This window comes from Ambystoma mexicanum, chromosome 5q (assembly GCF_040938575.1).
Source record: "Ambystoma mexicanum isolate Mex_15411 chromosome 5q, UKY_AmexF1_1, whole genome shotgun sequence".
In the NCBI taxonomy this organism is placed as follows: domain Eukaryota; kingdom Metazoa; phylum Chordata; class Amphibia; order Caudata; family Ambystomatidae; genus Ambystoma; species Ambystoma mexicanum.
In genome coordinates, this window is record NC_090933.1 from 501340621 (window position 1) to 501412709 (window position 72089).

The 72089-nt window shown below is 46.1% G+C and overlaps 1 protein-coding gene across 1 annotated transcript; it reads left to right on the top strand.

The window, feature by feature from the left end:
- The first annotated feature begins 27287 nt into the window (after positions 1-27287).
- RNF125 (ring finger protein 125) lies at positions 27288-59489 on the top strand. The gene is made up of 6 exons (XM_069620969.1): positions 27288-27795; positions 38324-38477; positions 40442-40536; positions 44180-44285; positions 53062-53166; positions 58718-59489. Exons 1-6 carry the CDS (start codon positions 27635-27637, stop codon positions 58820-58822), a joined length of 726 nt encoding a protein of 241 aa, XP_069477070.1. The 5' UTR covers positions 27288-27634; the 3' UTR covers positions 58823-59489.
- The last annotated feature ends 12600 nt before the right edge of the window (positions 59490-72089 follow it).

Consider the following 72089-nt stretch of genomic DNA (forward strand, 5'->3'; position numbering starts at 1 on the left):
TTTACAGTTGCCAATCCGTGCGCGAAAACAGTGGTGGCATACTGCTGCCTACGTTCGAATAGGAGGCATTTCTTTTGTATTGAAAGCTAGCGCCACTCACCGTATGTCACGAGCGGCTGCTTGTGTCTGCGGGACGCTGAAGTTGTTGCTCTGTTTTTGCAACCATTGCCCAGCAACGAGGACACTTATAAGCGGTCCGTTGTTGCTGTTGATGATCCTCCTTCATGGCGGCCATTTTGGAGTGACTTTAGACCTATTCAGAGGATATGGGCTTTGCATAAAGTAGTCTTGTTATAGACTGCAAGATTGCTGAGGCGGTAGCCTCATAATCTCTTAAGTTTGTGTAGTTCTAGTGGGAGCTCTTACATACAATACAGTGAACTCGTTATCTTATTCTAAAAACAATGTAAAAATAATGTCCATGGCTGACTTGTGCCACATACATATGTATTCGCCTTCTGCCTTCGTCAGTGATGCTGTGCTGATGGTGGTCCGAAGCCAAAGGAATGGTTATGGTTTTGATTTATTTTCCAAAAATTATTTTTGATTTTAGAATTTTTTGGGGTTATTGTGTTTTTTTGGAAGCACTGGCACCAGATGACTGCGGAGAGTAGGTTCCACATATGTATGGGATATACATTATCATTCTGAAGATGTCACATGAGGCTGTGTCCCTGATAGACAGTGTCACATATGGTGTTTCTTGACATTCTTTTTTACACATTCATCTCATTAGCGCAAATAGTTCCGTGTTGCATGGTCATCTCATTAGAGCCAAATTGTTCCACTGTATTTCTTCGTTTAATCTATTTTTCTCTGTATTGAGTCTAAAGATCCAAAGTTGTTCTCGTTTGAGGAGCATTTTTCCAAAATCCCCGCCTCTTCTAGGTGGTGTTAGTTTTTCCAGGATGGTCCACGTGAAGTCTTCTTGTGTGTGACCTTTTTTGACAAAGTGATTCACAAGGGGGGCTGTCAGTTTTTTTGTTCGAATGCATGATTTATGTTGAATAAGTCTTTTTTTCACTTCCCTCGTTGTCATGCCCACGTATTGATGAGGTAGATTACCCCTTTGGATTTACAGTTGGTGAAGCTCCTTTGTTGCCATGGTGTGTGCCATCCGATCTCGATGGATTTGCTTCTTGAAGTTTGGGCGCACATGGAGCACCCCCCACATGGTGTATGTCCCATTGGTTTATTTGCTCCCCAAATTGTGTTCTCTGCCTCATTATCGCTCGGTTCTTTCATGGTGTGTACCAAGCCATCCCTTAGGTTTCTGCGTCTCTTAATGGCAAAGGATGGTAAAGCCAAGGAGCTGGAGACTGTGTTTAGGATGGGCCAAAGTTTTTTTATTTCTCTCTTGATGCAATTGAACATGGGGGAATAGCTGTAACGCTCACCTGATTCCCGCAGAGGCGCCGGTCTTGACTGGGTGAATGCCGTATCTTCAAAGGTGATGTGTAACACACGGTTGGCTCTTTGGGCTGGACCTCTGTGCACTGTATGTCTGACTCGAAGAGTAAGATGTCTGCAGATAGAAAATATGGGATTAATGAACTGGGGTTATTGGGTGCCTCTCTCCTCTTCCCTTTCTCTTCTCCTGTAGAACCCCAAAGGTTAACGCCCTCACCTTAGGTAGGTGAACGCCGAGCTCTCCATCTGCCTCGGGGCAGGGTGCCGTAACCAGTTCCTTCACTGGATAAGGGTGCAGGCCTCTTGACCTCAGAGGACTGCTGCCCGTCGTTAACTGCACGAACGGTAAGTTCTGGGCGCTTCAAATGTCTTAAAAGTCTTTTGTAATGATATCTCTTGTTTTGCAGAGTTCCGGCGATGGCGGATGGCGGGCTGATGAGAGTTGAGGATCGAACCCGCGTGAGGAATAGAAGCGCCTGGAAGCACGTAGGTAAGCGCTTGTAGCCTGCTTCACAATGCGCACTAACTGTCCCTTTTATCTTGCAGGTACAAGTTTGGAGCTTTAGAGAAGCTGAAGGGTGCTGGAATACCCACTGGATTCGGCGTGGGAAGGAGTAATGGCACGTGAGTAATAAAGTTGCCCAATGTCTTTAAACGCACCTTCTTTTGTCTTTCAGATGCGGGATGCAGCGCCGAAGGCCTCCGGAGCGTGCGAAGAGCTGGTAAGCTTTTGTCTTTCAGATGCCGGAATGCAGTGCGAAGACCTCCGGAACATGCGAAGAGTAGGTAAGCCTTTGTCTTTCAGATGCCGGAATGCAGCGCGAGGCGTTGGTGACAGCCGATGGACCAGGTAAGAGATGCGCTGCCACTGAAGACCGTAGTGCTAACCTGTTCTTTCTTTGTCTTTACAGGTGCTGCTGAAGACTGGATTCCAGGATGGTAAGCCTTTGTTTCCTTAGGCCCAGGATCAGAAGCAGAAGACACGATGAGCGTTCTGCTGCAGAGAATGCAGAATAACACAAAGCAAGATTCATCCATCGGGTGTGGTTTAAATAGCCTCCTGTAGTGCCTAGGTGTCTCCTTCCACAGCCACGCCTAGGTAAGAAAAGAGTTCCTGCTTTCCAGAAGAGTTCCAGTGTTCTGAACCTAGGGAGTGGCTCCTGCCCCACCCAACAGGAAAAGTAGTCCCAAACAGAAGAGGATCCGGGGTTCAACTGGCAGGTAAGTAAGCAGCATGGTCTGCTGCAGGTAAGTCCACCCAAGCATTATGAGCCCGGCGCTTCCAGCGCTGGGACTGGGCTTCTTTATGAGCCTGGTGCCACTGGCGCCAGGACAGGGTCCAAAAGGTCCCAATTGGGACTGGCTGGCACTCGGAACCGGGGTTATGGGTCTGCTTCCAAGGGAGTCGGGCAAGTCCTGATCTTTTGGAAGCAGAGATCATGACAGCACCCCCCCCCCTCAAGGCCCCTCCCAAACCGGGCTTCTCCGGGGGTTTGGGCTTGTTAGGAAATGTTCGATGAAATCTTTTGATTAGACGAGGCGCGTGGACATATTCTGCAGGTTCCCAGGATCTTTCTTGGGGACCGTAGCCTTTCCAGTCAATCAGGTAAAATAGTTTAGATTTGGAGATCTTGGAATCCAGGATGCTTTTGACTTCAAACTCGAGTTCTCCATCAACTAGAATAGGTTTTGGAGATGTAGTTAGTCGGGTTTGAGGTTGCACGGGTTTTAATAGAGAGACATGGAAGACCGGATGTATCTTCATGTGAGGGGGCAAGTCCAACTTGACCGCTACTGGATTTACTATGGTAGTGATGGAATAGGGACCAAGGTATCTTGGGTTGAATGTGCGTGGTCCTTTTAGAGGTAGATATTTGGTGGATAACCAGTCTTGATCTCCTACTTGATATTGGGGGGCTTCCTTTCGATGTTGGTCTGCTCCTTTCTTGTATTGTTCTTTAGCCCTTTGAAGGTGAGGAACGGCTTCCTTAAAGGCTTGGGTGATTGTAGAATGCAGGTGGTCTACTGCTGGTGTTCCAAGATCTTGGAGTGGATCCAACTCCGAGGTTCGAGGGTGACTACCGTATAAAAGAAAAAACGGGGTCTTCCCAGTTCCCGAGTGGACAGAGTTATTGTAGGCATATTCGGCTATCCAAAGGATATCTTTCCAAGTTTTTTCAGTTTGTTGTAGCATGCAGCGCAAATACTGTTCCAGAGTTTGATTGGTCCTCTCGGTTTGTCCGTCGGTTTGAGGGTGGTGGCTGGTCGAAAGTCTCACATCAATTTGAGCCGACCGACAGCAACTTCGCCAAAAATGAGAAATAAATTGACTACCTCGATCCGAAATTAGAACTGAAGGAAAACCGTGCAGTCGGACGATGTTTTCGAGAAATTCTCGGGCCAGAGTTGCTGCTGTTGGTAAGCCTTTGAGTGGAATGAAATGCGCCATCTTGGAGAATAGGTCCACGATTACTAGGATCGTATTGTATCCGGAGCATGGAGGTAGATCGGTGATGAAGTCCATAGAAAGCGTATGCCAAGGGCGAGGCGGGATGTCAATAGGGCGTAAGAGGCCGGCTGGTTTTTCCTTTTGGCTCTTGTTTTGGGCGCATACTCCACAGGACATTATAAAGTCTCTGATATCTTTTTTCCAAGACGGCCACCAGAAGTAGCGCTTGATCTTTTCCGAGGTCTTGGTCATACCGGGATGTCCTTCCATTAAAGAATCGTGATAACAAGAGATTACCTTTTTCTGTAAATCTGTGCTGGGCAGGTATAACCGTTCTTGGAAATATAATAGGTTGTCCTTGACCGTAAAGTCCTTTCCCTGCAGATGCCAATTCTGTATGTCTGCTGGAGTTACCAGTAGCCTGGCTTTATCCTTAACTTCCTCTATGGATTGTGTGGCGATTACACCTAGAATTCTTTGTTCGGGAATGATAGGTACAGGTTTAGGATTGATCAAATGTTCTTCCACTCCCATCCGAGAAAGGGCATCAGCTTTACCGTTTTTTGTACCAGGTCGATAGGTAATTATGAAGTCAAACTCGGCAAAGAATAGTGCCCAACTGAGATGCCTAGAGGATTGAGCTTTTGCGGTTTTCAAATATTGCAAGTTTCGGTGATCTGTAATCACAGTAACGGTGTGTCAGGCCCCCAGAAGATAATGCCGCCAAGCCTTAAAGGCGGACTTGATAGCTAGAAGTTCCTTATCAGTAATAGTGTAATTGATTTCAGGAGGCGAGAATTTGCGGGACCAAAATGCCACGGGATGCAACTGATTGGTTACTGGGTCCTTTTGTGATAGAACTGCCCCCATGGCAAGGCTCGAAGCATCAGTTTCAACGATGTAGGGGAGTTCTGGGCGAGGATGTTTTAAGATCGGTGCAGAGATAAATCTAGTCTTCAAATTCTGGAAAGCTTGTTCCGCCTCGGTAGACCATTCAAAACGTTTGTTTTTCTTTAACAAGGCGGTGATGGGCTGGACTATTCGAGAGAATTCGGGGATAAACCTGCGGTAAAAGTTAGCGAAGCCTAACATGCTTTGAACACCTTTTACCGAGGATGGCGATGGCCATTTGAGAATTGCATCGACCTTCTTTGAATCTATACGCACTCCGCTAGGTGATAATATGAATCCCAAGAATTCAACTTCAGTCACGTTGAAAACACATTTTTCCAACTTAGCGAAAAGTTTGTGTTGACGCAATCTCTCGAGGACCATTTTCACGTGTTTCCGATGTTCAGTTTCCGATGAAGAATAAACGAGGATGTCGTCAATGTAAACAACAACACACACATCTATGAGCTCTCTGAGGACATCGTTCATAAAATATTGAAAGGCGGCCGGGGCATTGCAAAGTCCGAAGGGCATGACCTGATATTCAAATAGCCCATACTTGGTGCGGAAGGCCGTCTTCCATTCATCGCCCTCTTTTACTCGTACCAAGTGGTAGGCTCCTCTAAGATCCAGCTTTGTATATATGCATGCTTTTCTGACTTGGTCCAGGAGTTCAGGGATCAAAGGCAACGGATATCTATTCTTAACGGTGATCTGGTTCAGGGCGCGATAATCTATACAAGTTCTAAGGTCCCCTTCTTTTTTTGGAACGAAGAACAAAGCTGAGGAAGCAGGGGACTTGGAAGGACGAATAAACCCATTCGCTAGGTATTGATCCAGGTATTGTCGGAGGTGAAGATTCTCAGGCTCGGTGAGGGCATAAATTCTACTACAAGGAGGAGTAGATCCAGGTATCAGGTCTATCTGGCAGTCATAAGACCTATGAGGAGGTAGAGAGTTAGCCTGATCCTTCCGGAAAACATCTTGGAATTCTAGGTATTCAGGAGGTAACTGGGGAGCCTCCGAGGAAATTGCTGCCAGTGCAACACCAGGTCGAGGGTGACAAGTAGAGACACATTCTGGAAACTGAACCGTTCTTGCTCGCCAATCGATCTGAGGATTGTGCTTCTCTAACCAAGGAATTCGTAGAATAATCTGGAACTGAGGGGCCTTGATCACATCGAACACGATCTTCTCATGGTGTCCATCTTGACTTACTAGCGTCACTTCTTGGGTGGTATGCGTTACTGGTCCGGAGGCTATCTCCGTACCATCCACCGTAGTAATGACGTCCTTTACAGCCTTTGGACAAAGAGTCAGATTCATCCTCAAAACCATTTCATGATCCACATAATTGCCAATGGCACCACTGTCGACGTAAGCTTCAATCGCATGTAATCGATCCGGATGTTCAGGGCTAATGAGGACCATAGGTATCACGAAATGCGAGGTCACCGAACTGGTTTTAACGCTCGGCAAGAGGACCTCTATTCTTGTCGGGCGAGGTCGTTTCCCTGCTCAGAGTTTGTGACCCTGGTAACTGCAGCTCCTACTGCCTTCTTGGCTGGTTTCACCGGACAGTCTCGAAGAAAGTGCCCCGAGTTTCCGCAATAGAGGCATAATTGCAGCTGTTTTCTCCTTTCCTGCTCCTTTTGTGTTAGTGGTCCTTTCAGGCCCCCTATTTGCATGGGTTCCCCGGAGTCTACTCCTTTGGTAGGAGTTGGTGGTTTGGAAAATACTCGAGCATCAAACTTGGAACGATCGGCCTTCCTGTTCTGCAGTCTGTGGTCAATTTGAACGACTAAGTCAATATAGTCCGAACAGTCTTGCGGGGGATTCACTACTTGGGCTAACACATCTTTGAGCTCTCCACGTAGACCTCTATAAAACAGCATAATCCTTTTGTCCTCAGGCCATCGAGTTTCCACTATCAGTCTGTTGAAAGACGCAATATAAGCCAAAAGGTCTTGATTACCCTGTCGCAATGAAAGGAGCTCATTGTCCAAGGCCTGCCCCTGTGAATGTCTTGCAAACAGTTTTTCCATACTGAGCTGAAAAGCTTGAAAATCATGGAGAACCGGATCATCTTGATTAACTAGAGGGATCGACCAGTCTGCCGCATTGCCACTAAGGTACGAAAGCACGAAAGCTACCTTAGCTTGATCAGTTGGAAAGGCTGCTGGCCGGCATAAGAAGTGCAACCGGCACTGATTAATGAATACTGCAAACCTCTTTGGGTCACCAGAAAATCGTTCGGGCGGAGCCAGAGGTACATTCCCAGGTAGGTTGATCTGCACTGGCTTTCGTAGAGGATGTTGAAGGAAGATTTGCCCCTGATGCGGGTAACGGAGTTTGTCCGTCTTGTGACTGTAGCAATTGTCTAGCGAGATCGTCTGTTCCCTCCTTGGAAATAATCAGTTCCCTTCTTAGAGCATTCGTTTCCTGACGGGCTGTATGCACTTCTGCTCTTAGTTCCCCAAGTAACTGGGCTAGTTGGTCGGTATCCAAGGTTTCCATAGCGCCTGGGTGGAGTTTTGCGGTAGGCTTTGTGTTCTGTAACGCTCACCTGATTCCCGCAGATGCGCCGGTCTTCACTGGGTGAATGCCGTATCTTCAAAGGTGATGTGTAACACACGGTTGGCTCTTTGGGCTGGACCTCTGTGCACTGTATGTCTGACTCGAAGAGTAAGATGTCTGCAGATAGAAAATATGGGATTAATGAACTGGGGTTATTGGGTGCCTCTCTCCTCTTCCCTTTCTCTTCTCCTGTAGAGCCCCAAAGGTTAACGCCCTCACCTTAGGTAAGTGAACGCCGAGCTCTCCATCTGCCTCGGGGCAGGGTGCCGTAACCAGTTCCTTCACTGGATAAGGGTGCAGGCCTCTTGACCTCAGAGGACTGCTGTCCGTCGTTAACTGCACGAACGGTAAGTTCTGGGCGCTTCAAATGTCTTAAAAGTCTTTTGTAATGATATCTCTTGTTTTGCAGAGTTCCGGCGATGGCGGATGGCGGGCTGATGAGAGTTGAGGATCGAACCCGCGTGAGGAATAGAAGCGCCTGGAAGCACGTAGGTAAGCGCTTGTAGCCTGCTTCACAATGCGCACTAACTGTCCCTTTTATCTTGCAGGTACAAGTTCGGAGCTTTAGAGAAGCTGAAGGGTGCTGGAATACCCACTGGATTCGGCGTGGGAAGGAGTAATGGCACGTGAGTAATAAAGTTGCCCAATGTCTTTAAACGCACCTTCTTTTGTCTTCCAGATGCGGGATGCAGCGCCGAAGGCCTCCGGAGCGTGCGAAGAGCTGGTAAGCTTTTGTCTTTCAGATGCCGGAATGCAGTGCGAAGACCTCCGGAACATGCGAAGAGTAGGTAAGCCTTTGTCTTTCAGATGCCGGAATGCAGCGCGAGGTGTTGGTGACAGCCGATGGACCAGGTAAGAGATGCGCTGCCACTGAAGACCGTAGTGCTAACCTGTTCTTTCTTTGTCTTTACAGGTGCTGCTGAAGACTGGATTCCAGGATGGTAAGCCTTTGTTTCCTTAGGCCCAGGATCAGAAGCAGAAGACACGATGAGCGTTCTGCTGCAGAGAATGCAGAATAACACAAAGCAAGATTCATCCATCGAGTGTGGTTTAAATAGCCTCCTGTAGTGCTTAGGTGTCTCCTTCCACAGCCACGCCTAGGTAAGAAAAGAGTTCCTGCTTTCCAGAAGAGTTCCAGTGTTCTGAACCTAGGGAGTGGCTCCTGCCCCACCCAACAGGAAAAGTAGTCCCAAACAGAAGAGGATCCGGGGTTCAACTGGCAGGTAAGTAAGCAGCATGGTCTGCTGCAGGTAAGTCCACCCAAGCATTATGAGCCGGGCGCTTCCAGCGCTGGGACTGGGCATCTTTATGAGCCTGGTACCACTGGCGCCAGGACAGGGTCCAAAAGGTCCCAATTGGGACTGGCTGGCACTCGGAACCGGGGTTATGGGTCTGCTTCCAAGGGAGTCGGGCAAGTCCTGATCTTTTGGAAGCAGAGATCATGACAATAGCTCATTACTGCCGTTATTTCTTCTCTTTTTTTATCTTTTTTGTGTTGTTGGAGGGTGATTTCTCTAGGTATACTCCTTGCCCTTTTGCATGTGTCATTATTTTGGCTAACCTCTTTTTTTCAGTTGTTTTTTGAGAGCTCCAGATTGTTCTTTGAAGTCCTCCAATCTTGTACATGTCCTGCGATATCGGAGAAATTGTCCAAAGGGTAGGTTGTCCCTCAGGGCTCTTGGGTGGTAGCTGTTGTATTGTAGCAGTGAATTTCTATCGGTGTCTTTTTTGTAGACCCGTGCCAGCAGTTAATTTCCTTGGTTGGTGATTTGGAGGTCCAGGAAGTGTGTCTCTGTCCTGTTGGCCTCAATGGTGAATTTCAGATAATCATTGCAGTTATTCAGTCACTGGTGAAATGCTGTTAGTTCTTGTTCCGTTCCTTCAAATATCATGAGGACATCGTCAATGTACCTTTTCCAGACCTTTATTTTATCCCGATAGGGGTTTGTGTCTTCATACACAAATTCCTTTTCAAAATGTTCGACATAGAGATTTGCTAGACTGGGCCCGAAGGTTGCGCCCATTGCTGTCCCGGAGATCTGCTGAAAGAATGTATTTTCAAGAATGAAGACGTTTCTGGTTAGGGCTATTTTTGCAAGTTCAGTGATGAAGCCTCCATGTCCTTGGGCTAAACTCTGGTCATTAATCAGAGTTCTTCTTACCATTTCGACTGTCTCCTGCTGGGGAATACTAGTATACAATACCTCGATGTCCATTGTTACTAGCCATTGGTTGGTTCCGTCAAAGGTAAGAGGGGTAAGCAGATTTAGTATGGCCGTTGAATCTTTTACATAAGATGTCATCTTGGGAATCCTGTCACGTAGAAATCTGTCTAAATATTGGGACAGGGGTTCCAGAATTGAATTGATACCTGATACTATAGGTCTTCCAGGTATGGGTGTTATTCCTTTATGCACCTTTGGTAATGCGTAGAATGCTGGTAACCTTGGATGTGTCGGTGTAAGGAAAGAGGCTTCTTTTTCGTTGATATACTCCTCATTTAGAGCCTCTTCCACAATAGGTGCAATCAGTCTTCGTAAAGATGGGGTAGGGTCACAGGGAAGGATTCTGTAGCTGGTCGGATCTTGTACCAGGGTGTTAACCATCTGCTGGTAGTTGTGCGCTTGACCGCGAGTTGCCACATTGACAGCCGCGTACGCAAATGGAACAAGAGCCATGATTACTATTTACAGATAGTCGGGCGCACACCAGCGTCCTGACTGCCGGCCACCCCCGTTGAAAAAGATTGCGCTAAATACAAAAGGATGTCCTTGCACCACGCGCAATGATCCCATTACGACTAACATGTGAATACAGCACCACTGGGTCGCCTGTGGGCAATTCCTAACAAAACGCCTTGTTGCTGTCTTACAGGACTTGAGATACGCATGGCCACAGCCGCATACATCAAAAGATCCGGCTGACAGCCTGCACGCCAGAACTTTTATATAAGGTAATCACCAGTAGCCAATATATGTCTCTATATAGTCAAAATAGCCACATAACTGTTCAGATACTAGTTCATCAATTAAATTGGTTAAAATCAATAGAAAGCACTTTAGAATAAGACTAAGATTAACCAAAAGGAATTATAGTGACCTCAAGATCTAAAACCCATTTTGGTTTTATTTCTCTTAGGTAGATGGGATGATGGCACCTGCGACCCTCCCCAACCCTTGATCTCATTGAGACAAAGCTAAAATCACGGTCCTGAAGAAGATGATAACTAGCCTTCATCGAAACCCGTCGACCACTTTTTAACCAAGGATATCCCAGAAACCAACCAGGGATACCCCGTGAACTAGACCATACAACTTTGTACTATGGATGAAGTTCCTTGTTTTTAAAATTTCTTCTATGAACATTTCATTTGATTTTCGAGTAACCATCGAGTGATCTATAACTCGGGGACCACACACTTCCTTTGAAGGTCAATAAAAGAAAAAAACAGTTCCTCTCTGAAATGTGGCCCCAAGTTCTTTTGAAACAACACAACGAACTCCCATACACCCCACGCCTAAGGACAGAAGTCCCCATATACTATGAGGAATCTCCTGTCAAAATTGTCCCTTGAGGTCACCCATTAAATGGTACCAGAATAAGGATCAGCCTCCACACTGAAAAGGTGGATCCCAATAAGTGTTCATGTGTGTTAAAAAAATTAATACTGAGGATGCCACCCGCTGGAAGGTGATGGAGCTCTCCCTGCTGGCACTGTACTCACCATCCAAGGTCCTGGCTATCCCGCCAGCCAGACTGTCCACACGGATCAGGGCACACCCTTTAATCAGCCCGACGGTCATACAGTGACATAAGATGAGGGCAGCATTAGGCTCGTCTCACCCAGGTTGCACCGCCCTGGATCAGCATCAGGGCACTTTTGTCATGTGGGCTTGACCACAAACTACACCCCAAACAAGACACGGTATGGCCGCACGTTAGGGTAATGGATCTTTATGAGGGAGATACCCCATTGGCCTTTCCTGAAGCTAGGCAGATGTTGGAGATGAGGGGTGCACACTGGCTTAGATACAGGAGCTTGCTATTTGCGATCAGCACACACACTATTGAACAGTCCCGCCAGGCCAGGCCGACCACAGGTGATTTAGAAATGGAGCAAAACTAGACGACCTTTCCACACATGCTCACATTCTACATTATCTGTACTCACAACAACGTAGGGAGGAATCACACACTGGCGCATATGTGTTCTAGCGACATCAGTTCATGCTTCACTCAGGGGATATAGACCACTTTTTTGCTGGCATTCCTGAGGTTTCCTTTGCCATCAGAAATAGGGAGCTTCAGTACAAAATACCTTTATTTATTTATTGGATATTTGTAGGGCAAATAGTGTTTCAAGGCGCCACAAGACAAAAAAAGAGGGGGCAAGGGAGAAAGATAGCAATATGGTCCTACTAGGCCTTGCGACATTTGAATCATGCAAGTGCAGTAAAAGAAGTACGAAGGAGAGGGGGAGAGTAAGATCATTTTGTGGCATTGAGGATTCTTATGAGGGTCACTGGCTTTGGTGTAGTATGTAACCTGAGTAACAATTGTAACTTTTCTCTGTAAAATAGCGCACTGATGCCTTTGGGCTTCACGCGCGATACAAGCAACAAAAATAAATAAATACATCTATTTTACGTCGACTCGGTAGCTTCCCCGAGCTATATGCTCCCAAGAAGTTGCAGGGGCATGGAGTCCATCAATCTACCAAAGTCAAGGCTCGACTCCAGCATCATCCACCTGCTGATACCTACCACTTACATTGCATGCTCACTACCAGCAACTGTTGCAGTCTCCAGTGCTTGGGGAGACCAATCCTTAAAAAACAGAATTGATTTTGTTTGGTCACAAGCATCTTCTCTCTAATCCTTCTAGACATCCTTCTTTTCAGACCTTCCTTCTGAGAGCTCTGCACCTGTGGAAGGTAGAGACATAGGCTACAAAGGGTTCAGATGAAAGGTGGGAAGGAGTGTCGCCAAACTGTATCCCAGTTGAAAGTGAAAGGACAAAATTGATTAGGTGTGGTAGCAAATAGTGAGATAACACAATCAGGTTGGAATATACTGAACTCGCACCTGACCCCCTGTTGTAACAGGGTAACCGGACCCAAGCGGGATGAGACAGGAGCCAGTGGATAAGGGCCAGGAGACAAGGAAGGAAAGGAGATGGGGCTAACCCAGGCAGCACGAGGCCGAAACTAGGGAGAAGAAAGGAAGGAAAGTGGTGGTGAGAGGCGCTAACCGGGGTAGCATGAGGACGCAACTAGGGAAATCAAGAGTGACCAAATCCCAAGAGGATCAGGTTACAGTCAGTTTTATCCAGCTCCAAGAAAGTTAAATAAAAGCTCCCAGGAGAAAGTTCCAGCAAGGTATCTAAAGGCAATCAATCCGGAGGGCAAGCAATATGTTCCAACCACATATAAAAAGACGTTCAAGGGGCAGGTCAGAGTCTGGTTACCAGGAAGACAAGCTACATCAGAGCAGGCAAGGACAAACACCAGAAATTCAGGAAAACAGACAAAAGTTGAAACACAAAAGGCAGGACTAACAAGGGATGCAAAAACGCTAATCATGGGTGAGTTGAGGAGCAATGGTCCGTCCTTTGAAGGCTTCAAAATGGTACAGGATGCGGCCGACGGAAGCTGTGCTTCCTGGTTTCGTGTAATGGTATGTTGCATTGCTTGCCATGCCAAAGGGACCACTGGGGGGTGTAGCCTAGGGTGGACTCCAGTGCCAAGGCACCACAGTGATTCCCAGTTTCCCAGACCCCTAGCGCAGCCACGTCGTGTCTGGGAACCATGCGGTGTTCAGGGCCTGGCCCTCCTTCCCTATTCTTTGTAACAGAAGCAATGTCTCTGTTCAATCTATAAATATTCTTGTCTTCTGGGAGGCTGATTTAGGCCTCAACAAACAAGTATCTGAGATTGTTAAGACCCTGTTCTTAAGACTTAAGACAGGTTGTTGACTTCGCCTTTTTCTTACTAAAACTGACATGGCTATTGTCACAGGTGCGTTAATCAACTCGAAGTTAGATTACTGTTATGCCCTTTACACTACCATTCCTGATAATCAATTGAAGCTCCTCTAGTAGATTCAAAATTCGGCATTTGTCTCATATACAACTTTCCCAAGTCCCACCCCATGTCTAATTTTAGGGCAGCCCTTCATTGGTTGCCAGTTAGACTGAGAATATGCTCACATTTCTACATGGCCTGGCTCCCCTTATCTTGCCAGTACGTTCTGCCCTACCAACCAACACAAATTACTGGCTGTTCCTAAAACTAGATGTAAAACATGAGGTGACAGGAGCTTCGCAGTCAATTTTTCACGATCAGCGGAACACTCTCGCTCACAATATTTGACAGCTAACTACACTATCGGCCTTTTATAAATCTTTGAAAATGTACTTATTCTGCTAATCTCTTATGCTATTTACTGTCACCACTGGTTATTACAGACTGCACCCAGATACTATTTAGTTTGTTTGGGTTCATGCAATATAAATCCTTTCACATAACTTAAGCTGTTATATTTGCCAATATCCGTTATGTAAAGATGCCCCACATGTAATACTTTCCTGGTGGGATTACATTTTTTAACAAAATGAGAATTCTAATATCCCTTTATTTAGACGATTCTAGACGTTTTTTTGTTTTTCTTTTATTTGTTGATGCCAGGAGCATATGAACAAAGAGATTATTAGGCTTAAAATCCTCACTTCCTGCCTTGACATAAAATCCTGAGCTTTTGAAGGAATTTTCGAGGCAAAACAGTTCCACATTTGAAGTGTTTCTAGCAAGTTATCAATTAGAATCTTGTGTGGTGTGACATAGTGGTGACTGAATACCTTCATTCTAGGTCCCTAAAGCAGTCTTTAAGGACACTAACACCAATTTTAGATGCAGCCTTTTGAGGCTTCCTAAAAAGAACGTGGTGACCGCGAGCACATTAAGAAAACAAAATAAGGCGTCCCTCTTAAGTAACGAGAAGTTTCAAGGTGCTTGGCAGCTTAGGGTTACTGTTAACATAGTGTGTCACAGTGTTTAGTGACAGAGTTTTTCTTACTTTACAGCACCCAGGCGAACTAAGATGTGGGTGGAATTGTTGCAAGTGCCATCATATGATATGATATGATATGAGAAGTCATTTATAACGTGCCTGTACACATGTGTTTCTAGGCACATAGTCAATACCGAAAAGCCGCTGAGAGCCCTAGCGCATAGTGTGTGGGTGTGTCATTCGCGTGAGTATTTGTATATTATACACACTTTAATACGCTATTACAGTAATTTCAACTCAATAGTTTCTGAGAGGGCATTCATGATGCACTCGCTAAAACCAATGTTTGGTTACTCTCACAGGGGGCGTTATATCAGTAGGAGTTGTTTGCAATTTGGAGTAAAACGAACTGAGTAGTCAAATGTTCGCATATGGAGCAGAGCACGTGCAAATAGAAGTGTGAAATCAACCATATGATGTGGAAGATGTTGAGGAGAGTTGTCAACTAATTAGAAATACATACGGTCGTGCAGGGGTCAAGTCCTAAAAATGAAAGTGGGGGGACTATCAACAAACACAATGGGATGTGACATCACCAGAAATTAGCATATCAAGGTCAAATATGCACATTTCAATAAATTGACTTTGCATAACCACCCAAATTAAACAGGACGAATGGTATTTGCCTTTCATAAAATCAACACACACACACACAAAACCAAGACAGGATATTTCTTCTAATAGTGTTTTTGAAAACGTTAAAAGATGTGCATGTTTTAAACTCCAAGAACCAATACAAATGTTTTCCCTGGGACTTGCAGTACCGAAATGGGATATTTCACCTTTAGTTGTTTGCTTTTTTTTCCCCATCATGGTATATAAGAGGACATCCAATGTTTCTTATATTAGCGGTGGGGACTGAGTCCACCGTCTGAATAAATTGGGTGGACTCCGTCCCCGCGTGTACCCTCGACTTGAGCCCTGCGGTCGTGTCAGCAGACTCTCCCTGAAGAATTTCCAATAGAATATTTTTAAGGTCGCACGGAATGAAACATGTAGGAATGGTAAAGTGTGCGTGTGATTAATGGTATAAGAGTATGGTTGTGAGTGAATGTAGAAGAACAAGCCCTGAGGACATTTGTAATAGATTGATTATATCAATGTTTAGGTTGCTGACACAAGTTTTCATTTTATGAAATATACATATATAATATGTTGCGAGTAATTATTCATTTTTATGTGACAGTGTTCAATTGATGAAATAAAATAATCTGTTCTGTAAATGTCCAATTTACGTAACGTAATTTATTTGGATTTACGCCACCTGTGAAGTTATAGGCAAAGGGGTTTTGTGTTGTCGCGTGAGATAGTTCTTGAAAATGTTTGGTTATGAAAGTAGTGTTATGATCTTTGCAGCTGAGACAGTGTGTGCTTACTGCATGAAGGGATAGATGATAGAAGTGGAATCATGCTGAATAATTATGACAATATTGTGTTTAATTGCTTATTCTCAATAAAGGATTAAAAGAGTAATGCTCATTCATAGATAAAGATTACAGAAGAAAGAGCTCCTGTGTGACAAATAATGGAGGGTCATGTCAGCACTTTACATTTATTCTTGGTCAATGTTTCCATTGTTATTAGCATTCGCCCTGCCTGTCCTTTGTTATGTTATTGTGCATTTATATACCATTGGTATGGTCTCCAACGCGCTGTGAATTGAACGGCCTAGGGGACCGTAGTCCAGGTAAGCGGAGAGCATAGGGTAGCATGTAGTGCTTGGGTGCACTCAGTATGTGTGCCGCCAGTGCAGTTTGTGCGCAGAGGGCTGCATTCTAATGGTAGGTGTCGTGCGGTGGTTGTGAGAGATCAGCGGAATGTGTGCAGCAAGGTAGATGCTTCCGAGTCTGCATTCTGGCGGCGTGGAGCTTGTGTATGATATTATGTGTGCAGCTAGGCCGATTTCTTTCTTGGGGTATAGCTGATGTCTAAAGGACTGTGGAGGTGTTATATGCACGAGGTGTTGCATGCATACAACAGAAAAAACAGGTTACAGAGTAAAATCATGAGACATATAAAACATGTCTAAGGCCTGCCTACGTAAAGGAAAATGCCCAAGTGAAATAAGAGGAAATAAAAGATGGACCAATTAAAATTAAAATATGGGTTCAAATAGCAAGAATTAGTATATCCATTCGTGATGTTAGTCGATAAAGTATTTGTAAAGTATGAACATTCAGAGGGCGCTCTATTGGATTTTAAGATGTAGCACAAAGAATGTTACTTCTGTGACTGGAGGGACTTTTGAGTGTAGCTGTGAGCCTGAGTCTGATCATCCACTTCTTTTTTGGCAAGACGCTCTGTGATGATATGATTTTTGGACCCCTGACTAGTGTCCACATCCCTTGGATTGTACGTATGGCATTCGTTGAAGGAGTTGGGGGGACGTCTTTGTTGTGCTGCTTTGTGCTGAATGGTTGAGTAATAATGCTGTTTTCTCCAAGTGATTCCTCTAACCTATGTGACCCAAAGGCAGTTTTCTTGGCTTGTCATATTTGGGGCATCAATGTAGTTGATGCAGCCTGGCATCTTTTTCTGGTTGATGGTAGTCACGGGAGCCTCCTGGTTCTAAACACCTTTTTTTCATGCTTTGCCTTTGGGGTGCACGTTTTGGCCTATTTTATTTTCTTCTCCCAATTCAGGTATGTGATTGGCTCATTCAATAGAGCTTTTGTCAGGGGAAAAGTCTTGTGGCCAGACGAACTTCGGCGGTATGCCTAGCCTGACCTCATCTTTTAGAACACGGCTCATAACTCACTGTTGCTGTTAATTCTCTCCATCATCAATTGAGTCGTTTTTACTCAAAGCTTACTCTAAAATAGACACTTTTTTTTGGTTTTGTGCATTCTGTATTAAAGCACCAACATATATTATGAAGTGTTGTTAATTCACAGTACAACTCTGTATCAGGCAGTATTATATTATATATATATATAATGAGTCTCTGCTGTGTAACATTGGAGCCACAGGCTGAGCATCTGCTCCCTCCTCCTTGGGGCTTCTATGTGCCTCCTCTCGCTCATGCAGCGTACTCTCGCGAGATCTTCCAAGACAGCCCACTCCTCATGCCTCCTTTTCTTGAGACATGTGGGACAGTTCACCCCAGCACAAAATCATTGTATTTAGCTGGTTTCTTCTTTACTCAGCAAGGACGCTTTTGACTCCCTGCTTATGCCTTAAGTGTTAATTCATTTTCTTGCTCTCGACTTTTTGTGTTCAAATGTTCATCTTCTCCTTGTGACATGTTCATGTCAATGTTTCACTCATGTCTTCTTCAACTCCTCTCGCAACTTGTTCACAACCTTCAGCGCCTGAGTCTTGTTGTTCTTTTTCCACATTCTGTTCATGGTCCCTCACGCTCATTGTCTTGTCATCTTTACCATTCTGAGGTCTCACAGTCTTCTGGTCAATTTGGTGCCCAGGTCACCTATATGGGCATGTTCTAATAAGGTACTTCTCAGCGCTTGTGAGGAACCACTTTGTCATTTCTAAACAGTGATCTCTGTTCTGAGTGACGTTCATTCGCTACAGAAGGACTGTAGACTCTCTGGTACGGTTCTCATCGGGCACTCAGTTTCTTCTCCATCTTATCAATGTGAGCATGGCTGTTTCTTGCATTGTCTCTGTAATGCAGTGTTTGCTCATTTCAAGGAATTCCTTGCTGCTTGTGTCTTCTACGGAAGCTACTACACAATCGTCTTTTAAGAATGTGCTTATTTCTTCGTTCCTTAGAGTCAACCTTGACATGTAGTCGGCTTGGGAGTTTTTTATGTCCCGATATGTGGAATATGTCAAATGTGTATCCTTGCAATTTTGCTGAAATACTTGCTAACCTTGGCATGAAGTGTTTCTGCCTCCAGGGAGCAGCATGTGTATCAAAGGGTGTTCTCTGTTACCAAGTAGAACTGTGTTTCCCACACATGGCCAACATCTCCTTCTTACTGGTGGAGTACTTGTTTCCTGAGCCTGATAACACTTTGGAAGCAAATGTGACAATGTGTTCCACCTCTCCTTTCTTCTACGTTTATGTATTTCCTATTCCATATGCACTGGCATCAGTTATAATGTACGTTTTCCTTTGTGGGTGGAAGGGCGGACATGGCACTTCAACAATCATTCTCTTCACCCCTTCAAATTCAGCTTTATGTGCACTGGTTCAGGTGTAGTGAACACCTTTCTTGAGTAAAATTCTCATCTTCGCAGTCATTTCCGAAAACTGGGGTACAAACTTAGCATAGTATTGGGCAAGTCCTAAAAATGACCGTAGTTCATCCTTGTTATTTGGAGCCGGGGCATCTACCATGGCCCATGGGAGATTCTTCTTTGGTTTGTTGTCTTCAGGTGAAATTGAGTACCCAAGTATTCATCCTGTTATGTTTTGATTTTTCACTTATCGTGCCTGAGTTTTAACCTGCACTCTGTAGGTGTACCAATACCTCTCTAAGTACTCTGTCATGAATTTGTTCATCAGCCTCGTACACTGATATATTGTCTTCAAAGTAAGACACATTTCCAATTTTGTTCAGCAGGGGTTCCATGATACTCTGAAACACAGAGGCATCAGAGGATAACCCAAACGGCAAGCTTGTGAATTGATACGTATCAAAAGGAGTGATGAATATTGTGAGGGGTCTTCATTGTTTATGCAATTTGATCGTTTGGTAGGAGTTTCTCATGTCCTTTTTAAAAAAGAAGAATGTTGCCTCTTTCCTCATCAGGATGAGCTTCTTTGTTCTTTGAAGAGGGTAGCTGACTGTAAGCACTTCATGGTTAAAACGGTATATGTCTATACATATCTACAGCTTTTTGGGCTGCACTTTTCTTATGAGGGCCATTGGATTCAAATACTCTGATGCTTCCTCTGGTTCTATGGTCCCTTTTAAAATCATTTTCTGTAACTTTTCTTGTAACATCACTCTAGCAGTAACTGGCACCGGTCTGACTCTGTGTTTCACTGGAATCGCTCTGACCTTTCTTTGTATGGTATGTATGTAATTTTTCATGCATCTTAAGGAATCCGAAAATAGCTCTGGAAATTCTTCTTTTGAAAATGGATTTTCGTCACACTTTATCTATAATATTTGATCTGTAGTAATGGGATCCAATTTAATGTCTAGGTTGGCTTGGTTGCAATCATGCCGGGTCTCTGAAATTAGTCCCAATGTGGCTTTTCTTTTCTGTGTCTTCCCATCTCAACAATTGGAACAGTAGGTTGATATCTTCTTCTTAGGATTATTCATCTATCGTATCTTCTCTTACGTCTACTTCTGCTATACGGTGCATTATTTTACACGCAGTAGCAAAATGTCCAACCCGTCCACATTTGGCATACACTTTCCCTCTGGTTGTGCATTGTCTCTCGTTGTCGAGATGCCTTGTATTGATATATCTAGGGAACTTCAAAGGTGTTCTCCTTCTTTTTCTATGATCTGTGGTCGTACAAGTATGGTGAGCCTGTCACAGATAATTTTTTCTCTGTTCCTAAACTCACACAAAGCCAGCATTTCACGCATTCTGGTAACATAGTCATCTGCAGCCTCTGCATTTTCTTGCTTTCTCGTGTAAAATCTAATTCTGAGTAATACTGTGTTTTTTGGTTGGAGAATCTTTTTATTATCCTTCTGATTGCTTCTATTTATTCTCATTCACATTCGCAGTGGTTTATGCATTTGGTCCTGCAAAAATGATTTGCCCTGCCACACCCGTTGCGTTCAGCAGTATCACTCTCTTCCTCACCGGGGAATATTCTCACCCAATCCATCCATATGCGTGATGACCAGTGGCCCCCATTGGGGCCATGAGACCACTGTCATAGCTGGCGTAAGTAGAAATGGTGGAGGTGGAATTTCTTCTTGCATATTGTTGATTTTAGATGCGTCCTTCTTGTGTGAAGGGCCCTACCTTGTTGTCGGCAATTATGTTGTGCATTCTGCATCAAAGAAGTGACATATAATGAGGTTGGTTGTACTGTTGTTTATTTACAATACAACTAATACAACCCTGTATCATGCAGTATTGCAGTATTAAATGATATAATTAGCCTCTGCTAATCTTTTTGCTGATCTTTCCTCTGCTTACGATACAGACCACCATGCCATCCTGCTCAACCGGCTCCGTGATAACCTCTGTATCACTGATCAGGCCCTGACCTGGCTGACCTCCTTCCTCACTGATCGACTCTCCCAGGTCCAACTGCGGTCCTTCCTCCCCTCTAACTTTCGCTCTACCTGTGGTGTACCCCAGAGGTCTAATATTTCTCCCTGGCTTTTCAACTAATTCCTGGCACCTTTTGCCCACTGCATAGCCGCCCACTGTTCCAACTTCCAGTGCTATGTGGATGACACTCAGCTCTCCTTCAGGCTCCTCTCGGCCACTTCTACTCCCTCTCTCATTCCTGACTGCCTTTCTGCAATCCATGAGTGGTGTGCCGCCAATGACCTCTGCTTTAATGCCAGTAAGACTGAGATCCTCCTCATCGGAACACCAGCCCCTTCCTTTCCTCTTATTCTCTGGCAGCCCACCCAGGGCCCTCTTCCTTCTCCTACCTGTGAGGCTAAGAAACTCTGGGTCATCTTCAGCTCTACACTCTCCTTCTCTCCTCACATCTCTGATGGCTCTAAGAAGTCAAACTACCAGCTGCACCTCCTCAGAGGTATTCTTCCCTTCCTCACTTTCCCCCAGAAGCTCACTGTCTCCAGAGCTCTGGTTTTCTCTAGGCTGGACAACTGCAACAACCTATTTCTAAATCTTTCTGCCTCTACTCTCCGTCCTCTACAACTGAAAATGTTTGATTAGACCTTAATATGGTCCGCGCTCGAACAAAAAAACGACTTTCACAGTCAGCCAAAACATAAAAAAGGTTTTTATCCAGTTTAGTCTTGAAAAAATCAAAAAGATATATATGGTTACCTTAGCCTTCATGTATTCCAGGTGACAGATTAGAGAGTATGTACAATTGAATTATATATTCATTCAATCCAATGTGTTTCCACCATAACGTAAATTTTGCAATTTATTAACTCCAACCTAATCCCGACACGTGTTTCCCCGCCTGTTATCTGGCGGTTCCTCAGGGGTGTAGTGGCAAATGAATTTAAAAAATTAAGACAGATCACTCTCTTTTTTGTTTTGTAACGTTGTAAATTATACATTAACACCTAATGAAACAGAGAAAAGAATGCAAAAAGAAAAACGGTTTACAAATATGAAATGTGATCTTCAGGACAGGTTTTATGGGGTGGTTATTATTAGAAAACACAATGAGTTTCAACTTACATAGGCAGCCAGCTTGTGTTTAGTAATAAGAAAATTTCAGGCTGTTGTGTAGTCTCAGTGATGTCACTAGATAGAGACAATAAGCATGTATAAGTATCTGAATGCTCGAATATTCTGAGATGTACTTTAGGTTTAGTGTGCATGCTAATACTGGTTTGGGCTCCATTCTGTGCACAGAAATATAAGTCTTACCTTTGTTTTGGAAATATTTTGTTTTAAAGCAGCATATATCCAAAAGTGCAGTCCGATTGCCGTTCAACAATGTGGTCAGTGCTGTCAAGTCTGAACCGGAAGTTAAAGAACACCTGACTTGTGACGAGTGCCTCACATGGTCATGTTTTGAAATGAAATTGTCTTGCACGCCATATTGGAATGGGGTGATGCGGTATCCTTATTACGTGATTCGAAATTCACAATACAAGCATTTCTAAACGCCATATTGAAATGGGGTGATGCAGTATCCTAATTTATGCGCGATTCGAATTTTACAAAAAAACATTACTACTGTTACTCTAAAAAATGGACGTTAGTAAGGTAATATAATTTTTAATGTACTGAGACATTTATTGTGTCTCGTATTGAAAAAACAGAGAATTCTTCAAGAAATGTGCACATGTAAAAGAGGTTCTGCAGAGGTAAGGGGAATGTGCCCCGTGTTAGATTCAACTTGATAGACCCAGGAAAAAAAAAACATCGTGGAGATCCTGACATTTCATATTATCCGTGTTTACAGGCTAAGAATAAAGTCAATGTATAAATTTCAAAATCGACATGAGGAGGCGGTCATGTAGATCTTTCTATGTTTCATATGTATTCGAGACAATTCACAATGCAGAAAATGTCTTAAATTGCACCATAAAGAAAACATGTATGGAGGTTTAAAGTATTGCCAGAAATCCTGCACAAATAAAAATGGTTGTAAAGCAATGACACAGTGGTTGGTTTAGTAAAGAGAGCAAAACATGTTGTGAAACAACAAAGTGTACCTGACCTTCTTCACGATCATTTAGAGCTGAACATGCATGACAGTACAAAGGAATTAAAGAAAATGATGTAGTTCCTGGTCAACAGTAAGCCCCCTATGGATTGTGTCCATGGACCAAATCCAAAAGGCTTCTCTCTTGCGAAGGAATAGCGCCAAATTACCTCCTCTTTTGGGTAGGGGGACAGTTTTTCTATCCCGTAACATTTGATTCTTGTTATGTCCGAGTCCAAACGATGTTGATGGAAGTGAAAAGATAGAGGGGATTTCATGTCCTTGTTCTTAATTGCTCTCAGATGTTCTCCTATTTTGATTTTTAGTTTTCTTATAGTGCTGCCAATGTATGATTTGTTGCATGCACAAATTATGATGTAAATAACAAATTGGTTGTTGCAGTTGATGTACTGTTTGATCTTGATTCTTTTGCCATTTGGTTGCAAAAATTCTTTTTTCGCATTGCACATGTGTGGGCAGATCTGGCAGTTGCTACATTTGAAATTTCCTTGTATTGGAGGTGTAAGCCAAGATTTTGTATTTCTTAAATTGTTTTGTTTGTGGTTTTCATATTTCTTGTTGTCAAAATATGAGGGACTTATCATTCTCTTAAGGTTCATGCAATTTCGGAAAACCACGTTGGGCTTCTTGTCCAAAAAAGTATTCAATTCTAGATCTGTTGACAAAATATTCCAATTTCTCAGTAAGATTTTTCTGATAATATGATTATTTGTACTGTAAATCGTGATGAACCTGAGTGTGTCTGGTTCCGATATCTTTATTGGTTTTTCTTGTAATAGATTTGGTCTTGATCTCTCTGTGGTTTTTAGTATCATTTTCTTTAGATGTTTTGGACTATAACCACGATTTCTGAATTTTTTCATTGTTACTGATTGGTGTTTCTTGAATTCCAATTCTGATGTGCAATTCCTTTTGATTCGTAGGAATTCCCCAAACGGGATATTTTGAATGATGTGACGAGGGTGGTTACTTGTGGCGTGTAGAATACTGTTGACAGCAGTCTCTTTTGTATACAATGTGCTCTGTATGGTGCGGTCTTGTATATACAAATGGAGATCCAGAAATTGAATGGCCTGTTGGTTATAGGTGATGGTAAATTTCAAATTGTAGTCATTGTTATTCAGAAATGTGTAGTATTCTTGTAACTGTTGTTCTGACCCATTCCATATAACAATGATATCGTCGATATATCTTCCCCAGAAAGCAATTCTATTGTTGGTTGTGAAGTCTGGGTGTTGCCATGCAAATTGGGTTTCAAAATGTCCCATGTACAGATTTGCATATGCAGGGGCGAATTTCGTCCCCATTGCTGTTCCCTGGACTTGTCTGAATATTTTGTCTCCAAAGCAAAAGATGTTATTGTATCATTTCTAAGATCATCAGATTCTGGTCTTGTAATGAAACTGATCTGGTTTTCAGAAAATGCTCTGCTGTCCTCTACAACTGGTCCAGAACAGGACTGCAAGACTTGTCCTTGGCCTCAAGCCCAGGGATAGCATCTCTCCAGCTCTGAAATCCCTTCACTTGTTCCCTGTGACGGCAAGGATCAAGTTCAAGACCCTTTGCATTGTTCACAAGGCTTTAGGGGGCCTGGGACCACACTACCTCCAACTCTCTGTTCCTAAATATATGCGCTCTCGGCTCTTCCACCTCCAACTCTTTGAGGGTCAGTCGCTTTTCCAAGCAGAGTTGGGGGCAGATCTCTTTCTTCAGCTGGGGCCTCCCTGCCTCTCTGAAACTTGAGCAGAACCATCTCTGGTTCTGGAAGCAACTCAAGATCTTTCTCTTTGCTTCTGCCTTCTCTCTTCCTCTCCCTTGCTGATCACCTGTCTGTTCCATGCACTGGCCACCCTCTGATTTTGGGCCCAGGTCACTGCCTGTCCAGCTGCAATCCTGCACTGGCTCTTGGCTTCCCTGCACTTGTGGTCTGTATCTGTAACCCTACAGTCCACTCTCTTGCACTTATTTGCCACCCATTGGCAGGGTCGGATTGGCCCCTCAGCCTCTCGGCCCGTGGCCAGGCCGAAATCGTCCCTGTGGAGTGGGGACAGGTTTGGGAGAAATAAAATATATATATATATATATATATATATATATATATATATATATATATATATATATATATATATATATATATATATATAAATCAAAACCTGCAACGGCATAATTCATCAAAGCAAAGTAACAAACATGTTACCTTGCTTTGATGATTGATTTGCATGCATGATGTGTGCATGATAAATTATGATGCATGCATCATTCACATGCTGCTGCAGCATGCAAAGTTGAGGGGCCGGGTCCACTGCCGGCTGTCACCGTGCCACCACTCCAAGGGGCATGGTGCCCCCTGGAGTGGCTGTGCTGTTGTATTAGTGATAAATCTGTTTAAGTGATATTAGTGATAAACAACCAATTTTAGAGTAGAATAAGCATCAATTTCAGACTACGTATTTTGCCTTTCACAAGTTGCAATAATAGCATGTTTTTTTATCTTCTGCTGTTGTCTCTGTTATGATCATTCGAAAACATTCCATCTTGGTGTCCTCGGTCACTTGATAAAAACCTTGTGCCTAAAAGCTTCTGTACAGTGTAAAAATATTTGACCATAGCACATCAAGTGGCCATTGACTTCATTGTGCCACAATGAATGCTTTGTTGTAATGTGTCTATCTTTCCCATCTCCCTGGCATGGTGTTCAGGATGTTTGTTTGCATGTATGAGGTAATGAGTGCTCAGAGTATGGGATGTCCTGTGAGTGCCCTGCTTTCCCTATTTTGCCAAACTCTGAAGCCTGAAAGTAGATGCATGCAGGCTTGACATGCGGCCAACTTTGCACCAGACCTGCAGATGAACTTAACTGGTCTGCTATTAAATCCAGTTTAATGGTCTCCACTACAGAATAATTGCTAATTTTACTATAGCCAATTTGATAGTTCATTGGGTTGAGCGCTCGCTGCTGCAATGTGTGTGATCTGCAGGTTCGAATCCCAGCAAGGCTATCTCAGCCTTTCATCCTTCTTAGGTCTTTAAATGAGTACAAACACAGGTTGGGTGATATTGTATGCATATTTGTTCTATAAAAAAAGAGCTTAAGCGTAAGTGCTATACAACCACATATCATTTGGCCTTGGACGTCTGCTTGCATTCACAGTAATTTGACAATATGGATTTATACGCACAGATATTAATGATACATATGGTGATCCATTCTTGTATGAAATGAATATCACGTTAGTGAAATCATAACCATCTTTTTCAGTGTCCTTAGGAACAATGATTTTGATGCCACTTGCTGTTTTGTGTAGGGGTTAAAGGTTGTGTTTCATCGCTTCCCGGGATGTCACTTTGGGGTGGGGTCAAATGACATCACTTCCAGTAATGTCATCAGAGGTCAAGGGTCGTGAGGCAAGGGGTGGGCTACTTTTTTTGAGGCAAGGGGTGGGCCCCTTTTTTTGGTTGTCCGGGCCTATTTCTTGTTCCAGTCCGACCTTGCCCGTTGGCTGCACTTATGAGTACACGCACTGGCCACCTGTTGTTGCTTCTCCTTGTCCCGCACTTCTCCACACTCCTCCTACCCTCAGCACTTCTCTTTCTCCCATTTCCCTGCTCTTGCGTGATCTGAATGGCACAAGGCCCAGTAAGATCGTTGTTTTGTCCTCTCATTTGTTTCCCACTCCTTGTTTTGTCACGCCTACAAACACTTGTGTACAGGCGCGTTATAAATGCCATAGAATAACGTATCTGCTGTGTAATATGGGAGCCAAAGGCCGAGCATCCACACCCTCTGTGCTCCTCGCTTTCGCTTCTCTGCAACCTACTCTCACAAGTGCAGCTTACTTTTGCGAAACCTCGCAACCGTACACTTCATATATTGGCAACTTTTAGTTTATTTTTATGACAAACAACTGGTAGTTTATTTTTAAGGAGGAACGTTGCATGGGTCTTCACCAATACCTAGAAATGGGATACAGAATAGTCTGTACGGGTAGTCCCATGGGATAAGTCAAAACGGGTTCACTATGGGCAAAACCACCTAACCGGGGTTGTAACAACCACCTACACATTGGGGGCACTAGTCATTCACTCTACGTGGTCTATACTGACTTAATGTATTATTGAACTTTGCCAACCCTCTTAACTAGTCCTTTAGCCCATCATGGAGGTTCAAATGTAGCAGCGTTGCGATGCCAGGGGTGAACCGTTACAACTTTGAAAGGTTAAGAGTGGTGGCAAAAAGCGCTCTCGTATTGTTTTTGAGAGTTGAATGGGATGGGGGTCTTGTGCGTCGGGTAATATTACAGAACATAAATATATATATAATCGCGGTTAGCCTACAACACGGAAGGAGACATCGGCGGAATTGCAACAAAGAGATTTGCATGAAAGTAGTTATGGCATTTCTATAGGATGGCCCACCCACTCCCCAAATGACACACCACGGAGGAATACGATTGAGGGTACGGAAATCATGCCAACATGTTTGAAAAACAAGAGGACGTTATTTTACTTTATTTTCCATTCTGAAAAGTGCCGAGCTGGAGTGCTGCGCTGTGGGCAGGAGTAACTCGAGGACACCCGAGCTCCGGGGCCTAATCTTGCTGCCTCAGCAGTGTGCCAGCGCGGGGGGCGGGGGTGTCCCCGGCGCAGTGTGCTCCGCTGGGCCGCAGGTTTCGGGTTTCACGTCCCTGTGTTTACAAAGCTGGCAGCCAGCAGCTGCTCCATAACAATAGCTGCGAGTGCGCAGGGCAGCAGCGGCCACCACCACCAGCCAGGGGCAGAGCAGGAGGGCAGCAGCACGGACCTCCGCGGCCGGAACTAGGGCAGCCACCTTCGGACAGCGAAAAGCCACCGGAAACGGGCAGCGAGGCCATCATCATCACCTTCCCCCCGCCGCGCCGCGCGGACAGGAAGAAACCCGGGCCCAGAGAGGGAGAGAGAGAGAACTGGCAGCCGCGGACTAAAGTAAAGATGGGCTCCATGATCGGCAGCGCGGCGAGGGAGAGAGAGGAGAGCGGGGCCGCCGCCGTCGCCTCCTACCCCAAAGCGGGCGACTCCGAGCCCTCGGCCTTCTACTGCTCCGTGTGCCTGGAGGTGCTCTGCAGGCCCGTGCGCACTCGCTGTGGACACGTGTGAGTTAGTTACCCTGCATGCTCAAGCACACTCCATAAAGTCTGCAAAGTTCCAATTTCATGTGCGCCACGTGGACGCCCCTTCCTTTTTTTTAAACTTTCTTATTATTGTAAGTCGTCTATGCTGTTTTTTCTTTCTCTTTATACTAAGTTAATGTAATCCATCTTTGTTCTCTGGTCTGTGACTGTCCACTATGTGTGTAATCATTTGGGAACAGCTATGGTGCTGCAGGGAGATGGGGGTTCGTACGCAACGTGCACGTCTGGTTCGACTGGAGGGAGAGGTATAATGTGGACAAAGAAAGCCTCCGGTTAGTCCTGCCCCTTTACTGGGACTTTCTCCCTCTGTGTTGTGCATTTGTCGTAATTAATTTGCTCCCCTTTTCCCTGGCGTTCCGCACACTAGACCCCTCTACCACTGCCGCTCGTATTCCTGTCTAGGTGTCCCCCACTGCCAGTTAAAGAGGACCCCGTGTTGGAATTTCTGAAGCCCTCCCTCTTTCGGCCCTGCTGCAGCTGGCAGGATTGCTCCCCCGGGGCTCTGGAGCAGCCTTTGTGCTCAAGCCACGTGTTTTCCAAGTACAGTAGCGTGCGCACCATCCCCGGCTCAGCTCGCACGCAGTTCACTTCAGTCTAACCGACTGCACACAAGTAGATTGTGCAAGGAATCGCGGCTGTGGTTAAAACACTGCCTCTGTTTTCAAAGACGTGTCCTTATGATTGCAGACATACACACCTGTTGTACAGCTGAAGATGCGGTGCGATACAAACGCCGAATAGTAATCCCCTTTCTAAACCGATAGAAGTAAACATACTAGAGAGGTGGGGTGTAAAGACTGTGTATCCAAAACACCTGACAACATATGGACAGTATTACTAATGCTGTACCCCAACCATCTGCCTGGAAACCAAGAAGCACGACACTCCGAGGTTTTAGCAAAAACCTTTGTGTACATCGGAACCGGAAATAGAAGCAGCACCCTCTCTGCGCCATTTTGCAACTGCCTGCTTTGAAGCCCAGCAACCACGCACATATGCCTGCCATGTTTTTGAGAGAACACAGAGAGGTGTTTATATGTGTAAGACACGTTGATCTGTATGGGAATGCTATTAACTGAGGGTCCCAGGCGTGTTACCCTAATTCCACCTGCAAATCAGAGTAGAACTGGTGGCAGGCCTCTCAAACCAACCAGACACCAAGGAAGGAATTAGATGTCTGATTTGTGTGAGGATGCGGGTGATGCTTGTCAAGTCAGTGATGAGTAACCATTTTTGGGTGGGTGATGCACGTTTGCTAGTGGGGTGAAGCTATTGAACTCCAGAGAGAAGGCCTGACTTTTTGATGGGAATAGGGAAATGCGTCCAGGTCAGTATGGTGGAGGAAAATGAACGTGGTTAAACCACAATGTGCCAAGCCACGTGGCTTCGAGCTGGAGACCATTCCACGGAGAGAGGCCTGGCTAGAATTGAGCATTGGATGGATGTTTTGCTAAGAAAGCCATCACAATTTAAATTCAGTTCATAAACAGAGTTTTAGACCACGGCTTTGTGTGCATTAATGTGCACAACGTGTACCTCTGACTCTGCTATTTTCAAGTGTGTTTCTTTTTTTGTATGTGCCTTGATGCACTGTCCTGGATGACAATTCTCATTACGAAAAGCATACAAAGTTTTCCACTTACGCCTTGAGTTTTCATAGTCAGATTTAATGAGCGTATACATTACAAAAGAGAGGCTCCACTCTGTTCCCACATACTGTAATATATTACAATTCACTTAAAACTTTAATACCCCATTGTTGTTCTGTGCCCTGGCTCACTGTGCAGAGAATCACGCCTTTCACATCGGGTTTCTGGCCTGAGCAGCAGACAATGTAGCTTCATAAAACCGCCCACCATTGCCTGTTTATTAGGCTGTGCCAAGCACAGTGGTCACGATGAGACTTTATTTGTTAGGGTCAATTATATGATGGAAGAAAGGGGCTGGTGTTTTAGCTTAAAGATCATTTCTTTGGCTTACTCGCCCCAGCAAAAGCATAATTCCCCTCTTCTGATGCCCTGGAGCCCTGCACTTCCACAGCAGTGATTCCTGTTCACATCACAACAAAAAGTCACATTACATTCCATGGTGAAAATAACCATGCGTTCATTACAGTGAGGCAGCACTCTTTTCACTAGGAAGCACATGATATTAGGGTTGGCAATACACCTCCATATATCGGCGGGCAAAGGATGCAGAGGATCAAGTCCCTTTGCATCATCCACAGGGATTTCTGGTTCCTGGGACCCCGCTACACCCAACTCTCCCTAAATACCTCCCTGTTAGATCCCTTCAGTCTTCTAGCTCCAACGCTCTGCAGATCAGACGCTTTTCCAAGCAGAGAGTGGGGGGGGGTTAGATCTCTGTCCTCAACAGGAGCCTCCTTCTGGAATGGTCTCACTGCCCCTCTCAGACTTGAGCCGGATCTCCTTAAGTTTCGGAAGCTCCTCAAGACCCTCCTTTTCTCTTCTTCCTTCCCTCTCCCTTGCTAATGCTCCTGCTCTGCTGCATTGTCTGACTCCTTCTGAGTCCTACTGGACACCAGGCCCTCCCCGACCAGCCCACCCCTGCCCTCGCACTTACCATGTGGACCTTCCCTCCCCTTGACACACACCTAGCCCCTTGGGCCATCTTCCCCGTCCCCTTCTCTTGCACCCACTCCCCTCTCCCTCACACTTCTTGTTACTGCACTTGCATGGTCCGAATGACACATGGCCTAGTAGAACCGTTATTGTTATTTTTCTTCCCTGTCCTCGCAGGCCCCCTTTCTTTTGTCTTGTGGTGCATTGAAACACCATTGGCTGCATAGGCACTTTATAAATACACAATTAATAAATAAAATAAAGCTTCCATCTTGTGGTTCAAATCTGTGTCTGTGTGCCACGCTCCACCATTCGTCTTTCGGGGTTCAGCAAGGTGGTTGCCATTCAGGTGGAGAATGTGAATGACCTGTTAATTTACACCTGCATTGCTTACAAGGCAATTGGGCCGTCTGTGTTCTACATCTCCTTATCCTGGGACTCGTGTACAGGCCCATGTACACGGGCCAAAGTGCAGGTTTTCATTAACACAGCAGGGCCACTATGTATCATTAGCCTGCAGCTCCCTCTAGCGGTGACAAAAACCGGGCATCCTGGCCACGTGATCACGCTTTTTCCCAGTGTGTGGTAATGCTGGTGCAATGCAGACAGGCGGCTGAGCGCTGTTTAATGCGCGGTGCAAATACTGCGCATGTCTAACTTTGCACACTAGTCACTCTCCATACTGTTTAAGGCAGAAAGTGGGCTGGCATCGTGAAATGGTCCAGCCTCTGCCCAACCAACGCAGTCTTGCCGGAAAGGGCCCAAGCAAAAGATAAGGCACATCTGGATTCCTATGCATACTTCCTCTTGGGAAGTGTGCTATTTCCTTTTCGATAATCTTGCAGACTCCAGATGTTGGAGTGCATAGAGCGAGAAGGGTGTTTAAGTCAATGTTGTGTGAGCCTTTTCCCGAACACTAGTAATCATGCGGAATAAAAGCTCTGCACACGTGCGAGGTGTATTCCGCTTTCTGAACACCGCCTCTTTCATTTTGATGTAAGCTTTGCTCACATACGTACAATACACAGGGCTGGCAACCTCACCCACCAGAACTTCAGAGCCTTGCCACGGTGTTAAACACGGCATCTTTTCTACAGTACAATATTAGTGGAGATATACAAGATATGTTTTCATTTTAACATATTGACCAGAGACTTTTCATAACATTTGTAAAGAAAATGTAATCATGTCAATGGACTCGGGGACATAGAGAACTTAAGTTGCAAAACACCCTTCGGAAAACTGAAATCCTGTCCTTAGCCCGCCTTTCCCTCTTGACGAGGCATCCTCAGTATCCGCCATCACTGTAGAGTAGTCCCTCTAAAAAAGAAGTCTGGGAGGACAACATCCCTAGCATGAATTCATGATTTGCCTCTGTGCGCTATGTTGAAATCAGTAGTTCAAATGCTCCCGAAGAATGGCCTACCCTACATACCAGGAGAAAACCCATTGCATCACTGTCCGGACTATCATATCACAAGCTACAAGAAGGGCACACTAATCTTTGGCTTAAGCAAGGTCCAGTCCAGTGGCTGCAGGCCAGGATCTCATTCGAGATCCGGTGTCCTGCGTGCAAACGCCTGCGAGGCTGCCCGCCATGCTACCTACAGGAGAACAATTTCTGATACACCGACCCGAAGACGGAGTGCTAGACCCGGGAGAGAACCTCCAAGAAGGCCTAAGACCCACCCCAAACCTGATGTCTTTCAGGACCAAACTCAAGACCCATCTGTTCCATTAAAGCACCTAGGTGGAACGTCTGCTGAATACTCGGAAGCAATTAATGTATGCATTGTGCGCTCTTCAAATAAACATTCAACAATGAACAAAATATATATTTTTTTCCCACGGAAGCTTTTATATGGAAGCGTTTATATGATATGATAAGACATTTCTAACGCGTCTGTACACAAGTGTTTCATGCTGGTAAGATAGCTCAGCGGGTTGAGCGCTCGCTGCTGCGATCTGAGCGTGATCTGCAGGTCGGCAAGGCCAACTCAGCCTTTCTTCCTTCCGAGGTCGATAAATGAGTACCAATTTCGGTTGGGTGATATTGTATGTAAATATGTGCTCTGTACAGCACTTTGGATTAAGGCACTATATAAATAACACATCATTATCTAGGACAAGAGGGGGGCAAAAACAACAATTTTACTAGGCCCAGTGCCATTCAGATCGCGCGAGTGTGGGGAATGGGGAAGTGCAGGTAATACAATAAGTGCAGCCAGCGGATGGCTCATAAGTGCAGAGAGAAGGGACTGTAGGGTTGCAAGTACAGACCCTTAAGTGCCGCGGGAGCCAGTGCAATGGCAACTGGACATGATGGAGCCCGGATCCGAGTTCAGAGGGTATCCAGGTGACTAGTGCGCGGACCAGTCAGGTACATCAGCAGGGGAGAGGAAGAGAGAAAACGGAAGCTTGAGTAGCCTGCACCACAGCAGTGGGGACGCAGTAAATGTGTGCCCTTGCCTCTCCTTGGAAAGATAACACAGTGGGCTGAATACGCTAGATCTAGAAATGAAAAAACAAAATCTAGGAAGAGCAGTAGAACGTTCTGTGTGGCACCTAATATTTTTTTCTTGTATTTTTTAAAGCGCAGACCTAGCTCGAGAGCAGTGGTGCGCTGTACAGGGTGTGGGTAGCCGGCATCTTTTAACAGTAGTACAGTACTGTGAGGTCTGAGCATCAGTATTTGCGTTCATTGAAATTAGTTTTTGGTTAGGCGTTGTTGAAAGAGCTATGTTTTGAAAGATTTGTGAAAATGGAGAATTGGGGGTTTGAGGGGGGGTGCATTCCGAGTCGACAGCGGGATCGAGTTCCACAGGGTGGGTTCATGACAAGAGAAGGATTGTTTGCGGGTTCTCTCTTTGTGGACGGGTTGTGATTTAGGCCGGTTGGTCGATTTGCTGCCCTCGTGCAGGAGTCTGTTGAGTGGGGACTAGTGGAAGGGAACTCACGTGATGAGGGGTTGACTGGCTAAATAACTTTCCCTGTCTTAAAGAGCGTGACCATTTCTGTCCACCGCTGGTTTGAGGGCATAAACACCCACAGAAAAAAAATCACACCGGGCGATGGGTGAGTTTAGCTAATTTTGGGGGATTTGCAAAATGCTTGAAAGGGCAAGAGAAATCATTAATTAAAAAAGGAAAATGACCCCTGCACTGATGTTGAAGGTCTGGCGTTAATCAGTAACTTTTACGATGAACAAAGGCCCATGTGTCTGCTGGTCTGTCACACATTGGACCTCCCCTCCATGGCAGCTGCCAATGCCTCGTTGACGTTTGCTCCCTAATATTCCTACCTCGGATGTGACCCCCCCTCCTCCCCAGTGCTGGGTATTCCAATCTGTTCAAAAGCAGCATAAAATAGACGCCATTCAGGGCTTCCTAGAAAATGTGTCACTGTTGGCCTGGTGCCAGGGGCTGTAATGGGAAACACAGTGGAGCGCTCTGTTGGACTCGAGCTGCTGTGCAGACTGCAACCGAGGGGCAACGCACCGCGACTCCCCCTCCAGGAGCCTTTGTCGTCTTCAGTGGCTAACCGTGCGGTTTGGTCCCTCTACAGTTTCACCGGCACCACACTCGCCACCTGTTAAGAGCTGTGGAACTGCAGTGGTAACACTCGGAACTATATATGAACTTCACAGCACACCTGCAGCGGGGCTGTCCGAGCTGCAACGTGGTGTTTAGTATGAAGTAGGACAGCCACAGCACGTGGAAAACCTGCCAGTCGGGCTAAGCCCTTTGCCTCTGGCTCCACCGGGCCCTGTGAATGCAGCCTTTCATGTCTGGCCTCAGTGCCTGCAATAGGCGGTGATATTAAGCAGGTGGGGCGCGACCCATTGTCCATTCCTCTTCGGGTTTCTCCTTTTGTAATGCTTATTTATATAAATGCTTTCAAAGCACGGGTACTGGTGCCCTCTGCCGAGCTACACTGAAAGGCAGGTGGGCATTTCACAGCAGGACTCAGTTGCTTTTGTTAGGGTAATACTGGCAGTTCTCAGCAACGCCCGATTACTCTTAATAGGACAGTACTTTAATGGAGCCGTCTCGGCACTTGATATGATGATAGTTAATTTATATAGCTCCTATACACAGTGTGTTTCAAAGTGCGCCAAGAGAGAACAAGGGAAAATACAATGACATTCTTACAGGCCATGAACAGTAAGGATGTGAAATGAACTATTGTACTGGGCCTGGCGACATGTCAGATAGAGCAAAAGCTAAAGGGAGGGGGAGAGTGGGAAGGGAATGGAAACAGACAGTATCTAGTTAATTGTAACGGGGCAGTGCCAGTGCACCAATATTTATTAGCTGACTCGGAATATGGGCATTAACCACTGGTATTGCCTGCGCTGTGCCATCGTTTTGACTCGCCACACCTCCCTTGCCTCCCCTTTCTCAGTCCTCTCTCCTCCAGACTGCCTTTTCTGCCCCGGCTCCGGCATCCAGTGCGCGCCACAATCTTAAAACCAATTAGCAAGAGATTAGTAAACACAATATTCAGGTGCCCATGCTGCAGAAGCATTTTGTCTTGGGGTGGGTAATGGGTTACCAGTTTATGGGGCACTTGTTATATTTTATCAACCGACTGAATGGTGTTGCCCCATCAGGGGGCAAGGTGCACACGCTCTAGTCACTGGCCTTAGTATAGGTTTCACCCGTTTGGCTCGTTACTCCTTGGCAGTGCCTTAAGTGGCGCTGTAAAAGGAGCCGGGGCTCATCAAAGGGGCGGGACCCAAAGGCGGGTGGTCACCTGCCGCCTCGTTAGGCCACGCACCCTTGACGAGCCGCGGCTCAATCGGCTCCAGGCGCCTATGCCAGGCAGCCTCATCCCACCTGGGGGAGAAGGTGCTGGTCTCTGCATGTATTTGCTAAAGGCTCGCCTGGCAGGAGACAGTGCCCCACCTTTTCGGCCTTAATGGTGGCGGCTGCCCCTCGCAAAGCTGGGGAGCGGCAGCATCAGCATTAAGGCTGAAAAGGTGAGGCCGCTGGAACCGTGGCCTTTTTTCCTAAAGCCTGAAACTCCTGCACATTAAACTAAGTAGATTTGTATTGGCGAGGTTCTTGCTGCTGTATCTTGATAATATATTTTAGCATGTTGTGGATCTCCTCTGCCTGTAGGTGAGCCTGCTGTGCTGGAAAGCTCTAGAATAATGGTAAAGCTTCGTGGGTCCCTTGTAGCCAGTTAACACTGATCCACACAAAGCCTTGGTCATACGACACTTCCTTTTTCCACTTCTGTGGCTTTTTTTGACTTAGCATAGTGAAAGAGTGCCGCACACCGTTCACCCTCTCAGCTCCCCCACAAGGGCTAGCTGTAAAGGGGATCCGTAAACGTATTGTCAATATTTGGATTCAGAGAGCAGCTTTCCGCCTGCCTGTGTGTTCTGCAGGGAGCAGTGTCAGACGTGCAGACAGTTGTGCACCTGTTGTAGGGGGCCAATTGTCAGGCCGCTCCTAGATTATCAATTAGCGCCTCTTAACTGTTTGAAGAATGGGCGTCATTTCAACCTAGAATGTCCCACTGATGCTCCTTTTTTTGATGGGCCCATGTACACAAAAGGGACGGGAGGATAGCTCTGTGGCAACGTGCAGGTCTTGGAAGCAAGGCTACGCCGACCAAACACAGGTTCGAATCCCGGGTCTGCTTGAAAAAAGCGAGTGCAATATAAATAACCTGCACTTCCACAATTCAGTGACACTAGTGCTTAGATACCTAGGCTACAAATAAATGCAAAAAAAAATAAATACGTAACTGCCACAACTGGATCAGAACTAGAGCATCACTAATCTGCGACATAGAAACACAAGCATTCTTTGAATAATTCTTGGATTCTAATTGAATTCACACACGATGATTGGAGTAAATAGGCAGAGGCGTCCAGTGTGCCCCGTTTTCTTGGATACTTTTAGCCTTCTGTGCAGCCCCACGATAATGCGCATATGACAGACTACGTACGCAATTTGCACTGAGATTGGAGCTCAAGGTTGCCATTGAAGGCATTCCGCCTAACAGAAAGAAAGCCGTCAGTCAGCATGTCAGAAGAGGTCACATGTGGGACACGTATCTTCTAGCCCTGGTAGCTCATTCATCAAACCGCGTGGCAGGTTTAGAGAGGCCATCTTGTTTGGGACCGCAAATGGGCTCTTTGTTTCACCTACTCCAGTGATTCTCCCACAGAGCTGCCATTTACTGCCATGACATGGAGACGGTTGCTAAATTATGTCCACTACATATATATATATAATCTATCCAGCTGTCTATCTATATATTGACTGAAAAAACTTTAGTTAAGGGACAGTTACAGTGACCTCCCCGTCTATGCTATGCCGGTACACCTGGATCCTCTCAGTACAGCTTAGCTGTTTCTGAAGAGTGAGCCCTCATCCAGGAGCAGAGCCCAAACCATGCTCAGCAGGCTCGTGTGCCTGTGGGATCCCAAGGGCTGAAGATGGAGGCAGTTAGGAATGAGAAAGCCACAGCACGGCACATTGGGATGCAGTTTTGCTGGTAAAGCTGATTCTGCAATTTTTTATATTCTGCTCAATTGATATGATATTTCTTAAAAAGCTGAAGATTATTACTTGATATGATATTTTCTGGACCTGCAATAAGTGCTCAAATATTGTCTTCAATAATCCCTGACTAACCGTTGCTATGATTTATTTCTTGGTGCATTTGGTACCCGCCCTACATGCATGGAATATGAGACATCAGTATGTCGGATCTGTGTATTCGCGTCCAAGTGCAATTTGGCAAATCCAAGCCCAAATCCTGAATCTCGCCCCCAACTCTTTCTGTTTCCCCTTGGCCTCTGAATTGGTTTAACCCATTTGGCTCCTTCTGCGCCTTTTTTGCCTTAACTGGGAGCTCTGCCCCCCATACCCTTCTACACCCTCCCACTACCCACAACTTTGCCTTCACCACCCCAGGATCTCCCTCTCTCCACCCTCACCTCTTCCTCCCCTGATTCCACCATAGCCGCCCCAATATCTCCTTACCTGTTCTTTCTCAGCGGCCTGATGCTCTTACATGCTTTGCGTGGTGTAGAGAAGTCAAGGAAAGCTTTCTATGACTGTGTGCTCGGCACATAGACACAACAGTGGGGTGTAATTTCAGTTACCCATCTTCATCGAGGATGGATTCAGTGAATTCCTTCTTGCATAATATGGGTAAATCCAGTTTGTCATGCAATCTGAATGCACAAGTTACAAATATGATCAGCTGTGGTTTGCCATAGGGAATGTTTACCATCCGTTTCTGAATGCTGTATCCTACTCTGATGTTATGGAAGTCATAATCACCAGTGACTTAACGGAAATGGGATACAGCTTTTTCTGTAAGGAACTGTTGCATGTTGTTTTTGGGTTGTTGGGAGTACATGGGTGAGAGAAGATGGTACTTTTTATGTTGTGTATGGATCCCTTAGGCCTCCACTCTACACCCACTGCAATGGTGGTCTTGAGCTCTGATCATGGACAACTCAAGCTTCACTCTCCTTGTCTATCAGATGCCATCCGGAACCTCACAGTGCTATATCTAGCCTGTTTTGTAGACTGTTGGGAACTGGAGGCAGTTGGTTTCAATGATGTGTTGAGTATCACACCAGTGTAAACCTTCTTTACATCCTTTGCCTGTGTCTTGGAAAGCATGCAAACCTGTTCACTGCATGATATCATACTACTCGCAGCACCTGTCACTTTATTTCCTTTATTCCACAGCATGACAATATATGGTGTTGCAAGTGATGGCCATGACCATGTTTCGAAATCAGTGGGTGAAGACCATAGCAAGGACTGCATTAGAAATATGGCCTGAAAAATTAGCTTCCATCAGAGATATAATCTGCTGTCATCTGGCGCCCGTGTATGGATTTCTGATGTTTTCTGTTCCTTGCTTTGAAGATTTTGTCGTTCCTGTCTTACTGCAAGTGTCCAGAGCAACACCTATGCCTGTCCGTACTGCCGGGCTCATTTGTCTGCCGAGGGAGTTCCTGCAGCCGACATTATCAAGAAGATGAAGACTGTGTTTCAAAATTGTGAGGAATGTAAGCAAAAGGTAGGGTACTTACATTTCTGTTAGAAGTATCTATGCATATTAAATTAGCGTGATTAAAATTGAACATAACATGGCTTGAAATTGATCCCGTACCATGGTACTCATTCACCCCATGTTGTGCTTACTGGGCTAAATGTACTTTGGAATTGCTTGGTTACCTGGCTATTCCTTTGCCCATTCTTGTTTATTTCTTCCGATGGTTTTAGACCCAGTCACAGCATTAGCTTTAGAAAGTTTTATGCCATGTAGTTATTGTCCATGGTAATTAAATGTTTTTATGTTCGTTCGATTTCACTGTTAGCTGTGTTTTTAAATGTGTATTCATAATGATTATTGGGTTGAAATGCTGTGCAGAAAATTATGTAATGTACTTTGGATTGAAAAGTGGCAATGTTTCCAAAGAAAATCTTTATTTCATTTGATTTAATTTGAATGCACTTCCACTGGGACTGTTTAAGACATCTCCATGTGGCTTAGTATCTATCACCCCTTAACCGGACCCACAACCATTCATACTGCCACAACCAGGTGTAGTGCCCTTCCACCCCCGAGATCCAGAAAAGTCATGATTGCAAGATAGCGTGGCTATGGGTGCTTGGGTTACAACTGTGCCTCATCTGCTAGTTCCGTATGTGCTCAAATAGCTCATGCAAATGACCTTTTATCCGCACACGTGCATTTTTATGTAACACCAATTGCCATTTGTCTTTCTCTGTGTCCTTTTTTTATAAGTCAATTGAAGGAATGGTTCGCCCAAAAAAATTTATTTCAAAAATAGATAGGCAACATAAAAAAAAAACGATTGGCATTTTTTTTTTTTCGAAGTCCCTATGTAAAATTTTGAGCAATTCAAGCTCAAAAATTGAAAAAGCAAGCACATGGGCGCATCCATTTTGTGAAATGGCTGCCCGCCTGTGCTGGCTTTTGTGGCACTAATGAAGGAAAAGCCAGCCAGCTGTAGTAAACAAAAGCTACCACTGGGTGGCTTTTCCTTCATTGCTGCCGGGACTCAGAGGACGCAGACTGAAGACTACAGGCACAAGGACGTTCTATTATATATGATTGAGTAGCCAATGCATACTAAGGGGCTGATTAGAACACGCTTGATGGTATGCTCATTCAAAAGCCTCCCCTGCTCCTACTCCTCTATTTGAAGATTAGAACACGCTTGATGGTATGCTCATTCGAAAGCCTCCCCTGCTCCTACTCCTCTATTTGAAGTGATTCCTTCTCTAGGAAACTATAAAATGAAATAATGAAAGAATACATGAACACTTTAGACAACTCATACTCTCTGGGATTCCTTTTGGTTGCGATCTTTAGTCACTAATTTGACACGTTCTTTTCCCAACTGTCATGCTAAGTCATCAAGATACCTCCAAATTGGGGAAGTGTTTGGTAAAATGGGATACAGTCTTCTGACCTTTCATGAACCCTGACTGGAAAATGAGGTGGACTTCCTGCTCATGTTGTACATTTGGGGGGAAGTAATAAGAATATGAGGGGTGCCATTTAATCCTCAGAAGGGAACTCTCATGGAGGCAACCAGGCTAGAGCTGAATTTTCCGTGGAGTAGATCGGCGGCGAAAGAGGAGGACCTGATGGATTTATGTGTTGGCATGACTGGAAGAAAAGACCCAATTTACTGTGTTTTGGGTAGTTAGGATTTCAGCATTAGGGATAGACAGAACTTCTGTAGGAGTTCCAACCGAGAAAAGAGTGTATTGATTCTGTGGGTTGGAGTTACAAAGCATTTGGCATGTTATGTTCGTTGCCCATGTCTAACCTGTCAAAGTTCGACTGCTGAGTCCCTTGTGGAGAAATTCAACAATGCTTAACGTACTGGAATGGTAATGAAATACGTAACAAGCCAAGGATGGGTTAGCTATTTCTTATAAGGTTTTAAAGGACATTTTGTAAAGGATGAAGAGGTTCAATGAATCAATATTCCTTTTTTTTTATAGATATGCCTGAGTGACATGAGGGATCACCTAAATATGTGCGACGATTATTTAAAGAAATATGGACCCCTGCAGGAACTTGGAAACTGCCTACCAAGGTATTGTGTCATGGGCATGCTACCAATATCCACTAACAAAACACCTGCGCCGTGGCACTGATCTGAAAGCACCACCGAATCCTCCGATTCCAGCTCTTTCTTTTCGATTTTCTTGACCTTCCAGTTTATCTACTATTTTGAGGGTATGGGGAGAATATTTTCTGTCCACCTGTGAATTTTATGGTTGATTCTGAAGTATGCTACCTCAGAAATCCACAGACAAGGATAGTAGTTTTAAGTTGTTTTATTAAAGTTTGAAATAACTAGTATGGAGAAACTGGGACAGTTGAAAGTAAGGGTTTCCCCGCGACTCGCTTGACCTCCTGGTGGGCTCCCGCCACCCTTTCCCTGGCCCCCCTGCCACCCAAATTCTGTCTGACATTCTTCAGCAAGGCACCCCTTCTATCTAAGTCTTTTTGATCCTATAAGCAATTCATGACACTACGGCCTTTTTCTTTGGAGTTTGTTCTATCTCCCCAGGGACTTTCTTTGGGATAGCACTAGCCCAGTGGTCTTCAAACTAGGGGGCTCTCTGAAGGGGGCCCAGACTCTTTAAAAAGGGATTACGAAGACTGTTTTTACTATAAAAAAAAAGGATTATGGTGACTGCATGTCTGCATGTAACAGAAAATATAAGCAGTAGAAAATATGCATATATTGTCAAGAGCCTGAGCACTCCGCCACCCCCTCCCTGGACATTCTTTGGGCCCCATGGGTGGGGGGGCCCAGAAACAATAGTGTTACTCAAAGGGGTGGGTGAACGCTCGGTTTGAAAAAGTTTGAATTGAATACCACTGCTCTAGTCTGTCAGGCTGGCCAATATCACCAGAGTTTTGATTGCAGTTTCTCCCCCTCACACACACTCTTGCTCTTTCTCTTTCCTCCCACTATGTCTAACTCCCTTCTCCCTCCATGATCGCCCCTTCTCTCTCTCTACCTGTTCCTTGTCCCTACTCCTCTCACTTCTCCCATTACGCTCTCCTTCTATCTGCTCTTTCTCTCTGTTCTGCCACTCCTGTACCACTTGCTCCTCTCGTCTCCCCTCACTCCTCACCCCTACCCCTCTACCTGCACCCCTCGTCTATCACCCTGTCTCCCTCAATAACCCCTGTCTACTCCTTGGTCTCCTGATCTTACACACTCTCTCCGCCTGTCTCTCCCTACTACTTTCCTTCTTCTACTCTCTGCCCTCCGCCCTACTGGTCCTACTACCACCTTTAACTTTCTCAGCACTCTCCTGCCCCACACTATCTGTCACTTAAACTCACTCTCACATCCTCTCTAAATTCCCCTACACTCCCACATGTCTGTGTCACTCACATTTACACTCAGCTTACTTCACTGCACTCAACTGGTACCATCCTCTTCTGCACACAATACCTTACCTGCACTGTCACCGAATACTTCCCCTTGCCTGTCCTTTTAGTCCATGATTGCTCTACCTACACTCAGCTGAACAGCTTCCAATCTCCTCTGTGCTGCCTGGGCTTTTATAGCCCAGCCTACCCCTCTCGGCTCCCATTGATCTCCCTGGTCACATGCTCAGCGTGGCCAATCTTGAGCTAAGCAATCCCACTGGCGGTTGGGACATCCCCTGGAAGGTTTTAGCCGCACCCCCTTTTAAATCATGTATTCAGGCTGCTTGTTTTCTATGCAACTTTCTCCTTGTGCTGGTGAGTTTTGTTCACAAGTTGGTTTGGAGAGAGTTTATGTTCCTTCCCTGCTCCCGTGCAGTCCTTGCTCACTCTCAGTTCCTTTTCTGCACCCATTCCCGTCCCCTGGGGTCAGTCTGGGTTTGATAGGTCGAGCATTGGCAGGGAAAATCCCAGTCCACATGCAAACAACAATTTCTTAAGAAAAATATTAAAAACCCATCCAGCCGTATAAATGATTCTTTGCAACATTGTTATAAAATGCATCTGCAAGCAGCGTTTCAAACAAGGTCTAAAATTCCAGCTGGTGTGCCTTAAACACAAAAAGTGATACAAACAAACAATTGTACAACTTCTGTTATTTTTTTATAAATAAATCCTTGAATACGCCATCTAATATTAGATATAACTTATATTCAAATTAATCTTACTCGTGTCTAAATCTGATGTATTAGGTTAGAGAATTAGACTGCACAGTGATATGATATAACACAATTTACTATTGCACATATTTCGCAATGATCAGATCTTACATTGTTACATTTCTGCAGCAACGCCTGGTTGCAATATAACAAAAAAATGTGTCTTTTTATGAAGCATACACCCAATGCTTTATCAATAGGAAAATTGTTAGTGAGGCAATATGCCCTGAGGCGGCAGGCCGACTCTGTGGGTAACGGGCCGCCGCCCAAGTTAGGGGCCCTTGAGGGAAAAACAAGACCCCGTTAGCACCCGTGTAGAAAGCTACACGGGTGCTAAGGTGAGTGGGAAGGGGGAGCGGGCAAGGGAAGCGCCCGACACTTAATGAAAGCGCGCAGAACGTAGGCTTACCTTTGTCAATATAGCCCGCATTCCGAGAACTTTCATTGGCTTTGGGCGCCTCCGAGGGGGCTAATGATTAATAAGATTAATCAGAATAGATGTTATATACAAGATGTAAAATCCCAGATATTAGATGAACTATCCAAGGATTTATTTAGATATGTAAAATATTGAACATGTCATGGTTCTCAGATTTTTTTATTGTTTCTCATTTAGCCTAACAATTCTTGATGTGCATTATTACCTCATTCTCTTTTAATGTTCTTACTTCTGCCTTGTTTCACTTAAACTGTTATTTATTTCCCTAACGCTGCCAGTGCTTCCGTGATGGGTTTGCCTACCGTGACCGCTGCGCCCGGCAGGGTCAGACCTGTCGGGCACAGCAGCTCTGGCAGGTAAACATGTAGTTTGCTGGTCTGGCAACAGGGGTGCCGGTGAGTTTACCACTTGTCACGAGGCCCATTATCTGAGTGCTTTGCGACCTACTTGGACTGCACTCTAGAAACAATCTTAATTTTTATCCAGACACTATCTGGTAGTTTCAGTCCTGGGAAATGACTTTTGCAGCTCAGAATGTCTTCCCTACAGCGGCACGGATTAGGTCCTCTTTTAATATGATTTTTTTACCTGGTTTGTTTACCATTGGCATGTGAAGAAAAAGACTTTTCTCACTGGGATGACCCATCGGATGTTATATAGTTCTCCTACCTGCAGTTGTTGCACACCCTCTCGCCCGTGTTATTTTACAGCGGGAGCCCATAAGACTTGTGCTTGCTGCATGAGCTGGTGTGGCAGCAGCACCCATTGTAAGAGAAAAGCCCCTTTGCTGGCATAGTTGGCATCAGCGCGATGGGGGTGAGGGGGGATTGGCTGCATTTCCTCTCTGTGTATGTGATTGGCTATCATCTCTCACACAGAGAGCCATAGTTAATTATAGAAGCCGAACCACTGGATTTCAGCCAAGTTCGGCTGAAGACTCACTCGAAAGCGAAATTCAGATCACCAACATCCGAGGTATTATAAAAAAACATATGATTTCTCATGCACTATACTAAACGCATGATCTATGTGACTGACCTTTGAGTTTCAGCATGGACACTGCCTTATGAGTCGAAGGGACTTATAACTTTAATAAAATATACCAGTAACCCAGTTCTCTTTGTCCGCAGCGAGTGCTTCTATGCGTGCCCATACTGCCAGCCTGTTGTGGAGCTGGATGAAGATGGCCTGGTGCAGCACTGCCTCTCTAATCACAGTGCAGAAAGAAGACGTGTGGTGAGTGTCTTATAGCCAGATATGTTGTGGGGAAAAGGGGACCGTCACCTGGTCCTCAAACCAAGACGTAGAACTTTGAACACTGCAAGGAGACGCATCTAGTAGCATTGTAAACATTGATCAGTAGCTAGGAAAGTATATATCATATGTTAAGGTTTTTTAAGCAGTCAATGGACCTGGCGCCAACAGCAGTGCTTGCTTGTGATGGGAGTGGAGGCAAACGCTGGGCAACATGTCGCCAATGGAACAAGGCTGGCCTGTGTGGCAAGGGAAAAGATAATGGAGCCGAGAAAACTCGACCATAGCTTTCTACAAAACACACGGCTGTTGACTGGCAACAGAGCGCTGGCAGCGACTGTATTTATATATGATACAGCGTGGTCTGCAGAGTAAATGAAAAAAAACTCCTTTCATCATGCGCCACTTGCCTGCATGTTAATCCTGCTGCCGCCAGTTCAGAGGAGCTCTGGTGGTCAACCAAACATGCTACCCGGACGCGCCTGGCACCTTACTAGAAGTTGGTACACCGTGTGTGCAAGCGTCTTTTTGTGTTCCGCCGCAGATGCCAGCTGAGCTGTGGTGACCGCACAGGTGGAAGGGGCGCTGGAGCATCGCTCACTCGAGCTTGCGATTGCCAGGGCCTATATCGTTGCCCTGCCCGGTTTGTTTTAGTGTGTGTAGAAATCCATTCTGGATTAGATGTATAGTAAGGACAGTGGGGGAAACAGCTAGTGTGTGTATGGAAAGGGGGATTCTGGTGTAACTGCAGGGGGGGGGGGCGGGGTGAGCAGCAACTCCTCAATGAGTAGCAGACAAAGCAGCCTTTGTCAAACATTTGTTTCATTGTCTTTGGTTCAGGACCTTTGCAACGTCTCAAATGTGCCCGTCATGTCCTCCTACAAATTTAGTTTAAAACATCTCAATAGTCCAACATGTAAATATTAATTCAATGTATAAAAACCTAACGATTCCCTTTTGAACAATGTTTAAATCATTTAGAAACATTTTAAGCGACATAGTAAGCCCATTTGTCATACATCCTTCAACAATTACGTACAAACTTGCTCCAGTCCCGTATTAATCGCTATAATCAAGGTTCACGTGTGTTATTGGCAATCATACCCAGGAGAACATTTCCACATTAGTACCAAGATAACACAATGAGAGCGCCTGTCTTTGGAGCGTGATCCTGCTGTTGAGTCCCTGACTGCTGCTGTGCCTTCTTCTGGCTGCTAGTAGTTGGATCTAGGACCCATTTCCATTAGAACCATAGGGAGCTCTCATGAATTAGATTCAAGCCTTGTTCTTATGTGGCGACAGAGCTTAACGGGGAACCCCAGTGTTGGATTTTCACTTACAATCTCCCACCGGCTCTGTACTCGTCCACGTCACGCACCCTTCGGTGCATAAACACACATGTGGACCCTCGCTAGTGGTTTAAGCCTCTGGTCAGCGATACCTGCCGTTAAAAAAAGCACCGTCTGGCACTAAGGCGCACACAAACCCAGGTTGGGTAGAGCAGATTTCCCAAAAAAGCGCAGTTGCTTTAGCTTGCCCTCTGAGATTTACTTCACACAAGCTCAAAGGGCAATATGATTAGGGCAGTCGATCTCTGAAAAGATGGAAGGACTTTTATTCAGCGGGCCCCGTTGTGTCCAAACAGGTGCAAGGGGAGCCCGATGGATGCTTGCTGGTGAAAACAAGCAGAATGCTTTATAGATGTGCAGGAGCCAGTGCCTACAAAACGTGCCACCTCTCACAGAAGCGATTGAGTTTCCGTGCACAGTGAGATCTGCTATTTGCAGCCCACACCCCCTGTATGGTATTCATGACATGAGTCTGCGCAGATTCAAGGAGGAGCGGTTTAGTATGGCTCCACATTTTAACTTCCAATTAGGAGACCTAATGTTTATTTTGCCTTGTGACACTGCTCTTACAATTGGGCTCCCAGCATAAAATAGGACGAAAGCAAACCAGAGCCATATTCTTACTGCGCGGGGGGTGGAGGGAACAGCTACCATAGCCTACACAGCAACCCCCAAAGTAACGACACACTGTCACTAACTCAGGGGTTGCTGTCCCGAGTGAAAGTTGCTCTGGACTTGCCGAAACGGGCAGAGCTATTTTTTCTCAAGTTGACAAGGAGGGGCTGGGCAGGAACTCTGCCAGGGTCCCGTGTCACTGGAGGTCGATGGGTGTCGGTTCCCGCAAAACTGCATCATTAGCAGAGAGCAGTGACCTACACCGGCAGCCCCTAACCTTGGGGGAGGGGAGCTAGTGTGTATAGAACTGGTCTGAGCTCCAGACACTCTGATTTAAAAACGATACTTGTTGTGACAAAATTACGTTTTATTCTCCACGCCCAACCATCCTTCGTCCCCAATAGCATTTCAAGTTTCTGTACCAGGCACCAGGCAGTCATTTGCGCCTTTCTTCCTACTTGGGGCCTACACGGCTAGGGCTGAATTAAACGATTGCAGAAAATGAATGTAAAGTATGCTTTAGGATTCCAATTCACTGAACCTAGCACTTCAGCTGTAGTCCTTTGGGTTGAATTGGCATGCCAATATGTTGGCAGTGAAACCTAGCAAAGCTTCATTTCTCATTGTAAGGTCACTGGCTTCGGCCATAGATCTTGCACCCAGGGTGCAGTCTTTCCTGCGGGAGCTGACACATACTTCATCAGACTAGGTTAAGACACGAGCGCACGTGTGAGCTTCCAAGGCAAGGCTTTTAACCATGTTGCACAAAAAGATGGCTTTGGGTAAGAAAAATGTACACTCAAATGCACGAGTCCCTCGCCGTCTCCTCCTGAAAGTAGGGATGCAAGGCAAGCAGGGAAAGGGCTAGCATGGCAGGCGTGCCAGGGGGCTGCAGAAACACGCCTGCACTCCTCACAGTCCCGAAGCCTGGGACTTTACCAGCACCACCTGGAAACACATCTTTAATTCTCACAAAGCTCTCATCTCGAAGCAGGATTCCACTCGATGCATGGATTTCAAATGCCCAACTGAGGTATACAAATACATCTGTAAACTGATGTTCTGCACTCTAAAAGGGGGGCCGCTGGCCTATAATCAGAGTGGGGTGGCATACTCGGGAAGAGTGTATTGTTCATTTTCGGCCTACTGCATTTTCATGCCCACACCACACGCCTTCTGATTCTAGAAACACTGCTTCTTAGCTGCCAGCCCAAGGGTGCGGGTGCACCGTTTGGTCAGACTGGTCTTGTGACCTGTTTGTCAGGAATGCAGCCTGGCCTAAGTGGTGACCTCCTCCCCCATTCTACTGTTGGTGCACTACTGGTAGCCGCTGGGAACGGGAGGAGCAGGGCTTCAGAGTGCACTGGGCAGCGTGACGCCCGGGCGCCACTATTCCCAACACCCGCCTCTATTCCTGGCTCAGCTGATGCCGTACTGAGAGTCAGACTGAGAGGCCCGGCTCACGGGAAATGAGATGAGGTCAGGGGGTGGGCCTCGACGAAGGGACATCCATTTACTGCCCCAGGCCCCATGCGGCACAAGTGCGGCATGATAGAGGGCCTGGGGGGTTAGGTGCGGGGTGGGGGAACCAAACGACGCGAATAGCAAGGGGAGGGGCAGCCAAGCGGTGCCCTCACCTGCGGCGTAGCCAAGGCAACGCAAACATTCAGGGGGAAAGGTGTGAGAAAAAATAACAACAGGGGGGCAGGAGGAAGTCCTGCCCCCAGCAATCACAACAATGGGCCAACGCCAACGGGGTATAAGTATCCTTACGAAAGAAGTACAAACACCAACAGGTAAGGAGCTCACCTACTACGGGTAGGCTCCCAGGGCCTGGAACAGGGGGAGAAGGAAACGTTTTGCCACCCAACCCACCCAGCAAGGGGCGAGGAGAAAGAACAAGGAACAGGAACACCGAGTACTTCCTTCGGTACACGGTTACAGAAAGTCGTAGGCGGAGGCACGTGTCCAGGATCGGATGCCCCGGGTAAATAAGAACAGCCAAGGCGAGGGCGGGGCATCTACACCTCCTGGACACGAAGTGCCCAAAAGCGAGTTGGTGTCATTATTGCTTGTTATGTTTATTATTGGTGCTATTTTCTGTAGAAAATAAAATAGCCTACGGCCATAATTTTTTCCACTAACAAAAACTCTGTTTTATTACTGCAGTATCAGGGGTACCAGGGTTAGGGAATTAGAGCGAAGGGGAGCCCACACTACTCAGCCTGTTGACTCGCAGATATTTAAGTTATAAAGCGCAGTTTCCTTTTTGGCCACAGGGCGGCAGACTGCTCCCAATAGCTGTCAACAGTGGAGTAACTGCTGAAAATGTTGGGGGGACATGACATGTAAATGAAAGGGGCACCTGCCAAATGAGTGGGACAAAATGGTGTGCTACACAAGCTGGGGGGGACAAACACCCTTGCCACTCCCCCCCCCTAAAATGACACTCGTGGTTGGCAATGGACAGTAATTTGTGAATTAGCAGTACCATGCTCTAATTTTTTTTAAAAAATAATACAATTGGGACTTTTTTAAACCAGGCCCCTAGTCTTCCCGCAGCGCATTACGTTTCCGGCTTTCCTCATTCTGATGAATGAGGTCCGTCTGTGGCTTGACTCCAGGATAGCCGATACTCGGCCCTAATGAATTTGCACCTATGCACAATGAGTACACACACGAGGCATGTATTAAATGCAGTGTGCCAGTATCACAGTAAGAGAAAGCACCCGTAACCATGCAAGGGGCCCGAACCTGCTCATGCTTTTTCTAAACACAGAATGTACACACAGGTCCACTGGTGGGATGCCTGCATGGTGCCCAGCAAGGCCTTCAGAGGGACGCCTCGTGTCACTTTTGGGCATCTTGTATGCCCGTGCATGGCATACACGGGCATACATATGAGTAGCACTAACAATTCCTGCAGCAATAATCTTTGCATCATTGTTTGCTGCGTCATTGTTTTCAGTTAGTTTCGCTGTGTTCTTATATCACTGCAACTGAGGCCCCAGTCCCGTACCTAGGAAGATGCGCGTGCTTTTGTTAAGGGTGTAACTGACCACATTAATGTATAGTACAGGTGAAGCCCTAACTTCTCCACGGTAATATGCAAAATGTATTCACTGTTTGGCGCACCTTTGCATAAATCAATGTATAGCGAATGTGATCTTTGGATGCATTTCTTGTGTTTTCTATATGTTGTATTGTTTTATCTATCATTACTGAACACCATGACCCATATTTCTGCAGAGTTGAAGTATTTTTTAAAGCAGCATAACTTAATCATAATATGCTGTCAGAAAAACATTATTGATTCCAATGTACAGAGTGAGGCGCACTGGGCGCACCGTAACCTGCCAACCCTATGGCTATCATTCGCAATTGTAGCCCAATTCAGAAATTTAGAAATTCGGTGTGATCAGAAACCCTGTGCCCATCCAGCTAGCCTGTTACATACTGTGTACCTTTGCCTAGAAATGATGTGCCCTGTTCGGCAATGTTTCACTCATTCTGAAATCTAGCCATTCAGAATCCGAATGTGGGCCCATTATGACATATTGGGATCCTTCCATGTTATTGTGCCCGTCAGAAATGGCGTGCCCAACCAGGCCTGCAGTGGGTGCCCTTGATTATCGGGCAGCGGGTAACCAAGTGCCCAGTCAGAATTCCCTTGCCAGTTTGGCATTTCTTCACGATTTCTGAAATGTTCCATGTTGTGCCCCTTGGAAATTAGTCGGATACCTATTTGGGAATATTCTGTCTATCGTAAATTCTTTCCCCAGTAAAAAAGAATGTTCCCATTGGAATGTACCCCATTCTTAAAACTTGCACATGTTTACAAATGATATGCTAATTTAGAGTTACTCTCCCCATTTATCATAATGAGCCCATTCACAAAGGGTGTTTTCCTGAAACGGCGTGGCCTAATCACAAACCGTGGCTATTCGGAAATATACTTCAAAAGAGAGGTTCCAGTCCGGTGTGCAATACACACCTGGTCATTTGGAAATAGGCTATTGTGCAGATTCAGAAAAACTCGGATCATTTGGAAATATTGTGCTTTTCAACAAAAACAAGTTGGTTTATTTAAATTTACAGTCGTTATTTGCATTCAGAAATAGTGTTACTTTTCATGAAAAAAAATAAGTTGGTCATTCAGAAATGATATACTTTTGAAATTTGTTCACCTTTTCAGAAACAGTCCGAAGTCAAATAATTCTATTAGGGTGAAATCCCCCCTTTGGGGTCACACATGTATGTAACAACTCCTCCTTTCAGTTCACATGCGGACTTTGTGTCTCATCAACATTATTTTCCCTCGCTCTTTTTTTTCACCATTTCTGTTTGTCAGCCCCTTTCCCTCTTTTCCTCATTCCCTTTTCTCTTTGTTCTTTCTTCTTTCCTCTCGTCCTCCCTACGTTTCTTCCTGTCACTTTTTCTGTAATCCCTTCCCTTTTGTCACCCTTCAACCTCTCTCTTTGCCCCTTTGCTTCCCTGATTCCTCTCTCATCGTGTCCCCTTTGTCCTGTTCTGTATCCTCTTCTCCTTTCCTGTCTTTATTCCTCTCCCTTTCTTTTTCTTTCTCTGCCACTTCCTATCTCCACCTATTTCTCGTCAATCCTTGATCGGTCTTCACCTGTTTCTTCCTCTGGCCTCTTTCCTCTGTTAAACTGTCCACCCACGTTCCGCTTCTAACCCCTATTCCCTCCTTTCTCTTCTCCCCATCCGCAGTATTCCTCTCTGATGCGCTCGTCCCTCTCCTCCACTCAGTCCTTTCTCTTCTTCTCCTTGCTTTCTCCCCGCCCCCTTTCCTCCCCGCTCACCATGGCCTGGACCTTGTAATTCTCCCTTCCATGCACATCTTTCTTCCTCTAGATTCCCGCTACTCTCCTCCTTGCCTCCTCCACCCTTCCCTGCTCATAACTCATGGACCTTTATTTTCTGCCTGTCATCAGAAAGTTTTCCTATGTCTTCTGTAGTTTATTTCATCTCCTGCTCCTTCTCATCCACATCCTCTCCACTCGTAGCCCCAATCCACTTCCTGGAGCAGTCTCCACTCTGCAATCCAATGGAGCAGGCTTCTCTGTTTGTACGCGAAGCTTCTTTGATGCACTGGAGGACCTAGGCACCTAGGAGCACATCAGCTCCCCTCTGAAAACTTTGCTCAACACTCCTTTGCCAGCCTTAAACTTTCTCTCTCCCCAGCCCTGCACTTACTGTCTGCCGGAATCTTGTGTGTGAAACCCAAGGCATGTGTAAAACCCAGGGGTGGGATGCAGCATAGCAAAGAACAATTTATTTATTTATTTTATTTTATTGGATATTTATAAGGTGCCTATACAACAAATGGGGTTTCAAGGCGCCACAAGACAAAAAAGGGGCGGCACAAGGGAGAAAGATAACAATAACGGCCCTACAAGGCCTTGTGACATTCGGATCGTGCGAGTGCAGTAGCAAGAAGTGCGAGGGAGAGGGGAGGGGGAAATGCTGGTCTGCGTGAAATGCCAAGTGCTAGGGTGGGAAGGGAAGTGAAGGGTAAAGCGGAGAGAGTGCAAATGAAAGGGGGCTCTGGAGATGTTGGGTTTCTGTGGGAAAGTGAGGAAAGGGAGAAAGCTTCTGAGGCTGATAGCTCTCAGTCATTAAGGGCTCCTGACCGGGTGGGATGGGAGTAAAGGTATGCCATGGATGCTTTGGCAGGAGTTTTGGCACTTTGGTGTGAGAGTCCCATTCACTTCTTAGATGGAAAGGTTTGTTCAACGAAGGAAGGAATCTCGTAAACAAACCAAAACTCTAGGCCCTGAATAATGTTCAAATAGGCCACGTAAGGGCAAACATTGCATTGTTTCCAAAATAGAGACTTAGATGGCCGAATGCTTCCCAAGAACTTTGTGCATGAGCCAAGCTCTTACTGTGGGTACAAGGCAGCCTCTGCTCTAACTTCTACAGGTTGCTCCTCGCGATGCTGCTCTTGAAGGTCACATAGTGAAACCCAAGCGAGGACAGAAGCCACAAGGGAAGAAGCCGTGTGCATTTCTGCAAGGATCCAGTGGGTAGGTGAGGACTCATGCATCCTGGGTTTGCGCCATGCTGCTATGCTACAACTACAGCTGCACGTTGGGCAAGGGATGGCGCTAGAGGAACTCGGCCATGTGCCACCTCCAGCCAGACTTCATTCCAGTAGCCAGCCACCTCAAATCTCTGGATCCTAGTTGAATGTTCCGGAAGGAAGAATATGTCTCTTGTTTCTGCGACAAAACGCCTCCACTAAAGAGGACACGCGCCACTGAAGATGGAGATGCATATTAGTACGGCTCCTTCTGAGTCTGCATCTGACAAATCATTGATGCCCTGCTTGCAGATCTCCGGGGGGTAGTAACACACTGAGCAGGGCAGCCACTGGCTATCATCTTCCATCTTTAATGACTTTCATAGCTGGTTATTCTTTATTCTCTGACTGAGGTTATCAAGCTGTCTTTCTCCAGAATCTTCTATGTACCAAATAGTTTTCAATACTAGGTTCTCATATATTTCTGTTCATTTGGACCCATGATGTTTTTCTGTTTTAGGAATTGCATGTTAACACATTGCGATTGGCCTGTGTGTTCACAGTGTGTTGCCAGTAAACATTCAGTAAAAAGCATTAGTCGGTGTGCTGTAGCCACCCCATAAATCATGCTTGTTGCGCAGTTTTGTGAGTGCTATTAATACGCTAGCTATCTAGAAAATAATGCACGGTTTGTCCCGTATCTTCATTGCGAACGTTGTACCTACTTTAATCTTAACATTATTTTCAGGTCTGTCCAATTTGCCATTTAATACCGGGTGGAGATCCAAGCTACAAGGGCACCTTGGCGAAGCACCTGCACGACAGACATTCACTTTATTATGAGGATTACATAGTGAGTGTGCTACCTGACCGTTTGTATATGATTGTATACTAACAATTCTATTCATTTTAGGAAATAAAGGTCAATGGCACCCCAACTTGTGCTCTTATATTCCACCACCTGGAAGTGAAGCATAAATAAGGGAAGACGTGTATGAATGCAAGAAAGCATTTCTTGATTTAGGGGTCAGGCGCAGTTTGCAAAATGTCAACACATTGTCCAGATATCTGGAGGCCAAATGCTTACATTCACTGTTGCAGAGCAGATCCGTCAGGATTGGTTCCTTTAATTGAAAACTATATTACTGCTAGGCACACTAAAGCCAAGCATAGTGCAAACATGCCTACCGACTACAGCAAAGGGCTGGGGCTTTGTCCAAAAGGGACTTGTGCAAAAGTATGCAATTGCCTCATAATGAGAACCCGGAGCCTCGTGAACCAGAATGCAGTGGGGTCTGTCCATGATTTCAGAGACAGTGCAGGGAAGCAGCAAAGTGAGATTAACCTAAGATCCCGGGAAGTATGAAGCACAGCCAGGTTGGCATGTGCTGCACAGCTCACTTTTCGTGCTGTGCTTCTCACGGAGTGTCCAAAGCCAGACTTCCAGGATCAATCAGCAATACGATACACTATTCCACTCACTCCATCTCACTGTAGCTGTTATTTTATCTCTTCTAAGTAGAGGCATGATTGCTACAAACCTACACATAGGAGTTTAAGTGGACAAAAATTAGGCCTGTTTAGCAGATTGCTCTGGTATTCAACAAGGCAGGGATCATCAACCTGCTGCTCTCCTGATGCTTTGGACAAAATCCTTCTCCATTGATTATGCTGGCTTGGGATGATGAGAGATGTAGTCCAAAACACCTGGTGAGTCAAAGATTGCAGACCCCTGCAGAAGGGCACCAGAGAACTGGGCAGGAAACAGTGGGCATACGGATCTCATAAGTGATGAGAAGCACATTGACTTGGCTAGAGTCCTGTAAAGGGACCTTTTGAGCACATTAATGTGCAAAAAAAACCTTTACAAAGTGTTGTAATATCCTCTTTAGCTGATGGAGATATTCTAATTACACAGCAGCATCTTTGATAGCGGTAGGATGCCCTTTCTTCTGTGAAGCAGACTTTGCTAAAAGACATAGTAGATAGAAATGGAGAGGATGCACACACTCAGTGTGCAATTGGAGGCATTTCTGGACTGGTGGTGTTACATGGGAGATAATTAGCTTTATATGTGGAAGATTTACTAGGGCACACCACTGAGCATGATACCTCAAAAGTGAGGCTGGTGTGGAATTGTAGATGAGGGAAGAAATTGTGGAAACCGGGTTGAGAACCAAGGGTTGGATGGAAGGGTAGATGCAACACATACTAGAGGAAGTGTTGCTAAGTGAGGGAAGGATTGGACCAACGGTGAGACATTTATGCTGGGATTGTGTGGTAAATGAGTGTGTGCTGGAGAAATTGAGATAAGCCAAGAGAAAAGGGGGGACATGATGTGTGCAGATCACCAGCAGGGACTTGTTAGCTTATGATGTACATGTGGATTGATGCGGAGCTCACCTGGCCCATAGCTGGCAAGAGAGATACAGCAATGAGAGGGGGATACAACAACCAATACTCTGTGGGTAACAAACATGTGAGGATACATGTACAGTGAAAGGAAAAGGACAATGAGTCGGCTCCAAGAAGATAACCTGCTCACATGCATTTATCTATTACAAGGGTTTGTAGGGGGTCAACCAACCACAAGCTCTAGATATGAGAATAATGTAAAGAGCAGATTTGCTCAATATTTTTTAGTTGAGTTCTTGGAATGCGCCAGTTGAAACTTGGAACAGTTGCTTTAGGGAGTTAGCGAGATCTGTATGCAACTATGGTTTTCATGCTGTCAAGCTAACAAGGTTAATTGAGACCCAGAAATTGTTGGACAATCCATGCTCTTGGTTTTCTATAGCTGTACTTTTGGGAGGCATGTTCTGTTGTTTTGCAACCAGGCCAACAATGCCGCTTTCTGTTATTTTTGTTGTCTGTTTAGACTACCAAAAAGCACCCCCTTCTTTCAGAGTTGCATAAACGTAGCACGTTGCTCATGATGCGCAGTGATTCTGTAATGCCACCTGTGCTCAAGAGTTAGGATGCGTCTTGTTCTTGTTCACAGGCCGTGCTGCTGCAGTCTGTAGCGCATGTCTCGCTGGATACAGCATGGATATTGTTACACGGGGCAATTAGGCATTCTTGTAATCCGCCCTCAACCGCAGCAGTGACTCAGTGGTCACAGGGAACATGTCTGGGGGCATCAAGACCCCACATGTATTCAGATGACTATGAACCTGCCATCTGCTGGAAGCATGTGCTACCAATGGATGTTAAAAACCTTGTTTGGAGAATAGTCATTGAGTAGATGGTGTGTTGTAGAGGGATTGCATTTTGTTTAAATGGATTATTGTACACTATTTATCATCGGTGAGGCAATACTTATATCAATTTAAATAGTGACTCCCATTCATTTTTTAACATAACTATGGAATCTGCATATTGATAGATAGCTTTTATATGTTGGCGTGTTAGATCACATAGCTTTTCAATGTTGATATATAATTATATTGTTGGTATTACCAAAATCCAGGCTACTTAAAAGGGGATGATCACGGTCCAGGACCCAGCTGTATGTATCCTTGTAGGCTGGTACTAGTTGCAATAAAAGGCAATACTCGTAACTTTGACTCTTTTGATCCCCATTCAAGATTCCAATACCTTGGAAGCCCCTCCTCGTCAGTGGTGATCAATGGGGCTAAAAGATGCAAGAGCTTCTTTATTGAGACGTTTCCCTTTGCAGTGGGCAAAATGGGTCGCAACATTCTCTATATAGATGATACAAAAGGGACATCATTCTGGTTGGGTGTCATTCAGGCAGAATCAGTCTTGTAACTAGATCTATGCAGATGTTCCCATGCCACGGCACGATATCGGATGGTATGGAATTTCAAGGAGTGACATTGCCATTTTCCAATGCATCCAGTAAAGTGCCTGGTCCAAGGTAGGCATTTACAGTTTTGGCAGTAGAGCAGTGCAGGGCTTCAAGGGAGGTCTTGATTTACAGCCCTTGGAGGATCTCGTGATCTTTGCATTATTAATGGGGCCACTGAAGGCCAAATCATGCTATGATTTGGCCAGGACGAGGACATGTTGGCCTCTCGAGTAATGGGGCATGCTATGCTGATCTATTATCCGGCAGCACTTCATCGTGACAAGTATTGAATTAGTGCAGTCTTCTTTTGGTATGGTTGGTGTACAAAAGAGTACTATTGGGACTGGAAGCATTTCTACTATTTCAAGAGCCTTAGGTGGTTTCCAGCTTCAGAGATGTTTCATTGAACAGACTGAGCTTTGTGTTTACTGTCCTATCTCTTTTCTCATACATTGCCTCCTACAATGTCCTATGACCATTTCTTGTATACCAAATCTTTTCAGTGCTTTGAGGTTCTCTTTAAACCATGGATATGTGTAGGTGAGAAACCGTAAGCCATTATCATTCAGGACCCCCTGCAGCCGTTTCTCGTTTGATTACAGATTTAATATAATTGTTTGGCACAAGCTAATCAAATTCTCATTGGGCTAAAACTACAAGAAACAAAGGGCGCATTCATTTGAGCAGGGTTATGAGTCAAGTTCCCGTCTAGGTGATTTGCACATCATCCTAAAGAATCGATGCGACTGTCTGATCACACTGGGTTCTTCTGACTGAGCCTGTTGATTTCAATGGCCAATTCCTAGATTCAGTTTGACATTGTCGTCGTACCCATGAACTGGCACTGTATTTAAAATGTAGTTTCACCAAATGTCCATAACCTGCCCTTTAGTACTTTTCTATACCCACCAAGTATGATTTTTTTTTTTTAAACACGCTGCTATTTCGTGAGGTTGTGTGCCGCTGAACTCATTGGCTGGTCATACCTCACGGTGGGAAGTGGGGGCGAACCTGAAAAGCTTACAGCCAGTGCACACTTACGAGCAACGGTTGGTACAATCTTTCCCAGCTAAATGTTGACGCTAAAACACCCTCCATGAATGCTAGGGGGCTTTTTAGTGTGCTCAGAAAGGTGTTGAGGTCCAGGTTGTTCATCTCAGAGGCTCCTTTCTGTGTGATGTTATTTGAAAGATGACCAAGAGAATAGGCTCCCCCGAGCGCATGTTGCTGCATAATCCAGGAGGATAAGCAGAATGCTGTGCTATAAAAGGTGTACAAGTAGTTTAAGTATTAATGAAATCACAGGGAATAGCCGATTAGACAGATTCGCCGTCCTATTGTTATGTACACATATAATGTGATTTCAAAGCCTGTGTCTTCAATTTCAGAATATTTTTAGATTGGCATTCCCATTTTTATGAATGGGTTTCCATTTACATGTGATCAGATAATAAATATGTATTAACATAGCCTTTCCTGAAAGCACACTCATCTTGTGAGGTGAACATGTTGTATGCACATTGAACGAGGGGTGAGATTCAGAGTGTGTGCGCCTCTGGGATTCGTTGAAAGTTAAAGTCCGCAAGTGATAGCTGTCAGCCGGGTGAACCCGCCTCGCACTGTGAAGTGAAGGAAAAAGCCATCCATCTTTGGATGCTAAGCTGCACCATGTGCAAGTCCTTATTTCTGTAGCATTTTCCCGGTGCCATCTTGATGGCATGTTTCACCCTCACAAAGGCAACACCCTAGGTTTGCACTGTACCCCAGATGTTGATTTTAACTAGAATCTATGTGATTACAACGACCCCCAGAATTCCGGCGGGCGAAAATGCCGACCTTTTTTCCCCCCAACCCCCTTTACACCACATACATATGCGAGGGAGACCCCCGCGGTCCCCCCATACTACTATTATATCCCATAACCCCCCACACATATATGTGATGTAAAGGGGGTCGGGAAAAAAGTCGGAATTTCGGGAGTCGGAATTCAGAGGGCGACATTTTGGCCCATTACCTTTTAACTATGGACATGCAGTTACCCATCTCTGTGTGTGTATGCCAGAATGTACATGTTGCGAAGGTTCTATTGGACAGCTCCTTACCCCCCACTCAAATAATGTTATCGTACTAAAGGCCCCTGTTATAAGAAAGATAACACTAGAGCAGCCGTGCTGTGCTCTACGAGAATATAAATGAGCCTCAGTAGAAGCAGGTCTTAGAATGCCATGCAGATCCACCGAGAAACCACAGAACTGCCCAGGAATGCACATCTCCACCTAATGTTTCCGTGCACATTTAAAACATAAAGAGAAGCGTTTGAAGGGGAGGAAGCTGGAAGTAAGCGATTCTTTCAGACCTTTGATTAGAGCATAGTGTTCCACTTTCCTTCATTGATCCGAAGGTTCCATTTAAAACCGATGCCCAGTCCCAGCTCCTTCTGCCCTCGTACTGGCGAGGATGCAGCCGATCAGTGCAGGGCACCTTTGTTGGCAGTAACTTGTTCTTGGCGGGGGGGGCTGGTGGGAGGGCTCTGTAATGAGCAGTGCATGCCTTACTCGCAGTTAACTAAGCTTTTCTTTTCTGTTTGCCTCAGGATATTAGCATAGTGGAGGAAGCACTGATTGAAAGAGTGCTTGACCTTTCAATGTTGCACTACGTCAGACAGACCAACAGACCCTACCCCAGCCATGAAGACTGAACCAGACATGCCCTGGATGACATCACCGATGAGGGCTCTGCTCGCATAATGGATGGAACGGTGCGCCATGGTCCGGAATTGTAGACCCGTGTGTGTTTTTCCTGAATCGGGAACAGGATCTCGGATACCTTTTTTTTAGAATTAACCTTTCCAGTGTTCCAAAGTACAGTGCAAAGAGAGGCGTCCTATTTCTTCTGATTCCAGTGCAATAAAGAAGTGTGGGAGTTTCCCAGTGCAGAAAAGGCCCTGCACTGCCCAATATTTCATAAACCTACCCAGGAAGAAAAGATGCCAAAACCACTTTTTTTTTACAAATACTTTTGTAATGGATTGTATATATTTTTAACTTTTGAGATTGCATGCATGTTTTGTAGATTAGGGGAAAAAAAGCAATGATAGATAAAAGTAGAGATTAGGAAATAGTCCAATATTGCTCCTGGATCCACCCTCTCCAAAAATCTACTTGCTGCTGAGTTTTAACTTTCTGTTATCTATTTAAGCATCTTAACATCTCTATGTACAGTTGTGTGTTTTTCTATTCATGTTTTACACTGTGATGTTCATGTCTTATTTCATATTAAGGTCAGAGTTGAGCCTACGTAAACCTCTGCATCTAGAATGCTTGATTTTACTAGTGCTCTCCCAAATAAATGTTACCTTTCTACAAGCCTTCGAGTCTGTTAACTTCCTCACAATGATAAGGGTGGTAAGAATACACACAGATGTCTCCAAAGCTACACAGCGCCAACACATATAACAGCAGGCGGTACGTCTCGGGAGGATAGCTCAGGGGCAACGTGCTCACCTTAGAAGCAAGACAACACGGAGCACCACATGTTCCATCCCCGGGTCCGCGCTTAGAAACCTCTGGATATTAAGCGTGTTATAAATAACCTATCATATCATACCTAGCGTGTCCAAGTTCATGACATAAGGACTGGTGAACCCTGGAGTTCCACGCCTAGGATGATCAAGACGTACATATTTATAGAAACTTACATTTAGTGTCTCCACCTTTCGGTAGTTAACAAGGCGGCAGGGGCTCCGAACAGATTAGTCTACAGCAGATGCACTTGCAAAGTCTCAGACATGAATACATTTACCAAGCCAACTACTAGCTGCACTTCTATTTCATTCAGACTCGAAACCCTTATGCGTAGGCGAGCTGCACAAACTAGTTACAAAAGGTTCGGATCATGGCGTTACACTGTCCTATATAGAATTCTGCACTGGGATTCTTCTTCCTACATGAAGAAATAAAAGGATGTCAAGTAAACACACCCAGCAAGGCTGTATTGGCTTACACCTTCTTACACCTTAACTGGACACTATGGTAATATTGGGAAAGTTCAGATTGTGGTCCCCCACTCTCCAAGCCGAGTATAGTGCCTTAAATCCTGTTCTTTTTTACTCTTAATTCAGTGCAAAAGGATCCCTTCTTGCAAACACTCCCAGAGCTCGCAGCAGCCTTCCATGCAGTGAAATAAACGGCACACCTGTCAATGTTCCTAAGCACTACACATCACAACCCTGCCTTAATTCTTAAGCACACATGGGGGAACTCTAGAAGGGCTGCAAAGAAGATATCTTAGGGTGACTGATTTTGGTTTACACAAGTCCTGAGAAAATCCTACGCTTGACACTGTTCTTTTCTTTCTTCATCACAATATTTCTGAAACCAGGTTTGCTAACCAAAGCCACTGCCCCCCTTCTTCCTTCCTGTCATGTAGGACAAGGTGATCAACAACTCAATAAAAACAGAAAGCTTAAGTTTAAGGTGGTTTATAAGGGAGCTGCTAAAGTGTAGGGAAAAATAATGAACAGGGAAGGCATAAGGTGCAACGAACACGTCAGGGTAGATCTGGAGGATTCTAACGAAACTTCGGGCACAATGTCACTCAGTGTCAGGTGGTACCCGGGAAGTGAAAACAATGCACAAAGAAAAGTCTCTTTCACAAAGAAATCTCTTGTTTTTCCGGTGTCTGGGATTGCCCTCTGCTGGATTCCGAAATGGCTGATACGATTGCTGTGTTGACTAGACTGTCTCAAGTTTTGTTTCTTCTACTTTTTCCCTTTTGCATGCTGGTCCATAATGGGTGAGGCTCGTCAGTCATTCCCTTGGTGTGATCTTTGAGGTAACCACCTGGGAAGTCCTCTCTCTCCTATAGCAGTAGAGATAGGGGCTTGGGTGTTAAGTGAGTCACTTTCCAGAGTCTGTGATGTTGGTCAAGAAAGTTTCCTAGGGTGATGAGGTGGCTTGTCTACGTAGGATCTCAGTTTAGACTTTCCATCTCTACGATCAATTCCAAGTCTCTCCTCTCCAGTATTCTCTCCTTTTTGAACCACCTCTGATTTGGATAGTTCTTAACTCTTCTATCCTCACCTGATCACCTTCTTGCTTGTGTGAGCAGGGCCCTGCTCTCACTTAGGGATTTAGCCTTTGGCCTCCTTTGGGCACAGCTATCTCTGCTCTATAGATCTCACTATTGCCTTCTTCACACATTTGGCTACGACTGTCTCTGCTCTCCAGATCTTGCTCTCTGTTTCTTTCTCCACCCTTTAAGGCACAACTTTCCCCCTCTCATCAGCGCTCTCCCACTATCACCTTCCCCCTTTGGGCACCACAAGCTCCATTCTTTCTTTTTAGCCACGTGTTCACTGTTCACCACCTTCACTTTAGGACCCTCTATAGGCTAGGCTTATCTTTTTCCTCCCTCTTCTATAGTTCATGACCAACCCCTCCTTTGCTCCTCTCGCCACCTCCTCCTTAGACAGCTCTAACAAGATTAACTTCGCAGTCTCTGTCTTCCAACTTCCTCGGTCTATCACTCCCCATCCTTTTAGGGGTCTCGATATCTCTCTCTTTCTCTCGTTTTCCCCCTCTCTTCCTAGCCTCTTTGCTCTCTCTCTCCCTAGCCTCATGGGTGTCAATCGCTCTCCCTAGCCTCCTGGGGGGTCTGTGTCGCCTTAGCCTCCTACCAGTGGCGTAACACAAAATGTGGGGGCCCCCCTGCGAGCCATGCTGAGGGGGCCCCCCCAACTCGGCAACAAATCACGGGTCGTGCCACACTCTGGGCCGGCATAGATTATCACGCTTGCACAATACTTTCAGTGATGCTGAAGGGGTATACCGCACAATGTACTGGGAGAAAGATATAAATATGTGTTGTAATGCAATATAAAGCACACTTTCTGAGAAAAATTGTCTAAAAAGCCATAGTGTTTGCCATTGTTGTGTAGGGTAACACCAATCCAATACATGCAAGTCACCAACAGTGCACAGGAACATTAATGCGTAGCTATTAAAAATGCCATGCCACATTGAAAACATGTCCCACTGGCTGCACAATGTAGACCAGTGTAAACGTTATAACATTACAGTAAAGCTTGCCAGGCCACATTTAGACATACCTAGATAGTTGCGCAAAAAAGCCAGTCGAAGCAATAAAACTCATCAAGAAGAGAGCACACATTGAAGCCCGGGTCTCTGCTGCCTCTAACAACACAGCCAAACTCTTTAGAATCTGCACAGAACTGGTCAATCCTTTTGCAGTCTTCACCTCTCCTGTTCCCTCCCACGCCCTCTGTATGGCTCTGGCCTCTCACTTCTCTGCTAAAACTCAGGACATCCTATCCACTATCTCCTCTTCCTCTCTCGGCCCCCCCTTTGGCCATCTCTACCTCTCCTCCTCATTTCTCCTCTTTCTCCCTGACAACACCTGACAAGGTTTCTAGACAAGTCAGATCCATGAAAGTACCGTCCAAACAGGTGCTCCCCTGCTCCTCCAGAACCATCAAGGACCATATTGACACCCTCGCTGCACCTTGGCCGATTTCTGTAATCACTCTTTCACCACTGGAACCTTCCCCTCTCTCCTTAAGCACTCCCTTGTGCACCCACTCCTCAAGAAGCCATCTGCCGATCCTACCTGTCTGGCACACTATCACCCAATCTCCATCACCCCATTCCTGAGCAAACTCTTGGAAAAAAGCTGCCCATCTCCCAGCTTACTCTCCACATTGAATCTGTTGGTTGTCTCCATGACCATCAGTCTGGCTTCAGGGCTGCCAAAGGCACAGAAACCTCTCTCCTGAACATCTGTGAAGATCTGCTCTCTAACCGTGAGTCCAGCATTCCTTCTATCCTAATCCTCCTTGATCTTTCCTCTACTTTCGACACAGTCAACCATGCCATCCTGATCAATCGACTACGTGAGAACCTGAGCATCACGGATCAGGCCCTGGAGTGGCTGACCTCCTTCCTCTTGGACTGCCCCTCCCAGGTCCAACTTGGTCCGTTCTCTCTGCCAACTCTCTCTACCTGTGGAATTTCCCAGGGCTCCATCCTCTCACCCTGGTTTTTCAACCTCTACTTGGCCCACCTGATCTCTACCTTCTCCTCTAATTTTCAGTGTAATGGGGATGGCACTCAGCTTTCCTTCAGGCTCCTCTCATCTCTTGCTCATTCCCGACTGTCTATCCGTGATTCAGGATTGGTGCACCTCCAACAATATCTACTTCAGTGCCATTAAGATGGTGATCCTTCTCATTGGGACCCCTGCCCCTGCTTTCCCTCTCTCACTCTTGCCGCCCACCTTGGGCCCTCTTCTTTCTCCTTCCTGCGAGGCAAAAAACCTTTTGTGTCATCTTCGACTCCACTCTCTCTTTCTCTCCTCGCATCTTGGATGTTGCCAAGAAGTCCCACTACCTACCAGCTGCTCCTCCTCAAAGGAACTCTTCACTTTCTCACTTTTCCCCAGAAGCTCACTGTCTCCAGAGCCCTGTTTCTCTTTAGGCTGAACTACTGCAACTGCCTCTTTCTCAAGCTGCCTTCCTCTCCGTCCTCTGCAACTAATCCAGAACAGAACAGTGAGACTTATCCTTGGCCACAGGCCCAGGGATCATATCTCTACAGCCCTGAAATCTCTCCACTGGCTCCCGGTGGTTGCAAGAATCAAGTTCAAGACCCTTTGCATTGTCCACAAGGCTTTCTGGGGTCTGGCCCACACTACGTCCAACACTCTCTTCCAAAATACCTTTTTTCTCGAGCCCTTCCCCCGGCTACCTCCAACTCTCTAAGGGCTAGACGCTTCTTCAGGCAGAGAGTGGGGGTAGATCTCTCTCCTCTGCAGATTGCTCCCTCTGGAATGGCCTCCCTGCCCCTCTCAAACTTTAGCGGATCACCTGATGTTCCGGAAGCAGCTCAAAACTTTTCTCTGCTTTCGCTCTCTCCCTCCCCTGCTGACCTACCTGTCTGCTGTACTGACTGTTTGCTTGGCTACCCTCAGAGTCTCACTGAGTCCATGCTCTTTCTTGATCAGTCACCCTTGCACTGCCTCCGGCCTACCACGCACTTAGGGACTGTAACTGTAACCCTTGTTCTCCTTGCACTACCGAGAGCCTCAATGTCCTGGCTGCACTTACTCAAAGCATTACAGCCCTGTTTTCCCCTCCCTTCTTCCTTGCACTTCCCCCCTCCAATTCCCGTTGCATTTCTCATTCTCGCACTTGCACGATTTGAATGACACATGGCCTAGTAAGATCATTTGTCTTTTCCACCCTCTATCCTCACTCCATTGCTTGTCGCGACAAGAAACACTTGTGTATAGGTGTGTTATAATAGACTTATATCATTCTATCACAGATACTCAAACAAATATACAATGCTGCAGTAAAATGGCTAGACTGGCAGCACCCAAATGCCAATCTAGCCAGGTAATTACACTAAGCAGGACTGCTTTATCAGAAATGCGCAGTTAAAAAAAAGTCATACCAAACAGAAATAACTAGACTTGGTGCACCAAAATGCCTCTCTAGCCACTAATACCACAGATCATGACTGCTTAGCATGAACATGGAAAACCATTATGATTTATCACACAATCCCACCGCCCACACATCCCCTCTCCCTCCCATGCCCTACCCCCAACCTCCAAAATCAGCTCCTTGGCCCAGAATTACCTTCACTTCCCTCTTCCTTGTCCCAGAGCTTACTTTTGAGGCTCCTTGCCTTATAGGTAAGTACTGGGATGAGGTGAGATTAGGAGTAATTAATATAGAGGTAGCTAAATCAGGCATTACCTCCATATACCTCTACCTCATCCCAGTGCTTGTGTATGAGGCATATTCCTTCCTACACAAGTACTGCCTCATACACAAGTACAGGGCCAAGGAAGAATAGGGCTAGGAGTAATGACGATTACCAATAAGTAATTAAGGCATTAAACACCAGTAGGGGCTTAACAATATTCAGTTGACTGAGCTGCAGCACTCACCCCCAGAAACTTTGGGCTATGTTGACTCAACCTGGCTGACCTTCATTCAGAGTAGTTACCGGACAGAACAGGAAACAGATTTTAAATGGCACCTGGGTTTCGCTGTTAACAAGGGCCCAGTAGCTACTAACGTAAAGCATTTCACTGTTAGTACCTGCACCCAAATGCCACATTTTTTAGGCAATTGAAATTATGATGTGGGTTTAGTACTTTCATGCCAGGGAAGTGACTGGAAGGGTAGAAAGGGAACAGGAGACCGTTCATTCTCAACAGTTCATAAGTGGGTGCTTTCACACTTAAAGGAGAGAGTTAACTGCTTGTAACATTGAAGCTGCACTAGAATAGTCTCATTACAATTCGTAAAGAAGTTAGATGCCCCCGCACAAATAAGTTTGCCTCCCCACCACCCATGAAGGTAGCACCTCTTCCAACATTTGAAGGATCAGCCCCCAAAATGTAGGCTTTGTTGTGCCCCTGAACACAAGCACAAACACCATTCACCATATACATGCATGCATGCCCAGCCATCCTTACATTTAAGTGTGCACTCTTTCACCATACACGCACACCCAGTCACCCAAACATTTGTGTGCACCCTTTCACCATACACTCACACAGGCAGCCACCTCCACATTTAAGTGTACACCCTTTCACAATGCACTCACACACGTCATTGGGTTGAGGGGAGCCCTATTACTTAAAAAAGAAATTGGGCCTCAGTATAAGTTTGCTGGTCTGGTAACAATACCGGTAAGCTTGCCGGTACCGTTGTTACCAGACCAGCAAACTACGAGTTCTGCTCCCGGGTGCCTTCCCGCCTGCCAGGTCTGACCTGGCGGGCATACTGGCACCCGCGAGCAGAGCATGTCAGATGCATCGGCACCATTCTGAATTGTGCCAGTGCATCCGAGCTCCCCATTCCTATTGAACCCTATGGGGATCAAATGGGAATGGGGAGCATATTTTTCCGGTGCCCATGAATGGGCAATTACCGGGTCTGGTGGGGCCGTAATGACCCGGTAATTGCCCATTCGCGGGTGCCAGAAAAAATTGCATGTTTGGCGGCAGCCTGCCAGTTTTACCGGCAAGGCTACCGCCAAACTTGTAATGAGGCTGATTGTTTCTTTTCAAAATCACTCGGACTTCATAAAGAAATTATTTCTGTGAAGGACCGAACCATAACGGAAATCATTTCTTTATGAAGGCAGAGTGACTTCAAAAATAAACTATTTCTTTTTGAAGTCATAGGGCTCCCCCACACTATGACATGGAGGCCTCCAGCCTGGGGTCTCCCATGTCATGGGGTAGGGGGGCCCTCGGACTTCAAAAAAAAGTTTCTTTTTGTAGTCACTCTGTCTTCATAAAGACATTATTTCTATTACAGAAATAATGTCTTTATGAAGGCAAAGTGATTTCAAAAAAGATTTTTTTCTCCAAGTGGGGCTCCCTCCCAGGCATGTGCTAGTGGGGCCCTCCACACCGTGGGGGCTGCGGGGGCCCCTGTTACGCCAGTGCCTCCTGCATGTTCTCGCAACCTACCCTAATAGGGGTGCTCACTCTCCCCAATGCCTTCTCTCTCACTTCCCCCAACCTCTTAAACCTTTCTCTCCATTCCCATTGGTATTTCTCTCCCCATTCCCGGTGACCTTTTCTTCCCAGCCTCCTGAGTATTCCCTCCTCAGTCACTTGGCTCTTTGTTTCCCCAATCACCTGGCTCTTGCCCTTCCTACCCCCCTGTGTATTTCCTTCAGTCGCCTATTTCTGCCTTACCTTAGATGTATTGTTCCTTTCTTCCCCAGTCTCCTAGATTTCTGCTCCGATCTCCTGTTTCCTACTCCATCTCCTTTCACAGTCTTTGCCAAAGACCCCCACAGCCTCTTTTATAGTGTCATGGCCCCACCTTCCATGCTCACTCATGCCTAAGGGAACCAAGGTGTGCGTGGTAAGCTAAGTCTCCTTCACATAATTGGAACACCAGAAGGTAAGTAGTTTACATATAGGTTTATTTCTCTAGTTAGCAAGTACAGAAAGCACTGGGACATCCATCCAGCCCAGCACATTAGGTCCAACTGACACCAGGAGAACCCAGCACTCCAAACAACCATCAACACTCCACAAAGAATGTCAATGACATCACCACACCAACACTCCACATAGAATGTCATTGACATCACCAAACCACCATAACAAGTCGGTCAAGTGGCACAGCGAGTAGAGCGCTTGCTTTGACATCGGTGCAGAGTCTGCTAACGCAGGTTCAAATCCCGGCGTAGCACTATATAAACGCCAAATTATTATTATTATAACACACACATAACCATAATCAAGCCCAGCACAGATTATGACATATTAATATTTATGCACTGCTGTTGTGTTTATGTTGGTGGCCTACTGTTAAGGATTTGTCTTCTGGTTTTAGGCATTGGACTTGTGGGTGTGGGTCCACCCTGGGCTTGATTATGGCTATGTGTGTGTTATGATGGTGTGGTGATGTCAATGACATTCTATGTGGAGTGTTGGTGTGGTGATGTCATTGACATCACCACACCATCAAAACACACACAGCCATAATCAAGCCCAGCACAGATTATGACAGTGTGTCTCCCGATACAACCGTTTTGAAAATTGGCTGCTGGCCCCCGCCACTGGGGATGGCTCATCATTTGGATGTGATAGTTGGTGTTGGCTAATCCCGCCCCATGGGAGGTCTTCTCTCTGCTTGCCACACCCTGCCCCTCTCCTCATTGTGGACTCACTTAGCCTAGCATTCCTTATGGGTGTGGAGATTGTAAAGTGACAGGTTAACTGCCTGAGATTTCTGTATTAGATTTGACCCCACTCCATTCCCTGTGGCTCTGTGGTGCAAGTAGATAAGGCTTATTCCACCATTTTGGATGTCATTCCTGCACACATGTGAGGATAGCGGACATGCAGGTTTTACCAGGTCTGCAAAACTTCTCATAATATGTTCCCTTAAATGGACAGGGCCATTTAAAACTGAAATGTAACAAAGCCCCATGGCATGCTGGAGGTAGCCAGGGGATTCTCCAAAAGCCACCCTGGAACCAGCATCACTTGGCTTTCGGAAGCACCCAGCCACCTTGGCAGCCCCACAATCCAATGGGAAGGTCAGACAGTAGAATGTTTCACAGACCTGCCCCATCCCCATGAAACTTTAACCGAGTGGGACGTGCCTCTAACTGCCTAGCTAGTGGAGGAAAAATGAATCTGCAGTTTTGACAAGTACTCGCTCTTCTGTGCTGTTCGTAGAATTCTTATGTGAGAGTAGCCACCAGGGGACCACTCCAGTGTTGATAGTGCACGGTACAAATATCCTTTAACATTAACATTAACATTGCTGTTCAAGACAATCATATCTAGGCCAGCCAGCCTCCTAGCCAGCCACGTTGCTGCAGTGGAGACTGTTGTGAAGTGTGAAAAGGTGAAGGAGCCAGAGTGAAGCAGAGCCGTGAGCGGGCTGTTCCCGCTGCAGAAACCTTGGAGGAGGGGCACACAGGGAGAGCAATCCTTCCTCACCTCACCTGCAGTCCATAAGGCGCCCAGTGGCTCTTTCAATGGTGTGGAGCCATGAGGGGGCTGTTACCACTGCAGTAACCTTGGAGGAGGGGCACAGAGAGAGAGCACTCACCCCTCACCTCACCTGCGGACCATAAAGCTCCCAGTCGCTCGCTCCATGGAGCCGAGCCGTGAGCGGGCTGATCCTGCTGCAGTAACCTCAGAGGACGGGCACACGGGGAGAGCACTCACTCCTCACCTCACCTGCAGTCCATAAAGCTCCCAGTTGCTCGCTACGTGGAGCGGAGCCGTGAGCAGGCTGTTCCCGCTGCAGTAACCTTGGAGGAGGAGCATACGAGGAGAGCACTCCTTCCTCACCTCACATGCAGTCCATAAAGCTCCCAGTGGCTCTTTCAGTGGAGCAGAGTCATGAGCAGGCTATTCCCACTGCAGTAACCTTGGAGGCGGGGCACACAGTGAGAGCACTCTTTCCTCGCCTGCAGTCCATAAAGCTATACGTTGCTCACTCAACGGAGCGGAGCCAAGCCATGGGCGGCCTGTTCCCACTGTTCACTGTTTACTACAGTGAAGACAGAGGTGAGTTTTGCCCCTTTGCCTGTGCCTTAAACTTGTTTGTGTGGACATCACGTGATCGCGGGAGCGCGGTCTCGCGAGATCTCGGCCAACGCGATCTCGCGGACCCGTGCTCCACGAGCGGGAACTCTTGGCGCCAGTTGGAGGTTGGTGGAGCCCCAGACAGGTCGGTCTGGACAGCGTTGCTCCTTATGAGGGGTCAATGTGAGTGAAGACCCAAGTCAATACCAGCTCACTTCCAGGGCATAAGTCCAATGCCATAGGAGGCCTCCTGGGCGCCCTGGAAGTACACTGCGTGCAATCCCCTGCACACCCGCTTCCAGTGAGGTTAACTGGGAAGCCCAGCCAAGACTGTGAGTACTCGCTCTGTCCCATCTCCCGGACTATTGCTACCCCGTTCTGTTATTGAATAAAAGCAGTTGCAACTACCTTGGGCGTCCTGTCGTCCTTTGAGGCCACAACATAACTAGCGACGAGGATACCTGAATACCCACGGCCCACCATGCAAGGCGCCACGCCGCCCCCGGCGTTTCTCCCCTCGCCCGGGACCCCGGCAATTCCGTGGATGCAGCGGGAGCCACTTTTCTCCACGTACCTTGAGGCTGTAGGCGGCACGGATACACCCCCGCCAGGAAGAAGGCGATGTTGCTGAATGCAATGGGAGTCGAAGGGCAGTGCATTTTTGCCGGTTTGTCAGCGATACCAGTGGACGCCGACGACGACAATGTCTACAAAGAGGCGATCCGTCGCATTGTAAAGCGTTTCACCAACAAGGAGAACATAGTCTTACACAGGCTGAGGTTCTACACCCGCAAACAAGAAGGGAGCGAACTCGTGGACGACTGCATCACCCGGATGAGGGTGCTGGCGTCTTTATGCGCTTTCGGTGAAAACACGGAAAAGGTCATCTGCGACATGCTGGTCGTCCACACAAACTCTAGAAAAGTACAAGACAAACTCATACAAGAAAAGGAGGTAACCCTCAACAAGGCTGGCCAAATCGTCAGGGCGGAAGAAGAAACCTCCAGCAGGCGCAAGGAGACGGGAAGCCATTCATCCACACCCGAATTGATGGCGCTGCAATGGAGAGGGTGCAGAGACAAGCAGTCCCGCGACAGCCCCAGAGAAAAGGGCCCCAAGCAAAGGGATTTTCCCAAATGCTACAGGTGTGCCGGTACCAAACACATGGCGAACGATCGCGACTGCCCCGCCAGAAACAAGGAATGCTCGAAGTGTAGGCGCATTGGTCACATGGCTGCTGCAGGCACGTTGCGGGAAAAGACCGTTTCCCGTGTCGATGATGACCGTGCTTCAAGCGATGAGGACGAGTCACAGGACAGACCGATGGTCGTCATGGTCAACGCCCTTCACGCCAGGAGGAAAAAGCCCCGCTGCACCATTAAAGTCGACGGGATGGAAACACGTGTCATGGCGGACTCCGGTTCGGACCTCACCATCCTTCCAATAGACACATACAAGGAGATGATGGGGAAGGACAAAGTGGAGATCAGATCGACCCGACAAAAACCGACCGTGTTCGGTGGCGCAACCGTCGACCTACTGGGCTACATCAGGGCCCAAATTGAGTTCAAAGGGAGGTCTACCAACTCCAAAGTGTATTTCTCGACTAGAGGGCCGGCCGTGCTCGGGTGGGATGATCAACACAGACTCAGCATCAAACTAGACCCCAGCACTCCGGAACAGGTACTCATGGTCTCCTCAGGAACAGCGCTAAACTTCAAGGAGATGTTCCCAAGCCTGTTTTCCGAGAAACCGGGGAAAGTGAAAGACTTCGTCCACAAGATTCGGCTGAAACCAAATGCTGTACCGATGAAACACAAGGTCAGACCGGTGCCCGCTACAGCAAGACTGGCACTAGAGGCCCACCTCTGAAAGATGGTTGAAGAAGGGACCATTGAGACCGTGGAATCCTCAGAGTGGCTGAGTCCGGTGGTTCTAGTCAAAAAGAAGTCCAGCAGCGACCTCAGAATATGCATCGACTTGCGGAGTCTAAACCTGGAGGTCGTTACCGATAGCTTCCCGCTCCCCAGTATCAGCGACATTGTCTTGATGATGAAGGAAGCAACAATTTTTTCAAAGCTCGACATGCGCGACGCTTATCACCAGATTCCGTTGCACAAGTCTTCGCGCCCCCTAACGGCTTTCATCACTCCTTTCGGCACCTTTCAATACACCCGCATGCCGTTTGGGTTGTCCTCGGCAGCGTCAGCATCCCAAAGGATGATGAATGCCCTTCTCAAGGACCTCACAAACGTCTCATATTTTCAGAATGACATCCTTGTATATGCCAGAGACAACAAGACTCATGACCAGGCCCTCAAGGCAGTCCTAAGCAGGCTCCAGGAAGCAGGAGTTCATCTTTGCCACAAGAAATGCGTCTTCCGATTCAGGAAAGTAGAATACCTTGGGTACTGCATCTCGAGCGAAGGAGTGAGCCCCAAGAAAAACCTGATGGAGGCCATAGCAGATGCCCAAGCTCCAAGGTCCAGAAAGGAACTGCGCTCATCACTGGGCCTAGCGGAGTACTACGCAAAGTTTGTCCCTAGGTTCTCCGAAACCACTTCCCCCATGAGGGATCTCTTGAAGAAAGGGGGAACCTACTCTTGGGGCCCAGAGCAAGACGGGGCTTTCTCTGAAATCAAACGCAGAATTCTGCACGCACCGTGCCTAAAGCCCTTCAACCCCGAATGGGACACCTGCATCACCACGGATTCCAGCGCATACGGATTGGGGGCCACCCTGACCCAGAGAAAGGGCGACACTGAAAACATCGTAGCTTTTGCATCCAAGGCCCTGCCACCAGCGGAGAAGAATTACTCCACTGTGGAGAAAGAAATGTTGGCGTGTGTCTGGGCCGCCAA

Bases quoted from the DNA above. Each gene is read 5' to 3' on its own strand.
- RNF125 (XM_069620969.1), top strand. From the start codon at position 27,635: ATGGGCTCCATGATCGGCAGCGCGGCGAGGGAGAGAGAGGAGAGCGGG. The intron at 38,478-40,441 runs GTAGGGTACTTA...TTTTTTTTATAG, and splicing joins GTGAGGAATGTAAGCAAAAG to ATATGCCTGAGTGACATGAG. The intron at 44,286-53,061 runs GTGAGTGTCTTA...CATTATTTTCAG, and splicing joins GTGCAGAAAGAAGACGTGTG to GTCTGTCCAATTTGCCATTT.